This window comes from Physcomitrium patens, chromosome 7, assembly GCF_059467195.1.
Source record: "Physcomitrium patens ecotype Gransden chromosome 7, ASM5946719v1, whole genome shotgun sequence".
Classification (NCBI taxonomy): domain Eukaryota; kingdom Viridiplantae; phylum Streptophyta; class Bryopsida; order Funariales; family Funariaceae; genus Physcomitrium; species Physcomitrium patens.
This window is the reverse complement of record NC_143416.1, coordinates 10,975,891-11,033,463: the sequence shown is the minus strand read 5'-3', so window position 1 is coordinate 11,033,463 and position 57,573 is coordinate 10,975,891. Positions and strand designations below refer to the sequence as shown.

At 38.6% G+C, this 57,573-nt stretch overlaps 6 protein-coding genes across 14 annotated transcripts; all 6 read right to left on the bottom strand.

Moving 5' to 3' along the window:
- Positions 1–6,837: 6,837 nt before the first annotated feature.
- LOC112284682 (F-box/kelch-repeat protein At3g61590) lies at positions 6,838–8,969 on the bottom strand. The gene is made up of 2 exons (XM_024524713.3): positions 7,518–8,969; positions 6,838–7,307 (listed from the first exon to the last, which is right to left on the bottom strand). The coding sequence occupies exons 1-2, from the start codon at positions 8,358–8,360 to the stop codon at positions 7,239–7,241; spliced, it is 912 nt and encodes a 303-aa protein (XP_024380481.1). The 5' UTR covers positions 8,361–8,969; the 3' UTR covers positions 6,838–7,238.
- Positions 8,970–11,214: 2,245 nt separating this feature from the next.
- Positions 11,215–14,484, bottom strand: LOC112284681 (adenine nucleotide transporter BT1, chloroplastic/mitochondrial). Of its 3 annotated transcripts, none has more exons than XR_016504188.1 (6): positions 13,959–14,442; positions 13,478–13,811; positions 13,035–13,196; positions 12,512–12,787; positions 11,828–12,263; positions 11,215–11,690 (listed from the first exon to the last, which is right to left on the bottom strand). XR_016504188.1 is itself a non-coding variant. In XM_024524711.3 (5 exons), the coding sequence occupies exons 1-5, from the start codon at positions 14,234–14,236 to the stop codon at positions 12,021–12,023; spliced, it is 1,293 nt and encodes a 430-aa protein (XP_024380479.1). In that variant the 5' UTR covers positions 14,237–14,484; the 3' UTR covers positions 11,215–12,020. The 3 variants fall into 3 exon arrangements, 1 of the variants encoding a protein (XP_024380479.1); XR_016504187.1 differs by having other exon boundaries at positions 11,215–11,678; XM_024524711.3 differs by having other exon boundaries at positions 11,215–12,263; positions 13,959–14,484.
- Positions 14,485–23,336: 8,852 nt separating this feature from the next.
- Positions 23,337–25,352, bottom strand: LOC112285065 (fructose-1,6-bisphosphatase, chloroplastic). The gene is made up of 4 exons (XM_024525568.3): positions 24,780–25,352; positions 24,414–24,638; positions 23,788–24,294; positions 23,337–23,676 (listed from the first exon to the last, which is right to left on the bottom strand). The coding sequence occupies exons 1-4, from the start codon at positions 25,251–25,253 to the stop codon at positions 23,605–23,607; spliced, it is 1,278 nt and encodes a 425-aa protein (XP_024381336.1). The 5' UTR covers positions 25,254–25,352; the 3' UTR covers positions 23,337–23,604.
- A 2,073-nt stretch (positions 25,353–27,425) lies between these two features.
- Positions 27,426–29,660, bottom strand: LOC112284903 (sulfiredoxin, chloroplastic/mitochondrial). Its single transcript, XM_024525260.3, has 5 exons — positions 29,318–29,660; positions 28,362–28,510; positions 28,176–28,209; positions 27,842–27,935; positions 27,426–27,649 (listed from the first exon to the last, which is right to left on the bottom strand). Exons 1-5 carry the CDS (start codon positions 29,424–29,426, stop codon positions 27,634–27,636), a joined length of 402 nt encoding a protein of 133 aa, XP_024381028.1. The 5' UTR covers positions 29,427–29,660; the 3' UTR covers positions 27,426–27,633.
- Positions 29,661–29,997: 337 nt separating this feature from the next.
- LOC112284902 (uncharacterized) lies at positions 29,998–33,618 on the bottom strand. Its single transcript, XM_024525259.3, has 2 exons — positions 31,765–33,618; positions 29,998–31,192 (listed from the first exon to the last, which is right to left on the bottom strand). Exons 1-2 carry the CDS (start codon positions 32,156–32,158, stop codon positions 30,243–30,245), a joined length of 1,344 nt encoding a protein of 447 aa, XP_024381027.1. The 5' UTR covers positions 32,159–33,618; the 3' UTR covers positions 29,998–30,242.
- An 8,040-nt stretch (positions 33,619–41,658) lies between these two features.
- LOC112284356 (F-box protein At5g67140) lies at positions 41,659–44,579 on the bottom strand. Of its 7 annotated transcripts, XM_090251974.1 has the most exons (7): positions 44,416–44,570; positions 44,112–44,317; positions 43,418–43,695; positions 43,015–43,161; positions 42,624–42,759; positions 42,310–42,408; positions 41,659–42,169 (listed from the first exon to the last, which is right to left on the bottom strand). In XM_090251974.1, exons 3-7 carry the CDS (start codon positions 43,669–43,671, stop codon positions 41,984–41,986), a joined length of 822 nt encoding a protein of 273 aa, XP_090108100.1. In that variant the 5' UTR covers positions 43,672–43,695; positions 44,112–44,317; positions 44,416–44,570; the 3' UTR covers positions 41,659–41,983. The 7 variants fall into 7 exon arrangements, with proteins under 7 accessions (XP_090108100.1, XP_073391189.1, XP_024379850.1 ...); XM_073535088.2 differs by lacking the exon at positions 44,112–44,317 and having other exon boundaries at positions 44,416–44,579; XM_024524082.3 differs by lacking the exon at positions 44,416–44,570 and having other exon boundaries at positions 43,418–43,765; positions 44,112–44,393.
- Positions 44,580–57,573: the final 12,994 nt, after the last annotated feature.

Genomic DNA, 57,573 nt, shown 5'->3' with positions numbered 1-57,573 from the left:
CATATAAAGCTCAATTCAAACTCAAATTTAAACCAATTTATTATAGATGTATCTATAGTAGTATATCCAATATGATGGATTGATGTGAAAAGCAAAACTTGCAGTTAAGCTTGAGCACAACAAAGTGAAGAATCTATAGCAATTAGACTTTGTTGTGGCATGCACTAGCTTTCTGCCATGTAGTTGTATAACTTATTGCCTTATTTAAGAATGCACAAGATACTTGGCTATAAAAAATAAAGTAGAAATTACAACAGAAAAAAGATCTTTATAATCCTAATAGAATTTTTAAAAAAATTTAATTGAATCTTAATATTATTAGTCAAATCTTAATCAAATTTAAGTCTTAAAAAAGCTCTAAAAAATTATAAATAAATTCTAAAAAATATCTAAAAAAACCATAAATGATTTTAAAAAATCTTAAAGAAATAATAATTTTTAACAAAATCTACACAAATCTGTAGTAATTCTAATAAATTCCTAACAAAATTCTAAAAATTCTAACCAATTCCTATGATAAATTTAAAACCTGAATAATTATTGATTAAATCTTTGACCTTGATTAAAACTTCATACCCATTGTAATATATTGATTAACATCAAGCTTAAGAATCAAACTTATTAATTGAAAAAAAATGTTCTTAGTTTTTTTAGATGTCGGTTGTTCTCTTTTTTCAATCTTAATATTGATCTTCTAGCAGCAACAATTCCTTATTGAATTATTCACTTTCTCTCAAAATTAATAAAATTATTTCAAACTAAGATTAATACATGTACACAAAAAAATGCTTTAGTATAGTTGGAAAATTGCTCAAGATCTCAAAAAATCTCATTGACCTTGAAAATCAAATATTTGACAAATATTTGATATAAAAGCACAATTAACACTAAATATTTTTACTACCTTCTTATTTTTTATATTTTCTTATTTTATTAATATATTTTTTAATTAGACTCATTTATAATAAAATCCATATTTTTCTCTTTTACCATATAATTGTATTACAACACAACAATACTAGCAAATCCACCTTAGTTTGCAGAAAAAGTACTTTCTTGCAACATATTGCAGATTGGAGTGTACAATCACAAGAATAAAAGAATGTTTTGGTTCCTTAGTTATCAATCATTGACATAGCTTGTGGTGTAGGATGCATATATGTATTTGTATAATATTATGTTTTTAGTCATTTTCTATGTCAAAATTTTCCATTGAAAAAGTACTTGCACAAAGTTTAGAGTGAAGCCTACTCATCCTAAATCTTGTCACAAAGTTGGTTGCAACTTTGGTAAACCATTTAGGGATAAGTGCCGTTATCTATGTTCTATTATTTTTATGATTATGCCCATGATTATTTTAAGTAATTATGATATATAAAATGATTAAACTTTATAATAATAATAATAATAATAATAATAATGTCTTTGTATATATTTAAATACATATACTAAAAATTGTGCCTAAAAAAAAATCAACTAAGATTTATGTTTTTAAGTATTGTTTGTAGTGAGTGTTGGCAGGTTGAGTGGATGGCAGCAGAATTGCAGTGGCGGCAACTAATTCGGTGGTTTGAGTGGGTGAGCTTCGTGCCTTTTCTATATACATGGGATTCAATTCACTTCATCTTTCTAAGAGGAAGTTTTTCTCTTGAGAAACTAGTTGGTGGCTAGATACCTTCTAATTTGGTATCACACATTTTAGCCTGCTACTCTTCTAAAATGTGTGGTGTGACACACAAGGTTTTGAATTTTGGATCAATGTTTATTTATGTGTATGTGTATATATATATATATATATATATAATCTATTGTAATCCAGGAGTGTTTTATTCTTAGAAAAAATGTATTTATTAAGGCTCATTATACTTATGTCTTTGGACTATCAATATAAGCAAATAAATATAAAGATTTTAAATGTGCCTATACTTTTAAATTGGATAAACATCTATTAATAACATTTTACTGTTATTTATTCTTCATAAGCACAAGATAAGTATCTTTTATCCAATTTCTAATTTTATATTTTATAAATTTATTTGTAATATTTTTATATTTTTTCTTTGTTAAATTTTATTTCAATCCATAGCGACTTATATAAGTTTTGTCATTTGCTTTTGTTTCATATCAATTTTTTTTTATGTTTTTAAATAAGCTCAAAGAAGCAATCCTTATTTAACTCATGTGAGGTTAATTTTTGTATTTAATTATTTTTTGATATTTTTATATGCCTCTTTGATCAATATTTTAAAACATCCATACTTAAAAATAAAAATAAAAAAATGACATTTTGTAGTGAATATATATTCGAGATAAAATATTAATATAACTAACTGTAAAATTTATCATTTCTTTTTTTAATATAACCTCTATCTTAATTAAATTTTTTTGCTGTTTTATATTGAGATTAAATATATTTTAGTTATTTTATATACTTGATTTTATTTAGAAATATCTTTAAAATATATTATTTTATATTTTGAAATATTATCAAAATATTATTTAATAAAAAGACAATTAAATGTATTTAGTACTGATGTATATCATCATAGTCTTTATTTTTATATATAGCCTTACATAAGCCTCTACATACTTTCTATGTGATTTATAAATACAATATTTTAAATAAATATGTCTAATAAGAACACCAATTGTGAGAATTGTGTCCATTTTTAAACTTTAAGACTAATTAGTATATGATATTTTATATGATTCATTATTCATTAGTAATCTAACAAACCAATTCAAAGAATAGCCTTAAAAAAATTAACATTTGAATTTGAATATGCAATTTTGGATCTATTTTTTTTTTGAAAGACAACTATTTTAATTGCTACTCTACAATTGCTCTAGTGTTATGTATGATTGTGGTTGTAAAGAAATGTATATTAACAATCATAGGAGAAATAAGGTATATATTTAAACGCATGTCAACAATCCATTTAATACATGAGAGATTATATGAAAAATCTCTATAAGCTTACGTCAGCTACTTTAAGAAAAAGAAAACAAAACATAAGAAACAAGATAATTTTTTATCTTCTATCATGCAAGACATTACATATTAAGCAACCATATTAAAAAAAGATATTGAAATATTATATTTATTAAATATTATATTAAAATTAAATATTATAATATATTTAACATATTTATATATAATATTTATTATTATTGAATTATAAAGATATTTAATTTAACAATATTAAAAATATTTTGATTTAAGGAATATAAATTTTTGTCAAGAATAAAATTCTAAATTAATTTAAAATATTTTTTGATTGACAACAAGACACAATATTCAATCTATTGAATAAAAATAGAATAAATACATGAAAAAATTAGAAATTGGTAGAAACAAGTACAATGTATATTATATATTTTTTAAAACTTTACTATTTTAAAATATCAATTTTAAAAATCAACCAGTTTTTTATAAAAATACAATAAATTTAAAATCAAAATTTTAATTATACTTTAATTATATTTTAGACATAAAAAAGACCATCTAATGAATAAATTTTTATTCTTTTTTATTTATAATATTGTTTCCAAATTTGCAAATTCTTCTATCTTAGAATATTTTAAATTTTAATAAACAATAAAAAATAGTGAAAATAGGTTTTAGCTCTTTAATACAAAAATATCTCTATTAAATGAGAAAAATTCTAATAATGACATAAAGGCACTTTCAAATTTAAGATTCAGAGTATTATGATACATTCTCTTATGTTGTCAAAATTACCTTAATACAAATTTTTTAATAATTTTTACAATTTTTAATTAGTAAATTTATTATCTTAGTATTTAAGCAATATTTTTATATGGTATAGTCATAAAAAATATTTATATAGCCTATCTAAAAAATACTTTATTTAAGGATTAAAAAATAAGTTTTTAAACTCTAACATAGTTTATGCAATTTACAACAAGTTTTTTTGAGCATGGTATTATAAGTTTTAAAGTTATGAATTCATTTAAGTTATTGTTCAAGTTCAGTTTACCAAACGAGATTACAAAGGTTTAGATGCGCCGGTCTTCTCAGTTCCATACACTTCAACCCATTTCTAATTCTGCTTCAAATAATATATTGCTGTAAAAAAATAATCTTTTTTATACGACACAAGACTATGACAAGAATATTTGCTGACATGGGGTGACGGAAAGCCCTTCAGTTGACTGACTCTAACAAATAAATAAAAAGACTTCAAAACAGTGATATCAATGTTTCAATTGTATTGTGTAACATTGTTTGTCAGGTTCAAGTGTGAGTCTATCATCACATTTGCTAGGATTTTATCTGCTAGAGAAGTGGGGTCAGTAATAGATTTGAACAAGCTTTGTCATGAGCAGTCTGTGTTGCAGCAAGGATGAAACAGTTGTGTAGATAGATTACACTTGTGGGATATATCAATATGTGATCTAGAGTAAGAGGTCGTTCATTTCCACTCTTTTTCATCAAAACAGTCATCAGATCATTGAATGGTTGCAACTGAAACCACTTGCCGATGGGAAGATTGAGCCAAATATGTGGTTGCCTTCAATAAAAGGACAAACTAATCCATGGTGAGAATGGAGCCAAATAGTGCGTTACATAAAAGGATCTGCTACGTTTTTCCGGGGTCAGTGCATCCTGCTCTGCTACTATTTGTACAAGCAATCCACCATCTCGACACTTATTTTGGTGACCTTTTTAACGGAGCACAGTTGTTGGAACATGTCGCACAGTGCGAGTATCCAACCATTGCAAAAATTGCAAAATGGTTCTTAATATCGCATCTCCTATGTCCCCAAGTTCCAATCTGAAGCTAAGATCGTTGCATTCCGAGCACAATCTTTGAGCAGCGTGGGTGGAGGTGTCTTCATCGATTGGGTTTTTTGTGGTTGAGATCCCTGCCATTTGCAACAGGACAATTCGAAGCTTCAATGAGATTCTCTGGGATTGGACGGTTTTGTTTTTGTGGATTTTTTGTTCCAGACACTGCAGTTCCTTGCATCTGAAGTTTTAGGTAGAATCTTTGAGATGTGGAGGCTATGTGATTTGTGGTAGTCTACCGGTTTTGAGTTTCTCAAGAGAGTACTTGTAGCCGTTTTGTGGAACGAATTCTAAAGATGCCACTGACCTTCACCACATGACAATAATGGGTGGGCACGATTCTATCTTCTTAAAGGGGAAATAGACAGGACGACCACAACGGCATTGATCCAAAGGTGATGCGCATCTTGAACAGCTTCCGTGAGCAACTCTCGGCTGTCATCCTTGCAATCCTGGAACCTTTCTCAAACTTGACAAGTAGGTGAGCATACCTTTTTCCATACTATTATCAAAATTTGTCCTCGTCTTCTACAACCTTTGGTTGCATACTATCAGATCATTTGTAGATAGTTTGGAGAGGTTGTGACGGCTACAACATGGCTACAAAGACTTCAAGGCTTCAAGGTTCCAAGCTCCATTTCCTCGGTAGATCTGCCTCTCCTGGGGTTCTTTCGAGGCCCCTACATCACGACTCTAGAGGCTTTGCTGCAGTGAGGCCGGCATACTCGGTTCCGGTTCCCAACTGTGTGACGAGGAAAACCAGAGAAAGTGGCCCATCCTTGACCCTACCGATGACCCTATCTTCACTGGAATTAATGGCAAAGTGAACTAAAGCAGATCGCACTCGCGTAATGAACGTCTACCACCCTCAAGAAGACATAAACTTTAGGGTGGAGTTCGAGAAGTGCAGCCTCCAACTTCCGGTCTCTAAAGTGCCACTAAGTGTCCTCTCAAGTCTTACGAATGAGTGTTATCCTGATTGACGGAATTTTTAACGTCGGTTTGAAAGCTCTGTAAAAGGGATGGTGTTGGGTATGATTGAGTCCTGACATTTGAATGTAACTTAGAGACAAACTTCAAAATCATTGCTGTGCTTCATGTTTTACAAATCGGAATCAAGTGGGACAGTGCAGCAATGAAGGCATTGTCTAGAGATCAGAATGGATAAGATAAGGAACCTATTGCGGTGTATCTGGTCCGACGTTGCACAGAATGGCCACTCCTACCAAAATGTGACCCCATTCATGTCACCATTGAGAGTGTGTTCCTCGAATATTCACGTTCAATATGCCGTTGAGAGAGCATGTTTTGCCACTTTTGGTTTACCTTTACAATCAAACCCCGTTCTGTTCCACTGTACTGAAGAGTTGGAACGCTGCTTCGTTCCCATGTTCCCATGATACACGCTTGCGCCTAATTTGTTGTAACTAGAGCTTCTGCTTTCACTTCACTTGATAGCGCCTGTATCACACTGTTTCTTCTCATGAAGTGGATAAACTCTTGGAATCTTCATGTTTACCCATTGATGGTCACACGACGGTTTACTCGAACGAGCGCAGGTTTTTGTGCAAGGAACAAAACAGGAAGATCGACTGGACCAAGTCTTGCTGGCTACATGCTAAAGAATGTTTGAGGTGCAAGAATGATTGCAGTCTCATATCGATCATGTAGTGATGGTTGTCCAGGCAATTGAACCTTGTCAGAATGCCTCATCCACTGTTTCAAAAAAGCTCATGGCATTTCGAGGCTCTCTCATCTACTAAATAATACGACTTGTCGAGAGAGACTGTAAACCAGTAATTGAACTCTGAACTGCAGTAACACGCCACCCAAATGACTACGATGGTGGTTAACCCTTAAAGGGAAAAGTGATCATGGAAATATCGAACAATAAAAATGATATAAACAAGTGCGCCGTCAATCCTCTTCCGAAAGACGATGAACTAGACAAACCTTCGTCGGCCCCTCTCCACATCACATCTTATCATTCAAGAAGCTTCATGCGTTGAAAAGAATTGAAGACGAATAGGAAATTCAGCACACGATTTGGCTTAATTCTAAAAGAAAATAATATATACTTGCTGGAGAAACTTCCCGAAGTGGTGGTTACGAGCTGTAAACACTACTTCTGAGTGATTACAATCACAATACCTCCTACATCTACCAATTATCTACAAGGTACAAACTGATCACCATCTTGTAAGTACTTCCAGCAACTGCAATCCTTGCACAACTCGCTGTAGTAAAAGAGTATCGTGAAAGCATCCGTTCCAAAATGAAGAACAGGAGCTTTCAACATATCAAATGTTTGACAATAAACACAGCAGATCACAGACCACCAAAAGAGTCCTGTATCATACATAAGTGACACAAGGTGTCAGCTACATCAGGATTAAAGACTATAGACAGGTGAGATTTCCTTCGGTTAGAGCAGAAAGCCTGGGTTCAAGGTTGTAGAGCTCGCAGCGAGTTTCCGGGTGTACTGATGCCGTATCTGCACCGAGCGCCACAAGCCTTTAGTCAAATCATACACTACAAACCTCCCGCTAGCAGATGTAAACACAATTGCGCGCTCAAGAGCAACCGCAACGAACATTGGAATACCGTCGCAATTGTTCCAGCCTTGATGTGGAGGGTAGAGCAATGCATGCCAAGTTTCTGGCATGCACGCAATTTTCTCAGGAGCCCTAGGAGGTGTTAATACCTTGGAAATTGTTATAAATGACTTTAAGCACATCTCCTGTCCACAAAAGCAGCTCGTTCGGGAGCCAGCAACGAGGTAAACTTCCCCGCTAACAACAACTAGCTGTACAAAAGAGTTGTATGGCAATTCGGCGACTTCATTGCTCCACGCATCCTCAAGTAAATTGTATGTAAGCAGCATGTGACAAGAGCGTTCACCAAAGACAGTGTAAACTATGTTGTTACACACAGCACTACACACCACGTCTGCCTTGTTTGGCGGATTAGCCAGCTCACTCCACTCACTATCCCGCGAGTCATACATGTGCATCTGCTCCCCGAGGCATATAACTTTGTAAGTCTTGGTCGAATAATCTACTGTCAGTATCGGTAAGATCAACTCATGAGCCATATTTACATTTCGAGGCAGCTGTTTTAGGGTTTTCGTCACAGGATGGCAGACGTAGAGAACGTTCAACCTCTGCGACACATCTTTCCTCCTATATGACACAAGGAAAAGCCCACCCGATGTGTCCACTGTATCGAGGGAGTAACTTTTGTCCCCAGTAGGATTTTCCCTCTTCGCATAATCGACGAGATAACTACTATCCAGGTTGTAGAACCTCTCGTCAGCTACGTCTAAGACGCACCACCCTGCGTCGGAGTTACAACACCTGCTGGGAGTGAGGAGAACATAGAATCGTTGTTGTGGAGCTAGAGCACGAAGAGTACCAAACTCAGAGGAGTCTATCAAGGCATTCCACTGCTTGCAAACGACCCGCAGCCGACACAAAGAGGGCACAGGGAGGAACCCAAAAATCCTCATCAAAATGTCCAGCGGCAATTCTTTCCCCAGTGCAGCCATGAGTACTATTCCCTTCTTGACCTTAATCGCCCGATCCACCGGAAACGCTATTCCGCAGAGCTTCCGCTTGGGGAATTCAGCCCGCAGCACCGGCCCTAACCCCTCGCGAAAAGCCCTAATCTCTCATCCAAAAACCGAAACTCACGCTACGTAAACTGGTAAGCTAATATACACCCAACATTGGTGTAGCCCCTTTTCCCTACCGACGACCACCAAATCCGCCGACCACCACTGCCACTGGCACCAAAATCAACGACAGTTAGCTACAGTAACGAACACACCATGATCTCATAAATCGCTGAATCGAACCCCAACAGAACTAATGAAAGCGCCGCCCTCTTGTAGCTGTAGCAGAGTTGTTGCTTCAGATTCTGTTAGCCCATTCTTTAATTCCACTTTCACCATCGCGATCATCGAAATGTCGAAGACAAAACTGGGATTAGGCAACCTGAAACTGCCGGAATGCATTGAGGAGATGAAGCGAAAACTGGAGAGTCGTTGACATGGACACAACGTCTACCGCTTGACACGGCCAAGTGGTGCCCCATGGAAAACAAGAGGAGGCTTGAATTCCACGGCAGTGTCTCTTCCAATACATGCGTGTTTGGCAAGGGATTCTGTAATAATTCAAGGGGCGAAGCAAGGGCTTTGGTGTGATTTCAGTGGAAATTTGTGAGATCCAGACGGTGAGTGTCTACGCAACTTCGTTGTCCTTCAAGTTGCAATAAATTAGTAGTTTAATCGAGTCGTTACGGCTTCTTTTCTTTCCATTTGTGTGTCTTGCAACTACAATCACATAAACTCCAATTTTCTTTTTATGTGTGCAACCGATTTCCAATTATAGTCCAATACGGATTTGAATTGGGTTGTTAATGTTTGCAAAAGACCGTGGTCAATAGCGTGCTGTTCCTAAGCTCTATAGTTACCGGGTACGTCTTGTAGGTCTTGTCACACGGTAGCCAGGACTAGTAGCTACTTGCAATTCACCGACAAATGCTAACTCAACTTGATCGGTCCGCCGTGACATCGTCATTCAAGACGAGGTTCGCAGGTTAGCTATGTCAAGTTTCTTCACCAAGGTTGGGTGATCACAAAGACGCTTGCTGAGAATGGTCGAGAAACCGAACCCATCGAATGAATTCTTCCGCCTATGGCACCAGAGCGCATATCCGCTTGCTATCTCTTGATTCTGGTTTCTTTGTCACCTTTCTGTCAGATCACATCGTTCACTGCACATGAATGTGCAGCAACAGACGTCCGATTCCAATATCATGTAAAAACCTACATACCCACAAACTCAAGCTCCCTGTGATTCACTGCCATGGCTTTCCGTCCTTGCGTTCACTCACCATTCGCCCCTCATTCTACAACATCGCCCTCATTCTCACACTCCCATTCTCACCCCTGCTCACTGCAACACATCCATGTGCCCTTGTCACATCTTCTTCTCACGTATCAATCCTGAACCCACTGCAGCCGTATACTTGCAGCTTTCCCCTCGTTCCTGAAACAATCTCCTCACAGCTCTTCAGCCACCTTAACACGTAGGCTCCAAACGCCCATTCTGAGCACTACTGTTCAGCGTCACTTCCAAGGCAGCACAGTCTGTCGTCGAGTCACCTCCAGCAACAGTTTCAAATACAGCATGGCACTGTGAAGCCCATGGCTGCTGATTCAACGGACAAAAACACAGTGGCAAGCTTTCTGGGATTAGGAGCACAGGGGGAGGACTGCACGGTCCTGGTGGGCAGCAGTGCGATGAAAGTTGGTCTCCCAGCGGTTGCAAAATTCTCACTGGAGCTTTGAAGGCTGCAAACTTCCTCTCAGATGATGGGTGATGCGTGGAGAGGCTGGCCCAACAGGATCGACCAACTGTTGTATGCTTCTGGTTACTGTGCGTCAGCAGCACGGGTGTCGGGAGTCAACACGAAGACTGTGGTTATGATGTGCCGAAGCCCCATTTCGTTTGCAGTTCAAGTGCAGCAACAGCCGATTTGCCGGCAACCTGGGAGGAGCACTGGTTGAGTTCCGGGATGCACTTCGCTGCAAATAAAACTGGAACACGTTCAGTTGGAGCCTGGAAATGGTAAGGAGATTCAGAAGTTTCGAAAATATCACTGATGAGTAGTTCATCTAGGTGCCTCCTTTTCAATCTTCAAGCTGGTCATGGTTCAGGACAGTGCAGATCAGTAGTCCGATGTGGGTCTCATGTGAAAATTACCACAGCAGAATTGGAGATTGTGTTTATCGTCTCGTATATTTTCAGCAATCAGTCTTTGTCTTCTGCTTCCTTTAAAGCAGCTCCTCGTCAAGGCCGCCAGTAAAACCGGCAAGTGTCTGATTAAATTACAGAACGCTATCTTTAGTTCAAGCTTATTTACATCGGGCAAGAAAAGGTTTTCTGCCTTTGCTGGATATGGGACTGTAAACCCGAAACAATGCTGCGCATTCTCAATGCTGTTGATGTCAGCTGGAATGCGAGAGAAGTGTGTGACAGAACTCTTGCAACATAACCTGTTCAATTCCACTTGTGCACAGACGTTTTGTGCTGTAGCAGATCTTCATAACACTTACATGTTAGGAACGGTCGTGGTCGGTATTACAATAGTGGAGCTGCGAGTGGAAACAATCTAGCATAGATGACTCATTACCACTAGATGTATGCACATTATTAACTGTAAACTGAACGTATGATTCAGGGCTAAGCAGCACATGTCTGAAGCAATGTTTCACTAGCAGTAGCGGCTGATGATTTCTTTCTAGAAGACCAGAAATGATATTACGAATTTCTCTTTCCAGTTTACTGTAGTGACATATCAGCAAGACCAGAACTGATATTCAAACTATCAGGATATCAACAGGTGAAAATGACTTTTAATGGCAAATTACATGCGGCCAAGGGCAGTGGAAAGGATCGGGATCAGTTTATGGAACCGCGCCCGGTCAAACGAAGATAACCCTTTTCTCTTTCAGGAATACGTCATCAGTGAAATATCTAAAAGAAAAAAGGGTGCCTCAGGAACTTACAAGCTCGGGGCACCAGTACAAACATCAGTACTCAAAACTAATGTGACAAAATTTTGTGAGTAATCAGCCTAGCGCCATGATACTCGTGTATAGTGGACCTTGGTGCGATCACATGGTGAGTCATGTATGAACTTCATATCTACTCTTCCAGTTGTGGAGCATCAACCTATTTGTACTTGGCTTACACGTCCTCATCTCAAAGTTCAGCTCGTCTTTCCCACAACCACCTTATCCCTTTAAAGCCATCCAGCTTGAGACAGTCCTTCGGCTACAACTTCTCCAACATGGTACCTACAGCATGCACTGCCCGATATATGATCACAAACTAATTCGAGGACGACGATCTGAAAGCGGAACTTTGAAGGAAGACGTGAAGCTTCATATACATTCGTTCGCGAAGATGAACCAATACAAGTATATATATCTCATCAGGTACCAACCTTGAATTTAATGAAAGTAGCCATTCGCCGCAAAGATGAACCCCCATTACTCCATCACGTTTGAAGGTTTGGCTTTGACATGTAACACGTAGTCGGATGCAAAAATCACTGGCAACTTCTACTGTTCCGTATACTCTCAGTCAGTACTGTTGCATAATGTTGAAAACGTCATCGGAATGCATTTACGAGTACTTCATCTTTTGACTCCAATCTCCACTTTGTCCTCTCTCACCTTCATCTTCTCCTGTTGTTCCTCCTCTATCAAAACCCGTTTACAAGCCTCATAACACATGAAGGAAATTCCGGCAGCTGGAATGATTTTTATGCAACTTGCACCAAGACCACGATAAAGGCCTCCAGGGCCTTGTTCCTTCACAATACTGGATAGCGCATGAAATACATTATTATATACTTGTCGCCCTCCAATGTTTCCAACCTGGACAATCGAGGTTTAAATCTGTCATGATCAATATCCTCCAGATAGGTATCGTTCAAGAGAAGGAATGCGAACCTCAGCAAAAACAACGAACCAGATGATGCAGTATTGAGTCAGCAGATAGATTCTGCCATAACTACAGTCTCCAACCATCTGGGCAAAAACATGGTGACGATGAAATAAATAAATAAATAAGAAAAAGAAAAGAAAAGAGACAGACTAATAAAAAATTCGAAAAGCATTTTTACCTGCATTTGCTTCCGTGCAACTTCTAATGGAAAAGACGCAGAACTGGCAACAGCTCCTGCAATGGAACCCATCAAAAGGGTTTCTAGGTTTCCAATATGTTCTTTCTTAGTAATTTTCCTGTATGTCTTCCTCAACGTATCGTAAGAGCAGTAGTTGATTGCCGCGTATGGAACTACACCAATCAGACTCGGCAAGAGACCTCTGTACAGCTCCAAAGGACCCTCTTCCCTCACAATCTTGACGAATGCATGTAGCAAGTTGTCATACATGCCATGCTGCAATGAAGGTTCAAATTAGTGAGCGAATTATTGTTACTACGCCGAACAATTCCAGAAAAAACACTTCAACTCCCCTCACTTGTACAATTGATTGCTAGAGGTGTATAAATCCATTACGGGACATACTGAATGGCCGGTAAGTCCACTGGTACTCTGAGTGCACACCCAATTATAACCTACGCGCGAACAATTGGAATGACCTTTGAGACAAATTTGATGAAGGCTTGGGTGTGAAATAAATTACCTCAACAGTTAACCGTGTTTTCAGCAGCTCAAGCGGATACATTGTCAATGTGGAGCATACACCAGCCGTTGCCCCAGCTATTGTGGAGGGAGGGACTGGAAGGTGCGACGGTGCACCGTTTTTGGGTGTCAGAAAAGTCTTTACCGTGTCATACGCGAAGAGCTGCGCATAAAAACCAATCTCAGTAATAATTCTTTCAACCTGGTTGAAACAAGTAAAGCCACTCAACACAACCAATCGATACAAACATAGCCACTTAGTTCAACCTCCAGCACACCCCAAAAGGGGTTAATCGCGGTGTCGAAAACGGATCACATTCAATCGCGCGTGAGGAAATCTGAGGAGGTAAGTGAGATCTAAGAAAAAAGTCTACTTCTACGCAACTAGCGCGACGCACCTGCAGGGGAATCCTGCCGTAAGGAGTCTGGGATAAGACAACGCACCTCAATTGCTTTGCTTGGAGCCACTCGAAGCACATTGACTCCATTCCCTCTGAAGAGACCTTGCCAGCCATCTCTTTCCATAATCGTATGAAACATAGCAACTACCGAAGTCTTACCCCCGGTACCAACCATAAGGTGAGTTCGGATTGTTTCCAAGGGGGCTACTGCGGTTCTTGACACGGCCCCCGCGACGGCTCCACTAATCAACCTTCTCAAGGAAGCATTCCCAACTTTCAACTTGAAACCCTTGAACACAATCTTCTTCGGCTGTTTCTTCTTCTCCTCCTTAACCTCATCTTCCAACTCACCTACCTTTACGAGGCCAAGCACTTCCCTACAAAAAAAAATCAAACGATCACCACCACAGCCGAATCAGAAAAATATGTATACATATTCCCTTCAACACCCCCAATGATCATACCATGAAAAACCACCAACTTCAAAACCTCCGAGAAACCAACACACGCACACTCTCACTCACCGAAATTCAGCTTCACTAGGGACGAGCGTGTGGAACCCGAATCCAGGACCGGACGCCATTGCTTTGGCCACACTCGCCACTCCTGGCGACAACTTCCGCCGACGCACAAGTTCCCCGTTGCGCTCACTCGTGCTCACCACCACCGCAGGGATGCAGTGCGTCACCCTCTCCGCAAACAGCTTCTGCCTCATGGGACGCTGCAGAGCTGCTACGCCTGCTGCAGTGCCTGCCCTCGCGGAGGAACACGCTGCCAAGCTCTCCGTCCCTGAACCCCCCATCCAAGACGCCTCTCCTCACCCTCTCTCACTCTCCCACCACCTCACTTCGCGCGACGCGATCAACTCCACCACTCAGCCTCACAAATTCTCCCTCAACCTAACTCGCAAAACACAATCCTTGGGGATGAGGTCGGTCGCGGGGGCAATCAGATCAGGCGGGGCTCTCCGGCCTCACCTCACTCGCTCTCTCGTCCCCAACTCTCTCGGAACACAGAAGCCCATCGAACCCCCTCGGCCCTGATAAGGGCTGCCCAACATTCGTTCGACTTAGCCTCATTCATCCATATATGTACATCCGTCGCTCATGCTCTCCGCCCCCGGCTACTAATATGTACGAATTTCGTAGAATCTTGCAATCAATATCTAGGATAGGCCGTTATTTTCTGACCACGATAGCTTGCTGGTGTGGGTGGCTGGCGACCTGGTGCTTGTGTGTGTATGTCAAGGGACGCTATTTTCATGTACTCCAAAGGGTCCCACCATTTATTTTTTATAAAAATGAAACCTTTTGTTCTGGGTCTACAGGGGATGTTGCGATTTGGTTTGTAGTTTTGTGAGAGAGTGAGACTTGCTGCTCACAGTTTTTTTTTGTTGGTGGGTTAGAAGCTTCCTGTGGGGGAGATGGAGATGGAGAAGGAGACTCTGCGCTTTCATTAGATGTGGAAAGTTCCATGGTGTTGTTGGGGGAGTGTTTTTGGGGTAGTTATTCAATAGATTGACTCTCCTTTGCGTACATATGTAAAAAAATTCAGTTTAGTATACATTATTGTTTGAATGCCGGGCATTGTTATTGTCCACCTTGTTTATTCCGAGTCAAGCAATGAGGCTCAAAGGTGAGGGAAGTCTGCTTGAATTTGACCCACTGGTTTTAGGGTCATGGAATTGGTTGTTGTTGTCGTTTTTTGACCCTTCCCAAGACACGGCACTCTTTAGTCAAATTGAAAACTACGGATGTTTGTATTGAATGTTTGGTTTGGAGTTATAGTTACTGTGCCACAAGTGGGTTCTTTGTTTCCACTCTGTTTTACAAATTTGTGGGTCTTAAAACCAATGATATTTACTGGATATTTTACAAATGAATTACAAAGAACAATAAACAAGGTGGAAAATAACAATGTGCAGCAATATACTTTTGTTTCTGTTTCAAGTGTTTGAAAAAAAAAAAAAAAAAAAAAAAAAAAAAAAAAGTGAAAGTGTAATTTAGACTTTTCTAGTTTTTCAATATGATGTAAAAGAGTAAAAAGCAATATTGAAAACATTGGCATCTTTGTTACAACTTGGATCAAAGTAGGTACACAAGTTAGGTAACGTTGGAACAAGTTAGGTACCATGAACAAAAATATTTACTGGTTAATGGAGTGGCACAAGGTGAACACATGCCTAGTAGATATCGCAAAAGACAAGTCTGATATTTGCTTCAAAAATGGGAGTGACCTGGCATGCCACCTCATCCTGTGGGTGTTGACATTTGGCACCTTCAGGGGGCAAAGAATGTGTCACACAGCTTTCGTGTTCAGTGTTCTCAGGCTTGAACTGACTCCTTCCTCATACTGGGTATTGTTGCTCAGCTCAGCTACTACATGAAGGAGGATATGGAAAAATGTCGGCTACCCCCCCCCTCCCTTCATTTTTGCTATTTGATAACACAAGGTTTTAAGAGTGAAAATTGTGAAGACAAAAAGATATAGAAAATAAATCAACAACGTAATTTCGGCTGTAAATTTTTTTCAAGATACACTGTTTCATGTTACATTTTGTAGGCTACCAAATGCTTTTAATTTTTGATTTTTTTGTTTGTTTGTTTTATTTTTTTGTCATAAAAGGATCTTGTGTCTGGAAGTGATTTTAATTCATTTGAGTGGTTGCCTTCCACAGGCTTCTTATGGCACAAGCAACTGTTATAAAATGTGTATACTCTACAAGTAAAGTTCCCAAATATTTCCATAAGTTCCACTTGAACCATTGGGCTATGGCCAATAGATTCGCCTCCAATTTAATCTAATTGTTTGATTCCCTTAGACAAATAGTTATTTTAAGGAAGATAGGGTTGCACATAATATGGGTATTTGGAGGCACTAGAATTATTTTTTTAGTCAGCATCAGGCACTGTTTCTGTGTTCCTTATTATTGTTGCATTCAATAATGGATTCTTAGTGATCAAAACTGTATGTGGATTTGCCCTAAATGAATCACTATTCCATGTTCAGAACTGTCATGTGGCCCTCTCCTTCAACCATCAGCCACACAATGGTAGGCAACTGGTTCTATATGGAATGTGGCTACTAGCCATGTCAGCATTGTCCGATTTTTCCCAATTCTGATGAAGGGAAGAGTAAAAGTAAGTTTTGTTTTTGGGTTTTCAATCCCATAGCATGAACTTGCATGTCATTTGATTTTGGATCTCTTTTTTTTGCTTGTTTTAGTGGCATCCTTCTCTGATCACATCACAATACAATATGATATCTAATAATGTATCTAAAGTTGTTTGCATGTAATTTCTGCATGAACATGAACTCTTCCATTCTAAGGAATATTGTATTCATGTGTATGCTGTACAGATATTTTTCCCCCTGAAATTAAGAAACACTTTTTTTAAGTAAGCTTCTATTCCATATGGAGTTGATCATCATGTCCAAGCAAAAAAAATAAAAAAAAATAAAAAATCACAAAGCTTTTATTTTGATAAGAAAAGGGTGAGATCATTTGGAAAGTTGTAGTATTTGATGTTGCTTCTGTTTTTTCTTCAAACGGAACCTTAAGAATTATAATTGCAATTTTTAAGGAATAAGGTGAAAGTCAGCCCTCATCACCAATGCAAAATATATATATATAAAAAAAAAACAAAATATTAAACAAATTAACAAATAAAAGTAAAGAGTTGTGTGTTGCGAAATGCCTCCCAATGATCAAACCCGACCAATGGTGCCCATACAACAAAGATTGAAAAATGGAGAAGACAATCCAAAGCCCAAAAAGGATTGTCAACCACAAGTGAAGGCTGAGACCAGCAAAGCTCCGAGTCCATGGAGTAAAGATATAAAGAGCAAGCAAGAATCTTAGAATCAAAAGTTTGTTATCCCATGGCCTTGAAAAAGGACATATTGCCCTTTTCCACACACAAGATAACACCAAAAAAGAATCACCTCCCATTTGCATTCCTGCAACTCCTCAAACAAAAGGGCAACCTTTGGTTCAAACCACTATGGGTGGGGCTATGAGGAGGGCTTCTTTGGCAACAACCTCTTTGGGCCACTAATTCCCAAGTGCAAATCTGGCTCGTGGAATTGGGTGGAGGATGGTGAAGGAGTAAGTAAGGCATAAGGTTTTTCAAAAAAAATTAGTGGATGGGCTTGGTTGGGGCTCCAGCTTCCTCATTTGTGGACCTTTGATTTGTTGCTGTCATTCTTCTTCTTATGTATCCCTGGTTCTTAAATGAATCTCCTCACCTTTTCCATTTTGTTTTTCATTTTGCAACCAAAGTGGGTCTTAGCATGTACATGTTTAGTGAATTTTCAGAAAAATCTATACTGAAATAATAATTTTAATATAAATGTAATTATGTTCATTCATAACAAGTTACAACAGAGAGAAAATAAAACAAAAAAACAAAACAAAGTTGGCCTTAAACTATGCTGTACATGTCTCAAAATTCACAACTGTTCCAAGTATCAACTGAAACCTGATGTTAAAACTTAATGGTCTCATCTGAAAGGTCACAAACTCTCTTTCTAGCAACTAGTAAAGATAGTTAATACTTAAGATCAAGATAGTAAAACTTTCCGCTCCTCAGTGTGATGTGCAATTTTTTCCCTAGGGAGGTCCGCACCACACAAGCCAGGCCAAGGGTGAGATATTCAACGAAAGCATGCATAAAGCTGAGGTCATGGAGACAACGCCGTCAACAACGTACCAAGCGGTGACAGCGAGACTTCGATGTTCAACCATCGCAGTATTTTCAGGACCCAACTTAACGTGTTGCAGCTTTATTTACAGTGAAATGGCTCCGAGAACTCAACTAGCGCTACCCCCCGAATGCTGTCAAAACTGCTGCAGCTGCCCTGGAAATTGAAACGAAGTGGGGCTTCATCACAACGTTCCTAGTTTTGTCTACCGACATCTGTGCTGCTCACACAGTTAAAGCAAGAACTATATTGTAGTTGGTTGGTGCCGTTGAGCCAACCTCTGCACTCATCACCCATCATCTCCGAGGAAGTTTGCAGCTTTGACAGCTCCAGTGAGAATTTTGCAACCACTGGGAGACCAACTCCCAGCGCACTGCTGCCCACCAGCACCGTGCAGTGCTCCACCTATTCTCCTAATCCCAGAAAGCTTGCCACTGTGCTTTTGTCCGTTGAATCAGCCGCCATGGGCTTCACAGTGCCATGCTGTATGTGAAACTGTTGCTGGAGGTGACTCGACGACAGACTGTGCTGCCTTGGAAGTGACGCTGAACAGTAGTGCTCAGAATTGGCGTTTGGAGCGAACGTGTTAAGGTGGCTGAAGAGCTGTGAGGAGATTGTTTCAGGAACGAGGGGAAAGCTGCAAGTATATGGCTGCAGTGGGTTCAGGATTGATACGTGAGAAGAAGATGTGACAAGGGCACATGGATGTGTTGCAGTGAGCAGGGGTGAGAATGGGAGTGTGAGAATGAGGGCGATGTTGTAGAATGAGGGGCGAATGGTGAGTGAACGCAAGGACGGAAAGCCATGGCAGTGAATCACAGGGAGCTTGAGTTTGTGGGTATGTAGGTTTTGACATGATATTGGAATCGGATGACAGTTGCTTCACCGGCATGTGCAGTGAACGATGTGATGTTTGTAATGCGTCAGCCGCTGTTAGCGCGTAGTAGAAATTTTTGTACAACTATCCAGTTATTTATCTTCGTCCTTTTCGTATCCAGGGTTCCACTTGTAACATTTCCTGTGCCCGTCAAACGTCAGTACCGGTATCAGACTTCACAATTCCCATGTACATGATTGCTAGCCCTTCACTTCCATGTACAGCATACTTCAGAAGAGGTGACTCCAGTCGCTGCTGCTTCCAGTGTCGACAAAGTATCTGTCTATGTTGCAACTGCACGCGCGAGTTTCGAATTGCAGTTCGTCAGATCATCCAATAAATGCTGTCATTGGTCGTCAATGTGTAGACAGGTAGACGTCTGACTGCGACTGCGAATCTTCACACCCCAGCTATAAAAACTTCATTGTCTCTCCATGGATTTGCAAATAAGACATAGCAAGGTTGGGGTGTGACAGCCCTAGGCTGCAGAGAACACTGTGTGCAGTTACTGTTGGTTACGGAGGTAGCAATGTGCCACACATCCTAGAAGAGAGTGATCTGGTTGTTGAAGAATGAATAGTAGGAGTTGTATGAGTAAGGGTTTGGTTGAGCACTTGTTTCAAAGCTTGGCTGCACTTGCTGGTGCCGCTTGAGAGGGAGGCTTTTCGGGCCACCCTCCGGGTTTTGTGTGCTGGCAGCCTTTCGCACTGTCGACAAATGTGCAAGTGGACTCCGTAGCGCAGTCGATGCTTTCTACGTGGTAATAGATCCAATTTGGTAGGAGACTGCATCCGTGATCTTGCTTTCCAAATCAGTGTAAGAGCCACACATTTCAATGTTCTGGTTCTTCAGGTCCGTGACGAAGTAACATTACTCGCAGGAAGTTAGATTCTTGAACCTTGAACACAATGACCTAATTCTTCCGAACTTCTCGGACTTCCTTCTATAGCCTTGAGCAAAGGCTGTGGCGTATTTCCTTATGCTATAACCAGGCCTCTTTAAATTAGGGCTTTTTTCCAAAAAAAACCCGTAATATCTTTTGGATAAGTTTAGCAAGATGCCTTAAAATAAAATAAGGCTCCAACAGTATTCTTCCGTATGATTGGGGGAGGCGCTGCATGACTTGATCCATGTGAAGGAATACCAATTGGCAATCACAACAATCACATTGAATTCACCATGGTGAAGGAGTTGCAGACCCTTTGGAAATCCTCTGTAAGGATGAAGTTTGGCCTTGCATTAAACCCACAAAATGAGAACACAAACCAAGTTCTACCAATATAGTGCTTGTTTTGTGAGAAGCTCATCTGCAAAGAGATCAATCTCACAGGGCGTAAGGAGAAGCAAACCATGAATGTGAAAATATTTTCAATTCCTTTCAACACAGACAACATCATAGTGCATATGAAGTTGGAGCATGCCAAAGTGTGGGCGAAGTACAATACCCTCTCAAATGCTTTGAAGAAGCGGTCCTTTGACCAACTGAATTTCAAAAACACCCTTGCACCTCATTTTGAGATCAAGAAGATACTTACGTTCACAATCAATTAGGACATTGTGGATGTGATTATAGGTGACATGTTGTTCTATGTAGATGATGAAGAATCAACACCAACTCATGAATGGACATTGCCAATTTTCAAGTTGTTTGAAGATGCAAACAACGACTAAGTTGAGCTAGATGGAGAACAAGATCTAAATTGCAAAGAATACAAGATGGAGATCAATTCTTTGCGGCTATTCCATCTTGTGATTATAGCTATGTCTCTTTTGGAGCCTTGTTCCAAATAGCAGTACATCTCATGCATGTCACAAAAATTGTATTGCACATGGGTTACTTCAATGGGTATAGTGATGACTATGCAACTTCATTTGTGAGGGTAGTTTGTGTTGTGAGTTTATAGAAAATCACCAAGAATATTGAGAATGACCACCAAGCCATGGTGCGTACCTATTGCAAGGAAATGACCTTCAAGGATGATATTTGCAAGTGACTTGATTTGTGAACAAAATTTCATGTTGAATGGCTTCATTGCAATGGCTAGTTTCCACAACTTCAATTTCTTTGTGGTGGATTGGCCTCTATTTTTCCTAGGACAAGCATTGTTGAATCTGATTTCTCTATAAACAGGTGAGAGAGTATCAATAGTGCCTCATAGACTTCTCATTTGAAAGTATCTTGCACCTTAAACAATTTGACAAGAATGGATGTTTTGGACAACTCTATAGATGAATTTCATCCATTCATAATTTACCTAAAACAAAACCTAGTGCGACCCTAAAATAAGCTAAATTAGGTATTCATAATTTACCTAAAATAAAGCCTAGCTGTGACCCTAATATAAAATAAGCTAAATTAGGTGTTTCAGGGAAAGCCCTAGTTTAAAGAAGTCGAATGGTGAGAAATGCAATAGAGCTGCAGCATCTGTGAACTATTAAAAAGACGGAGGCAGCTGCAGTGAGCTGGGATTGTGGAGCTGTGAACAACGAAGACAAATTATTTAGGCTACGAATGTAAGAGATCATGCTTTCAGCCATTGTTCGGGGCACCTAGAGTCACCATGCAAACTGCGTTACTACTCTGTTATTTGACCTCATTAATTCATGAGTCCTTGAGCTTTGAAAAGTGGATGCTTAACTTTTCTGATTCCTTGGCTAGAATGCAGAATTCTGGACCGCAGAGGAATTTCATAAGGAACAACCTCTGGAAGGAGCTGCGAAGGGTTTCAAAAAATACACAAGAAGAAAACTGGAATGTACACACGAGTTTCCAATGGTGTTATGCTTGCGCTGTTTAACTTTGCTTGAGATAAAGTCACTTCGAGATTTGTGTGCTACTGTCAGGCAGTATCGTTTCTGTGGAAGTTGTTCACATAATGTTCCGATTTCGAAATGAAGTTGTCTCAGTGTGTATATTTTCCACTCTTCCTTCAATTATTTATTTATTTTTCCCGATTCTGAACCAATTAGATTGATTGTGATTTCTTCATTGTGGCAGTAATACATCGAAGGTCTGTTTAGGAACACAATGGTATTCATTTTTATGAGGTTGTACTGAGAAGTTTTTTCCAAGAGAATGTGTGTGGCACCCAGGGGACAAGGAAATATTTGAGTGATGATTGCCGTTTTTAGTGTTTTGATGGAGTTATATACAAAAAGAAATTACGTGTAACCTCTCAAATTTAAATTGTGAATGATCATCTTGATCAAAAGTGAGGAACAATCGCGGATCATCGAACAGAGATGATGATAAAGAGATGAAAGGTGGTTAAATTCCTCTACCAAGCTCGGCTGTTTGCAGGGGAAAGAGGTTTTCTTGAGATTTATCTAACAATTTATGAGGCATAATGCAATTCATCAGAATTTGTACAAAACTTAGACGACCACAGTCTACTCACTCACCCTGTAGCAGAATTGAAGAAGCTTTGGTAATTGAGGATAGAACTCTTCCAGAAATCTTTAAGAAATGATCCTGAAAGCGCATATGTTGGATTTCTTACTTCAACCACCTGTGAAATTTGTCAAGGATCACGTTGGATCAATCTGGACATACCATATTCCCATCCAAGAATTCCACTTACCTATCTTAAAGATTTTCCTGAGCGTTAGGCAAGATGGCTTTGGGGTTTCAGTGTGGCACCAAAGACGGAGAGCTGATAGAATGGATTGTCGTTGATCACCACAACCAGCAATTGATTCACATCTCTGCACAGTTTGCATCCCGAGTTGGACTCATCTGACATTCTTACAATCCATCCAGCCAAAGTCCTGGTGGAATTTGTGTAATCGTGTTACAACTGCATCACTTGTGGGTCATGGCAGTCTAACGATATTGCCATTTTGTTTCATCGCTTACCATCGTTGTACATATGATAACAGTATAAACGGCGTCTCTAATTTCGAATCCTAACACGATGTGAACTTTGAGTTTGGGTGTCACAGATTTACCTGCTCGAAGCATCCAGTATTCCTACCGAAGTTGGATAATACAGTTCTAGTTTGGCTTTGTGGACAACGGTGATATGCTGTTAAATAATCTAATTCTCCCCAGTCATGTGGTTGGAATTAAACTTCTGCACTAGATCCAGATCTTCTTAAGTCAGTGAAAATTCAGAGAAAGCAACAGCAGAGTTGTGTGAAACATCTGGAACTTCGCGGATGCGCGAGACCTTCCTATGTTAAATGACAAGACTCTTCTCATGGCTTTAGGACTGGTCAAAGTAATTTTCGCGATGATAGAGTATTTCTACAACAGGGTGAAGGAAATCCTACGAACATCTGCTTACATTTTCGTAATGCATCCATTTCGGGCAGCTCAACGAAACGTAACCAGTGAGATTAGAGAACATCTGTTACAAACCTGGATCACATGTCTTGTGGACCATTCTCGCCACAAGCACAGAACATAGCGGAGCACTAGTTTACAAGAAATATCAAAATGAACACGTGTGCACCCAAATGGCACAGGAGCTGCAGAGCGACCTTAGATATGATCTAAAGCTAGAAACCCGAATCGTTTTAGAGGCTAAGCGAAAGACGCTGTCAGTCTCCTCTACTCTGCCCTCGGAATCCGCAACAATTTCAACAGATTAAGCTAAGAACTTCTCCAACTTCTCCACCTCCTCCGTGCTTCCAACGTACAATGGCACACGTTGGTGAACCTGCGATACAGTAGATTACACAAACAAAGGTCATAAAGGAAACAATGTGGCGAGTGGGTTCCAAACTTATCGCAGAGAAGTGTGTGATTCTACCGTGGTTTTGATTCTTACCTGCTCAGGTTGGATGTCCAGAATCCTCTGGTGACCGTCGGAGCCCTTCCCACCTGCTTGTTCAGCGAGGTAGCTCATGGGAGCACACTCGTAAAGCAACCTCAACTTCCCGTTCTTGCTCTTGGAATCCCTGGGGTAGCCATAGATGCCACCATACAGCATTGTCCTGTGGAAGTCGCCCACCAGACTGCCGATGTAACGAGCGGAGTAGGGCTTGCCGCTGGGACCGGGGTCCTTCAAGCTGTCGACGTACTTCTTCAGCTTGTCGTCCCAAAGAGCGTAGTTGCCCTCGTTGAACGAGTAGATCTTGCCCGACTTGGGAATTTTGATCTCTTCGTGGGAGAGCACGAACTCCCCGTAGAGTGGGTCTAGGGTGAAGCCGTAGACTCCATGGCCGACTGAGAGGACCAGGATCACGGAGCTGGAGTACATGCAATACCCAGCGGATAACAAGTTGCTTCCGGGCTGGCAGACGTTCACAACGCAGTTCTGGGCTACCTCATCGATCTGCGACAAGGACCAAGAGTGTCCAGTTTAGATTCAGTGATAGAATGAGGTGATGATTCCAGTGCAATGGTTAATTCTGTTTGTGGACCGGGTAGGGGAAGTGAGATGAGTCTTTTTACCGTGGGATTTTCTCCGAGGTCGGTTAAGCACTCCTCATTGGGCTTGTAGATGCCAAAGATGGAGCCAGTGGACACAGCGGCGTCGATGTTGGAGGAGCCATCTAGAGGGTCGAAGACGACAATGTAGTTGCCGGAGTAGCTCTCCTCTACTGCAACAGGGGTGTCCTCTTCCTCGGAGGCAATGATGCCCGTGCGTCCACTCGAACGAAGGCAGCTTGAAAAGACCTGCTCTAATTCAACATCACCTGCGTCTCATTTAATGAATCTCCGGCAGTGTTCCGAGCTCTTACACAATCGTCACAAGGAACATTAGATTGACTGAGTTTGTGATAAGGGGGGTAGTCAAGAGGAAGTCTGCTTCTGTACCTCATTCGAAATCACGTCCAGCTTCTTCTGATCCTCGCCTTGAATGTTCGCCACTCCTTGCAGCCCCGTCAAGTTGGAAATTCCAGCCCTCTGCACCAACGACGCGATCTGCTTGCACGCCAGGGAGATGCTCGACAACACGATGGTCAATTCTCCGTCGATGACACCCGCTTGCTCCTGCTTCAACAACCAGGTGGTGAAAGTGGTAATCTCGTACTGCCCCTTCTTCGCCGTCGGAAGAGAGGTGGGCTCCACGGAAATTGCAGCTCTGGCACCAGCTGCCTGTCGAGGATCGGTCACAGCTCTGGAATTCTGTGCCCGGAGACCTGCACAAGATCCGTGGAACGACGATCCAGGTAGCAGAGAGAGTGAATTGGCGGTCAATCCACCCTTGCAGGACTGAACCTCGGAGCTGGTGGTTGCAACTGCAGCTGAGGAGCACAAGACCTGGTGAACTGCTTGAGTCGCCGCCATAGCTGCAGTTCCTAACGGCAATGCTTCACCGAACTAAAACTCCAACCCCGATTCGCCTCACCTTGTCTAACCCGCAGCTCCCTCACCCCTTATTCAGCGTGCATTTCCTCTCCGCCCAAGTGTTTCTTGTGGCTTTTCTCGAACACTTGCGACAAATTAGGAACACTGGTTTTTGAGTGGCCAAGCGCGAAATTCCTCATAAAGGCTTATCCGGATGCCGAATGAGCGAGAGCCTGTACAATGGGGATTTCGAACTCTCCATAAAATTCTCCTTTAAATGGGTGGCACTAGTCCACATGGCAGCCGGAAATGCGGTCAGGATGCACCGAAGCCAGTTCCTGAGAAGCGCCGCACTATGCACATAATCCAGTGACGCTGCTTCAACGCTTATCTCACATCGATGGGAATCACTGTTGGCTGTCGATCTGTGACATCAGAGCATCGCTCTTCCTGCGCAACACATCGATCAGCTTGCGCTTCACCGAGATGGGGTCTCTTCTGAACCTGTGCACATATCTTTTCATTACGAAAACATTACTAAAACCATAAACAACTGCTAAAACATCTAGCTTTGTTGTTGGTTTTCAACTAGTTGTGTTTGATCCCTTCCTCCGAAGTTGACATGTTTCATAATATATGTCGGTGCACAAACGGCGTGAATCTGCTTCCGTCGAGCTGCAATCTTGGTGTGGGTTTTGTGTATTGTGGAAGAATTGGGGTGAAAACATATACTGTTCACGGATTTGCGGTGCGAGTGCGTCTCTGATGCTGTGAAAATATACAGCGTTTGCTCGGAGTGGCAGATTGTGAGATGTGAGTGGAGTTTGATGTTTGCTCTTGTGACACTGTTTTTGCACAACTTGGCTTTTTATCAAACAAATTGCAGAATGTGGTGAGAGTTTTGTGGGAGTGTTTTGAACTGGGATTATGTTTGTTGAATTGAGACATTGTGTTTTTGAAGGTTGTCGCTTATCTATTATGTTGTAATTGCGAGGATATAATTGGATCTTTTTTTTAAAAAATTATTGTCATCAAAATATACATACTGAATTTAGTTTTATTTTGATTCTAATTTTTTTTCAAAAACTTTGAATCGGTAAAAAGGAAAAATATATTTGAGTAAACAAACTTATGAATGATCTTTTTAACAATTACTTTTTTCTTTTTTTCTTTTTTTATAAAAATCATGTAGTATTTATAGTTTTTTTAAATATCATTTTTTTTGGCACATATATATTTATTTAACGGTTCAAAATATTCGTTTAATATAACTCACCATGTATAAAATGTGTATACTTTGCCTCACACAAGAAATTTTTAGTAACATTAAATAAGAACTATTTCATTTTTATATACTCTACAAAATCCTTAAACCTTAGTAAAAATTACAAAGGAAACATTAGTTTTTTTTTTTTTTTTTTTTTTTCTCTTGTGCTTGATTTCCATTTAAATAAATAAAAATTGTATATATATCACACAATAATTTACATCAGTGACCCACACTTACAGCAATACAAATGCGCTTTTTAGAAGATAGAATATACAACCAAACCAATTAATTATCCTACATTCAGTATTCCTTGTTAAATATGTTTATCAATTGTATGGAATGCAAAGGCTATGATAAATCTTAATATTGATCCAAATAAATCAAATTCAAAGTTGCACAATTTTTGGACACAAAGTGACTTTGAATTTGAATAAAGTCTCATTAGGAAAATCTATGCTTTGTAAAATTTTGCATAGCCAAATTTTTTCGATAATGATAATGATAGTAATAATAATAATAATAATAATAATACTGATGAATTTGTAGAAATTCCAAGAAATAACTATACGCTTTATAATTCTTACTCATCAAATTGGTATCGTTTCAAAGTAATGTTCACAACATTGCAAATAATAAGCACACAATTTCAGGAATCAAAAGCAGGATTTTTTTGGGCAAAAATTAAAAGTATTCATGATAATGTGCAAATTAATATATTTTTGATATCACACATGATTTATTTAACTGGAAAATTTATTACATTTTTTGAGTAATATGAAGCATTATCATACGTGAATCATTTGATTATATGCATATTTCGAGTTAAACAATCACGCTCTATCCCTCATTCATTAATTTTTGGTGACGACCATAAACAAAAACTACAAAAACCATGGTATAGATCAGTTTAAAACTAGGTCTCTTTTTATTAAAAAGTCAATACAATTTGAGGTTTTTGTACACTTAATATCCATATTTAAGCACATCTGACATTCCTTAACAACAAGTGGTCTTTTTCTAGACTTGAAATCGTCTGGTTTTTATGAATACGTTGTTGATACAAGAGAGCACCAGTGCCAGGAGTTGTCGGAGCACCGAAATGGTGAAAAATCAACGAAGGTGGTGCCTGCAATGAACGAGAATGGATCAGCATGCCACTAACCACTGCAAGTTACAGTTTATAAAGCTCTAAATGGAAGCTAAATTGCAAAAGATGAGGTACCCAGAATGATAAACCAACAAAAATAAAAATAAAGATCGAGCTCTGAAAAGCAACCACTTCACAGTGGAAACTTAGCATCTGAAGAAAGTGTTGCACCTCAAAGTTTCACGAGTTGCTCTGCGGATCTTGCACTTGATCGTTGGCAAACCGAGCTTCTGATGCGCCTCATACCTATGACAACCCGAAAAGCCTGCCACACAGGTTTCCACTTCTCGTGAATACAAGAGTTACTCATCAAACAGATCCAAAGCTGTAGTGGGTTGGAGACCGCAGTGTCCACAACGATGTATGCGAAGGATGACATGAAAACTTGGCCCATGTCCTCTGTAGTTTCAAGAGCAAACAAGCTCCAATTTTAATGGACCCCCTTTTGAGCGTTAGAGAGCTTGTAAATCAGCATAAATTAACTGCTAACAGTAAAAGCATGTACCATAATATTCGCCCTCCACCTCCAACACATCAATCTGGAACGCAAAACCACACCACAACAGCAAAGGATTAGAAATCTTGCTGGTTAATTCTTCAAAAGAATCCTTTCAAACTAGAGGTAGTTGTGGAGAGTTTCCACTTCCTTCAGCCTGATACGCTTGTGGAGTTCGTTTCAAGGGTGACTCACCGGCTCCTGAAGCCCAATCTCTGCAATACTCTCCATTAGTTGTTTCACTTTCTCAGGATCATTGTTACGTGTTCGAAGCAACGGCCGCCTGATGTATTCCAAAGGGATCTCTGCTATCAGAGGCCCTTTCTTTGAAGTAGTGTAACCCCCTGCCACCACAACGAACGGTGCGAAAAAAGTATTAATACATGGCGTGTTCTCTTGTGAATTTACCAAATGTTTTTGCTATCACAATAAGGTTCTGCTAGTATCGAAATATCAAACAGATGCAGCTCTCTGCTCTGAGTTTGGTTAGGGTTTGTCAGTCATTTAGGGCCTTACCCTGGATTCCTCAAGAAACGCCCACACGCTAGAGGAAATTTCACTGCGATGTGCTAGGAAACGACCCTCCATGAATACATGATTACATTAGAGAAATAATCACATAATCTTAATACTGCTGCCAGTAGATGGAGACGGATCGAATGATTGTACAATCAGAAATGCGGATGCCACTGTAATGTAGCAATCTCGCTGATTTTACTAGCAAAAAACTCCACCTCGTGCGATGCCAAATCCTACAACCTCAAATTTTCAAAACCCAGTAGACTACTCCATGAATACATTACGCAAAAGGGGCACAATCCCTCAGACTTTTCAGAGTTTCGCCTTCACTTTGGCTAATTGTCTGTTAGACACTGCGCAGAAATGTACAAATTGATAAATCGCAGATAATTCTGGACCAAAATTGAGTATATTTGAATGACCCACTATGAATACCTAAGCAACGCGAAGCTTGAACTACATCCAAACGACCTATACTGCGATTTAATTCTCAAGCAAGACCTGCTCCTTCAAACACACAAAACCTGAATATGCTCTGCAAACAGAGACTTATTTATTTTTTTATTTTTATTTTATTTTTTCCTACTACGAAAGCAATTAAATTACATAATAAAATCGTGAGCGCCACGCACCATTTTCGCCTGCTTGACCTACGAAGAGGCTCCCCTTCCGGCTTCCCAGAGTTACCCGCGGCGACGCCACCACTCCAGACAACACAGCAGGCGCTTGCAAACTCGCCATCGACCCAACGCAACTCAAAATCGCACGCAAGTCACAACACCTTCTCGGAGAATCCACAAACTACCGTCCCCAACTCACGGTGCCTTTGAGCCTTCGATTTCCACTCAGGATGATTTTGTAGCCATCAAATTGTCAAGCCACCTCACTGCGGTTCCCCGCTCGAGACTCACGAACCGCAGTTTCGGCGGGCCGTTCCAGGGTCACAAACATGGCAACATTCTGCTGAGATAAGCGTGTTGTGAATTAGCGGTACTCGTGGTGGATTTGCTGTCATCAATAGTGTGAAAAAGTAGCACACGAGTATCGGAAGCCACTGGGTTGGCCACGATGGACGAAGGATCAAAGGCCCACACAAAACTCGACATTCATTCATCCGGATCCTGAAACTGGCGCACAATTCTGGACGCCATGCAAACTGATGAAAAGGATCCACTTAAATCACGCAATCAGTTCCAGAAAGTCGAAGTAAAACTGAATTGCAGGATATAAGTGAGCAACCATTCCAACCCTACCAAGGCTGCGGGAAGTGCACGTAAACAGACCGAAAACCCACCGTTACCAACAAAAACTCTGTCGACGAATGTCACGTAATTTCCATTAGCAAAAATTGGGAAACCTCAGGCAAGTTCTCACATCGAAGAGATGCAGATGAGTTCAAAGATTGATGAATAACAAAGATGCGATCAGCTACGTAATTGTACCACCTACATGACTATGCGAAGAGCTGTCGCTGTGAAGCTATGATATCGATATCCCTCAGCTTTGGCTCACACGATCTGTGCTACGCTCTAAAGGATAAGCTCATCGACGTGTTTTTTATCCCTTCAGTTTGTTGGGTTTCTTCCCCATGCGCAGAATCTTGCGGCAAAAATTCATCATCCCTTTGCGCTTCGACTTGCTGCTGTCCGGTTTGCTAGCCATGTTGTAGGTCCACCCGCCGATGGCGTGCGGGCGGCACGATTGGCAGTAGGAGGTGTCGTTACCCGGATTGCCTTGCACAACCACTCCGAGGCTGCGCCGACAAGACACGCACTCGAGAATTGCTTGTTGCACTCCATGTTTCTCACTGTACGCCCTGGCCATGGCCATGATGGCGTCCGAGTGGGCTCCCCCTTCTCGCATGGACGCCGCTTTCTGCATGATGGATTTGTTGTGGTGGTATCCCTCGTCGTCGAATCTGGAGCCAGCACCTGAGTTGGCAAAGAGGTCGGATGGCTTCAGCCGATCGTATCGCATCGACTGAGACACGGTCGCCGTTTGTCGTCGTCTCCCTGAGGAGGAATTCGTCGTCGCCGCTGCAGCTCTCCAATTGAACTCGTTGGGATCCTCCCACGCGTTCTGTTTTCGTGTTTGCAAAGGGCGTTTCACGGATGCCAGCCACCCCTGCGTCTCGCGCATGGAGATGTTTCGCTGCACTGGAGGAGGGGTATGGTGTTGTTGATCATACCCATTTCCAGGGTAAGGGTAGGCTGTTTCACAAGCCCTTGTCGCTTCATGCTCCGTGACTTCGTTTGTCCTACCTTGACTTGGAGCACTTTGCAGCGAAGGTTTTTTCTGGATGGGCTGTGAGTTCGCAGGCTGCTGCTGCGTGGTCGCAGCTGTCCACGGTTCTCCCTCTTGCACCAATCTTCCGGATCGAGACAGGGAGAGTGAGTCGCGGAAGGAGTTAATCCCTTGTTGGGTTCCGTCCCAGTGATCGTTAGTGCTCACCGAGCCCCAGCGCCCACTCAAGGATGCCGTCTCTGCTGTTCCCCACCGCCCACTTCCTGCAGAATCGAAATCTCAAACCGTGAGCAATTTCGCACCGTTCATGAAAATCGCTCAATCACGCAAAAAAATAAAATAAATAAACACAAAAATAAACATTGCAGACTTAGCTCTCGAAGTTGTAAACACTAACTTGCTCTCTCACTTACACAATCCATCCGGTGGGTAAGATGCTGGACCACATTCAGGGATTGTGGGGTGGGAATCTGTTCTATATACACGGTGTTTTAACAAAGGAATACTTTAGCAAAACTAGAATACGACTGGCTTTTGTTAACGTCTGTCAGATAATGAGCAACGCGTGGGCTACTTTAGAAAGGAAAGTTGATGTGTTCAACTCTGTCAAAGCTCGAAAATTCTTGCTCTAATCACGAGTAAGAATCCTGAGTCGACTTCTTTACTAAATGTTCGATCCAGGAGAAGATGTGACATGATTAATATCTAACCCTTACTCTGCTTCATGCTGCAAGGATTAATTTACCGTGAATAATCAGGAAGTTTAAGGGCTTAACCCGACAGGTCGTTCAAATTTGGTGTGCTGAAGGAGTGAATGAGAAGAAAATCGTGTCACCTGCGAGGACTTGGGAATCCCAGCCGCCGTCTTGCAAGTCGCCGGGCCACCTCCCACTCTGTGATCGCGAGCGGTTTCCGCCATTGGCAGTGCTGACTTGCCATTGCTCGCCGAGTCTCTGCGACCCGTTTTCTCGAGACGAGGCAAGTTTCTTCAAAGCTTCGTTCAGGTCGCTGTGGAATGGTGGGTCAACGGTGGTCAATCTCGCAGGCTGTGCGGGCCGCACCGCAAGTCCTCCCGGTGGAGAGTCTCGCACAGGCGAAGCGGATCCCTGTGATAACGTCGATTGAGAATGCGCAACACCATCGTCGAAAGAGTATTTCTCAGGACTCGCATTGTATAAAACGTTGTCAAACTCCGAGCAATCCTGCCGTAGCCTCGCATACTTCTTCATGATATCTAAGCTTAGACTTCGCGCTCTTGTCGTGAAAAACCGCTCGAAATTCGCAACCCCACGTTCATGAGATGGTCCCAGCTGCCATTTCAAACCCTCACACCTACGCAAACGTAAACCCGAGCCATGCGGCTGTGGAAAAACTTCTCTAAACGACAATAACGGAACGGAAACCCATGACGCACAAACCTAGTTCAGTAAAAAAGAGAAAAAGAAAAGAAAAGCAAAAAAACCCCCCGTGATTCAAGTCACAACGCGGCAACAACAAAGGAGTTCGAATGGTTGTATCCAACGTTGGAAGTGAGGATCTTTCTCACTCCGCATTCCATCAAGCGAAGCGACAGCAGAACGGGACACAACCCCGGGTCAAGTGCAATTCGGGGACACGTTTGTGCTGGAGGGAAACGAAAGACTCAAAAACCTACACGAACTTGGCAGAGTTTGCCTTGAGCTCGCAACAGAATTCGGCATCACCGGGGGTATCATCCTACTAAAAACCTCGTCTCCGCCCAGCGGAGCGACAACAATTAAACCAAGCATGGAGAGACACATTGAAGGGAGCCCGTGTCGTAGTTTGTTTCACATTGATTGTCCCTCCAACTCCACAGGAACTGGTATGAAAATCACAACAGAAACCCAGGATGAAGAAGAAGAAGAAGAAGACGAAGGAGAAGAAGGAAACGAAGGAAATGAAACTAGAACGGACTGATCACAAACTGGTCGAGGATCGTCCCAGATGAAGTCCCTTGTCTCATCACCACTCTTCGATCTGTACCACACTCCAAGCTACGCATTCAAGTCGGATGTAACCAATCTCACCAGACCGACCTCACAATCTACTTCTAAACCCACCTCAAAAACCTTCTCCAGATTCAATCACGAATACAGATGGAAGGGGGTGGGGGGCACTTCGCCTCCGACTGTCTTCAAGCAACACCGGTCGCCAACTCATTGACCACCTCCTCCTCCCAGGGGAGGACGTGAACATAGGACCCCGCTGACAGAATGTACACCGTAAACACACAACTACTAGCTGCCGACTAGCGAAACGCCTACTTTCAAACCCACGCATTCAGAATCTACCCACCCAGCAGCAGCATCACCGGGTCCTCCTGTGATTCATTCATTCACACCTGCAAAGAGCTGCTGCCATCTAGCTAGCTCCGCAAGGGGGAAGAAGAAACTCCGGCGAAGTCCAGCCAGCCCATTTGCTGCTACTACTACTGCTGCAACAACCGATCCATACATCCGAGATATGCAACCTTGTAGAGCTGACAAGCTGTTGTTCTTCTTCTAGACCAGAGGGAATCGATCAATGGATCAATAGATCGGTGGATCTGACATAATAGAATGAATGGGGACAGTCAGTCAGTCAGTTCCGGTGAGGTTGGGGGAAGCAGAATCCGACGCGGGGGGAGTCCCAGCTAGCAAACCAGCAAACCAACAATGCGGGCACAACAAAGCAAAGCAAAGCAAGTGGGCAAAAGAGAGAGTGAGCGGGGGGAGTGGGGGAGTGCGCGGTGACGGGGGGTGCAGCTATCAAACAAAACTGGATCACGAGTTGCGAGGAGCGGAAGGCGCGGGAGAGAGAGAGAGAGAGAGAGAGAGAGAGAGAGGGGGACCCGGCCAGCTCGGCCTATTTGGGGTGCCAGCTGGGCCAGTTTGTGGTGCCATCGTGGCACTCAGTGCATAAATGCATTCCCGCCTTTATGTTATGTCTCTGTGTGTGTCTCCATGTGTGTCTTCGATGCCCAGTTGGTTTTCTACTTTTTCTTTTTACTATTTTTTACTTACTTTTTCAGTATTCTCTAGTACGACAAAATCTTTTCACTCTGTTTATTTTACTATTTTTTGTCTGTGTGTTTGGGATGTTGTTCTTGCCTACCAAATCACTCCAAGAGCATTATTTTATGGTTAAATTTAGAAACAGGGGGGGGGATTTAATAAATAAATAAAAGAGGCAAACAATTGTATGTGTGCATGTGTATGTCTTTGCTTTTATTTATTTATGTATAGATATAGGTATATACATATATGTATGTATATACTTGAGGCTAATGTTACACAAGAGGGGCATTGTGCAAGGTGAATGGATTGAAATGAACTTGTGTGTGTATTTTACAAATGTGGTCAAATATCTAGAAGGATAGAAGGAAGGACATCTGACTCAAAGCCACTAAGTGGTGTTGTTTAAATGGATCTTGGAAGGTTTTTTCTTCATTTCACTTACTTTTTGGTGTTGTTATAATTACTTTTTCTTGTTTGTTTGTTTCCATTTGAATAGTTTTGTTTGTTTGTTTTGTTTTGTTTTTGTTTTTTTTTTTGTCCTTCTAACAATAAGAAAGTGGTGGAAAAGTCTTTGTTCCACACTCTATTTCTTTAGTTTGGAAGTTTCTGCAAAGAGACTAAGTCATGGATGTGAGATAGAGTAAATGTATTTTTTGTTATAAAGAATACCAAACTATTTATTTTTTAAATTGCATCCATGCATAGAAGGTTGAGAGTAGCTGCAAAAGGAATTTGCAACCCCAACTTGTGGTGCAATTTAAGAGGCACCCATGTAGTACCATCAAAAAGAAGACTAGATCTCATGTTTTTCTACAGTATAAGTTTCATCAATCCATCCCCCCATGTTGAACATCCTCCAACATTTAATATCATTTTTTTTTTATTATTTTTTTATTTCATTACAATTCAAGCTTTCCACAATGTCTCTTGGATCCATCCTCCATGTTCAACACCCTTCAATGTTTACGATTACTTCGTTGAATTATGCTACAAGATACCATCCTATTTTCATTTCAACCCCTTTTTTCAAAGCAATAACTGAGCCATGGGCTAGAAGTCTACTATTCCAAAGCAAAGCACAATGCTTCTCTCAATACCCACCTTTCAAAATTCAACTTTTATACATGTTCCCCATGTTCCCCATGTTCCCCATGTTCCCAACATGCATATCCACCCCCTTGCTTTGAAAACACTTCCAATTCCAATTCATTGCAAAATGATTTGACAGTTGACAAGCCCAAGGACATGCCCCCCATCAATTGTGAACCCCCTTTTTTGACCAAGCCCATGCTCACAAGGTATAGTAACGCTGTTGGGATCACGTTCCCGAAGACGTCAACTACAAAGGGAGAGATTCAACTCTCGCTCACTTTGTGAAAGAGCACAGTTCAAATCTCTCATGCAATTCCACCACCATGACCAAGTCAGGGTTTGATTATTGAAAATTAGAGCTTGTGTTGAAAGGACAATCATGCAATTTATATTTGGCAGAAGCAATTGGAATAATTTATCTTCAAATTTATTTATTCATTTTTGCTTCCGAGATTGGGAACAAATGGAGGAATCCCTCAGACAATGGAAGGGGCTTCTTATTATTATTATTATTATTCTTATTATTATTGTTTAAATTATTCATCCAATTTAGCACCATGAGTGATGCCTCCCAATGTGGCAAGCCTCTCTGTTTCTAAATGAGCCATGAATCTTCAAATCTGATAAACGTTATTAATAGTCAAGTCACATGGTTACTACACTTCTTTAGCACCTAAATCTAGCAATCTATTTATTAGCAACTTTGTTGGGCTGCAAAGAGAATGCCCCAGGGTGCAGTTCACACAGCCGTGCGTGCGCGTCCTTATTTAATTTAATTTTTTAAAATTCTGAATACATATATATATATATATATATATTCCAAGTCAGCAAAATACAACATTCTTAGTATTGAGGAGGGTGTAAACTTGATAGAATATAGATTCGCTTAGGCCTAGATTCTAACTCTATTTTAATAGTATTCTATTTTATTTTTAAATATTAACAATGTTTGCCCTTCATCAGGACAAAAGATAATTGATAAAAGATCCTTGGTGACTTGAAAAAAATATTAAAAAAATTACTTGATGTCAAATTCTGATGGCTGTTTTATGTTTATATTAACTAAATGAAGTGGAGATTCATGTGGTGGTGAAACAATACTATGCATATTCAAACGAAGTTATATTACTGCTTGAAAAATTATGTTAGTTTATAATTGACATACTAATGAGTGAACCTAATTATAGATGGGTCATAAATATTAATGAAATAATTTAATGATATCTCATTAATATCAAATTTCTAGTTATAGCAAACTTAGTTCAAAATATGATTGAGTTTTGTTAAGGAAAAGTCTTCAGAACCCTTGTAGGTTTCAAAGTGACAACACCATAGCTAACCTTTATCAAAAACGAAGAAAAAAAAGCAAAATGCTGTCTCAAAGCCAAGTGCCCTTATAGAAGAATCTCAATTACCCAGATTAGAATTATGCCTAAATTAAAACAGTGGTTTATGTTAGCAGTCATATTCTCAAGTTAAAGTACCAAATATATTCCTTTTGGGTTTTAATCACTTCTAATCTAATGCATGTGGTGGGTTAAATGATTTAATTTGCTCTTTGAGGAGGACCAAGTTGGATTAGAGGTGTAATTGTGTTTTTGGGTGGACCTTTCAAGTGTTTGTGTAAATGTCACATTTGCAAGCACGCTTAGTATTTGAAATTAAGGTGGACTCAACTTGAGGTGAATTTTTGCAACATAATTTGCAAATTCAAAACACATTAACAAAACCAAGCATTCCTTCAAATGCCACAATTTTAAGAATTTATTTAAGATTTGATTCATGATAATGTATTACAAATATTTTAAAACACCTTCAATAATTAATTCAAAAACTCTTGTAAAAGAAATTATATTTCAATATTTAAAGAAATTATTTTTAATATCATTCATAGATTAGATTAATATTGTACAATAATTATGAAAAGAATGATTCATTTATCAACATTGATATTTTTTATAAAATAATGAATGACATTTATTTTGAGATATTAACTTAAAATCGGAAAAATGTAGCTTTATAATAGAATATTCCAGAGATTCATTTTCAATTCATTCACAAGTTTTTTTTTCTAGTTCTAGAACATTTTTTTTGTTTTGTTTTGTTTTTTCTTTTTTTTAAAAAATCAAAATACTTCATAAGAAATAGTAAAGAAATACTTCAGTAATTACAATATTCTTCTCGAGTAAGTTAAGGTCATGTAACATTCAAATTAATAATGGTTAAAAATTTCAATAAAATAGTGCTTTAGATTTTTATTATCACTATTTAATATTCATGAGCCACTTTTTATTTTTATTTGTCTATGAATGAATTGATATCATTATAAAACAATATTCTAACTTATTTTGTTATCTATAATCGAAAGAGCTCTAATACTGCAAAACTACAAGGTAATTAGTTTCCACAAAAAATAATTGGTGGTTTTTATTCATTCATATGCATTAATCATATATATATACCAATCATATATATATATATATATATATATATATACCACATTGTCCAAGTTGCAGTGGATCAACAAAGCGCTAAAAGCATTTCAAAATAGTGATTGAACCACATTGCAATATTGTTTGAAAATCATTCCATGTTCACATATTTGATTAAAAGTTATTCACTACTTAAATATGTTTGTGGATAATCATAGGAGTGTTGAAATACAAGCCACATGGTCACATACTACTGACATTATACCACATCATAACGAACAAATTTTAATAATAAATAAAAATTAAAATGATGTAATTGCAGACAAGACCTTCGTTTGTTTTAAGATTCTTCTTTGCATCATCAATGTAACTGTTATTTTAAATCTATAGGTGCTATCTATTAATGTTGAAAAAATTCTTTAAAACTCATTATTCATGTTACGTAATTGGTGTTTAAGAATGAGATTAGCTGTTGCATTTGTTAATATATTAAATATTTGTCACATAAAACTATTAAAGATATTTTTTGAGTCTAACAACATAATGTATGACTTAGATTGGTGTGTATTGAATCCAAATTTGAATCTACCTACACAAACATACTGGGCAAACAATAAATAACAAAACAATTTGTATTCTAACTAATAATTGTTTTACTTGAAAAGAATTTGTTTTCTTATAATGTAAATATTTTGAACTCTTATAATTAGAGTTATATTTAAAACTTGACATATGCATATATTATTATATAATTATCTTATTATTTTCTAATTTTAAATATAAAACCAAAGAAACAAGTTATTATAACTTAAGAAGTATACCTTGAATTCTGAATCTTTTCTTTTTTTATACTTATTACTTTGTATACTTTTACAAAGTTGGATTTTAAACAGTGACTAATTTTCAATATCATGCTTTTGTTTTTGATAATTTAAAATGTCAACGAAAGTATTATTATATAATTTTGAAATATTATTGGCATTCTCATTATTATCATATATATATATATATATATATATATATATATAGTTGAATAGTTTACATGTTAAATATTACTTGTCATTAAAGCCATCCTATTATGAACTTAAAACTTTTCTCCCTAAAAGATTGCAAGTAGTTTTAAAAAACTAACTTAAAAAATATTAAAGGTTGTTTGAATATGATTCTATAATATTTCTAAAACTTATTGATGTTTAAATACTGTATATGATTTTATTTTCATTATACCCAAAAGATTTCAAAATATTAATTTTTTTATAAATTTGGTAAGAAATTAATTATTTTTTATTATTATCTATAATAATTATTAGTAAAAAATTAAATAAAAAATTTAACATCAGTTATTTAATAAAAATAAAGAATTTATATATGCATATAAAACCAAACATCACTATTTAAGTTGAATAATAATTCTAAGTTATGTTAAAACTTTTACATAATTGGCACTTACTATTATATATATATATATATATATATATATATATATGTAAGTATAAATAACATCATGGTAATTTTTATCGTATTATTTAAAAATAAAACCAATTAAAAACTAATTTATTCTCTTAATTTAAATGATTTGCATGAATATTTAATAAAAAATAGTTAAGGTCATATGTTTTTTTCATATTAAAAAAATAAGTGTTTTTTTATTGCTTTGTAATAATACAATTTATAATTTGTGGTACTCTAGTAAAAATAATTATTGTTGTTTGAATGCAAAAGTTGATTTCAATGTGTCTTAATGCCTTTTATATCTCAAAAAATTATAACAGGAAATTTTTGATATTTTTTCTTTTTAATTTTTTTTCATAACAAATAGGAAATTAAAATTAATATAATATAATTTATAAAATTATTGCTTGTGCATTGATAAAATTTTGAAATTCATTAATTTAAAAACTCAATTCAATACATTTTAAAGTAATTTTAAGGTTGTATAAATTAATAAAAGCATACAATTAAATTAGTCAGTTGAGAATTGATTCAAATGAAAAATAAAAGAGTCATTGTAATATGTGATTTTTTTATAAGAGTTATTTAATTTTTTTTATGAAAAAATCATCATAGAATGGTTTTAGTTGTTTGATATATATATATATATAAGTTATTTATTTATAGAGTAAATCATAATATTAAAATTCAACATCTTTCAGAAAGTGGTACACCAATTGCTTAAGAGTATTGTAAAGATGTTATCTTTAAAAAATATTTCCCTTTCCTTATAAATTATTACATAAAAATCTAATACGAAAAAATTTAATGCTATGATATATAATATTTTCATTAATATTACAGTTTACCAGCTATTGGTAAGTATTGTACGTTCTAAATTTTTTACTGTTTTTACTTCTTTAAACTGTTAGAACAGTTAGAGCATTTTAATAATCTCAATGATAATTCTACCCAATGGTGTTTTTTATTGGTAATAAATTCAATGGTGGGTCTTAATGATAACGTATATCTTTTTTAATCTATGATAAGTATCTTCATACCTATTTTAACAAAAACATCTGTGCAGAATACATAATAAAAACAAATTATAATAAAATTAAAATATACAAAGACAAATACAAAACTTTTTTAAAGATAAAAGCTTTGTAAAAGTGTAAGGGATAATCATTTTTAATAAAAGAGAAGGTCTTGTCTGTATTATGGAATTTTAAAGTTGGTTTAAAATGTATATTTGTTATGGAAAAATAAACGAAATGATTCATAACCTTATGTGTTTCTTCTTATTGTAGATAACATCAGAATATTCTAGTTTAACATATGGTAATTTCGTTGAATCCACCAAGATATAAATAAATCAATGTGTATATATAGATAATTCCAAATATTCTAAATTTAAAAGTTTTAATCTAATTACAAAAAAAAATTTAGCCTGTTCAATTTTTAGTTATTAAATTTTAAATCTCTGTTTTTAAAACACACAGTAAGAGTAAGAAAATAGTGTCACAAAACAGAGAAACAGTAACACAAAAAAGCAGGCAAGGGAGTGGAGTTAAATGGGGACAATAAAACAAAACACGATCCATTAATAAAAATAATAATAAACACTAATAAAACTAATAAAACAAAAAATAAAAAACAGACTCGAAAGGGCAAACTGGGTAGTAAAGAGAGCACTCGTTTGCAACTGATCAAAGCTCTGATTTTGCCGATCTAGTGAACCCCCACTTTGTGATGATTTCCACATACGGTGCCCCAATTACGGTGACGGTAGTGGAATTCTGTTGCCGGTGTACAAAAGAAAAAAATAAAAAATAAAAGTACTACGAGGCCATACAAACGCACACACTCACACTCACACACATTCCCAGTCCCGGAATTTATTAACTCCCATTTGTACTTACCCGCTAAACCTCAACAGATAGATATCTACATCATTTTCCTGCACTTTGTTTAACTCTAATCACTGATGGAATTTAACTCTATTCACTGCAACCACGCCCTCTCTGCTGTAGCCTTAAAGGGATATATTTAATCTTTACTCATGGGAGTCAGTTACTCTCTGTGAGTGTGAGTGTGTGTGTGTGTGTATGTGTATTTGGTCCGTTAGATGAAGACGGTTGCAGTGATCCTCACCGCCGCGGTGATCGATCACTCATGGCTCGGATTATCAGCGTTGAATGGATTATTCACTCCCTGTAATGGAGCTGTGGGTTTTGCGTAACTCTAGAGACCTTTTGTTGTCTCAGTAAAAAAACACAATATCTATATATATAGATACATTGTTTTGGTTTGCATTAATGGTAGTTTTGTGGGTCGTTGGTTGTTTGCTTTGGTGTGCTTCATCAAGTCTACCGACTGTGTATCAACGACTGTCTGCCGTCTCCGTTACGGGTTATTCATACGTGTATTGTTTAGGGGATTGATTGCAGTATTTCGTAGGAGGTGTGGTGAGAATGTAGCTAGCAGTTTGTGGTGCACAGTCTGGCATGATCTCGTTATCCTGTATTGTGCCGGAGTTTGTACTTGGGTTTGTATGCTTGAAGTGAATATTGAGCGTTCGGTGAATGCGAGTTGTTGAGAAACGGGGTTCGATTGTGAGGCTGAATGCAGAGCTTTGTTGTTGTTGTTGTTGTTGTGTGTATCCAACGAGAGACATACGCCATTGCTGTGATTGCACGCTAATCCAAGCCTCCAGAAAGTAAACCTCCCATTTACTTGACATAGAAACAGCCCTGATTTTGAAGAATGAAACAGAGTTTTTTTATTTATTTCATTTCATTTCATTTTTTTTTTTTTTTTTTTTTTAATTCTTTTCGTGAATTCTTATTTTCACTGCGGTTCTTCCTCACTCCTGATAATCACATACCTTGCCCTGATTACACTGGGTTTTGGTTCTCCACTGCACAGCTCGAATCACACTAACCCAACAATGCCACGACTTCCTTACTTCAATATTTACACAAGATTACACAATCACCTCGTCCCTGAGCTCACACGAACCGAGATCAAAGTTTCCAACTGCAGAGTGGTCGGTTACAGCGTCCCCGAAAGAGAGGAAATCTTAACTGGAGTGGTTGGCGGCGGCAGGCTTGAGGTGGAGCTTGGGGTTGAGGAGTTTGAGTCGACGCCGACACGAGGGCGAGATGCTCATGCCCCAAACGTTAATGGATTCCAGCTTTTGGCATCCTTTGACTACCGCCAGCAATCCTGTCTCCGTAACGTGGCGGCAGCACCAGAGATTGATGCTCTGCAAACAGTAAAGAGTGATGAGCAATTCGATCAGTCTTAACCGCATAATTCCCATCACAAAGACCAACATCAAATGCCTAGAAATGCAAGCTGGAAGATGGTGAACAACTCATCGCAGAGGGGTGATTTGTGACGAACCTTGAGAAGTTTGCAATGGGATGCTAAGGCCAAAACAGAGACGTCGGTGATGAAAGTACCGCCCACGTTGAAATGCTCCAGCGACGCTGCCCTTCTCACCTGCAGGATGAGCATGTGCCTTAACATATATCGAGTCTGTGATGATTCTCAGTGTGGAGTTGGTGGTGACGTGAAGAATCGATGCAAGGATTAGATGGTAACGCTTCATTCAATCGCATGCTGCTAATCATAGTTGAGATTAGAGGAAACGAATTGGGACGCGAGAGCGAGAGAGAGAGAGAGAGAGATGCATTGAGTGTGCATTGTGTCGGTACCAATTGAACGACGCCCTCGTCGGTGATGGCTGTCACTCCCCACAGAGAGATCGAGGCCAGGTTGGGGCAGCACTTCGCTATTGAAACTTGGATCAGCCCTACGTCCGTGATTCGGCAACCCCACCGCCCATTCGAACTGCAACACTTACCAATGTCCTCGAGAAAATCAAACTCAGTGCAAACGAATTCCTTGAGGAAGAAGATTGGGAAAAAGAAAAACCAAAAAAAACAGAGGTTATATACACAAATTCGGAGTGAAACATGGTGTTTCGTGACCACTGTAGCGCAGATTGCGACCGCTTCGTTAAGATTTCCAATCACTTCACGGTGAATTGGATAAAACCTTTGGTGGTGAGCGTTGAGACGACGATGAGGGTGTAGCGGGCCTTACATGTTAAGCTCCTTGAGGCTGCCAGCTCCCTTCACCAGGCGTGAGATCGCGCCGTCGTCGGGACGCCACCCTGCAAAGCTGAGCTTGGTTTGACACGCCAAGGATTGTTGGATTCCTTCTCTCCAGCGCTTGCAAGCTCTGCTCACCCTGCGGAAAGCGACACTCACGATCCGCTGTATTAACGGATGCTGAAAAACATGACAAAATTTTGTACACATGGACACGATGAGAACAGCACAATTTGTTTTTCGCTGCAGCTACGGAGGCACCTGGGTTTCGATTTTGCAGGTGAGCACTCAGGATCACGAGTGTGGAATTCCTAGCTCGACGTTAAGGAATTCAACCGCTGAGACGACCATGACGTTTGCGGGATGATGAGAATGAGAAGGGGAGCGGGACTTACGATGCCATGTCTTGGAAGGAGTCGAGGTGGGAGAGGCACTGCGCGAGGACATCCTCCGGCAACACGTCGCAGTGGCACAATTTCTCCTCGACTTTCGTCGCCGCAGCGGGCGGATTGCTCAACCGCGCCCTTGCCTGGTCTTCGTCGGCGAGGAAGCCGCGGCGTTTGAGTCCCCTGCCCCTGCTTTTGGTGTCCATCATCTGCAGGCTCAGCAATGCAGCGGCTGCCGAATTCGCCATCGTTATGGTCCCCATCCCCTCACAACGACCCCGAGCCTTCTGCTGTAACAGCGGTCCTACTGATTAATACACAACTCTGCGAATTTCTCAAGATGCGCTTCAATTTGGCCTGTACAAAAAAATGAAAAATAGACATGTGAACTAACTTAAGAACGATGCTTGCGCGATGGCGTGTTTGAATGAGTCATTGTGCGCGCAGCCTCTCGAAAGAGTCCCAGGACGACCATCCCGGCATGAAGCACCTGGAATCGCAGCACTATTTCCTAATTCTGTTCTGCTAATTCACCAATTTCTACCGCTATCTTCAAACACTACGGAGGTCTGAGCCTAGCAAAATCCTCGAAGGATTCTCAACAGTTCCCGACGTTTCGTTGACAAAGAGTTGCCACAACGAAAAGAAAAAACAAAGAGAAGTCCTGCACATGAAACTGAGTTGCGACTGTGAGAGGACTGACCTCTCAAGTCACAAGGCTCAAATTCCTTCGAATTCCGGTCCGTTTCCCTGGTTCCTTTTTGCTTCTATGCAGCGACTATTCAACCACACACACACACAAACCACGAGGATTTGAACTCCTCCGAGGATGCCCACACCTCAACGAATTGAGGGCGACAATTGAGCAGATCCCCCCTCCACTAGATGGTCAATCAGTTGCTTGCCGGCCTGTGGGGAATTGGGCAGCTTACAAAAAGTTAAAACTTCGCACATCAGGAACTCCCGTAAATCTGAATACATCGTAAGATGCGAGGTTTCCCACATACCAAGAAATACAGCTCGACGATCTCCGATTCTCGATTTTTCCGGCTTAGCGGAAATGTTGAGTGAAAATAAAAAATTTGGGTTAGAAACAGAGTGAGCATGTCCGATTACGACGCACCACCCAGCATGTCCACACAATGCAACCATCGCCAAATTCATCAGTTGACCAGGCGCTGTCAGATGGCTAACGACCCATCTTAACTCCCTCCCTCCCTTCCCTTGCTTCGAATTTTACGGTTCGACGGCAACGAAATTAGCCTACGCATGAACGGAATCTTCAGTGAATCTAAAAGGCACCCATCGATCGAAGATCCTACGCCCCGAACGGGTTATAAAAAAGGATTTTGCTTCTTCGAGTACTTCTAGCTGGCGCTGGGAAAAGTCACAAACATTAGGTATGGCAAACCCACTCATGGAGTTACGCTCATCATTCCTGCCCCACCGGCGGATTCAGTATTTCCAGTCCTTTTTGAAGCCCCACATGAATTGTTGGCCACTTTTTCCCAACTTGAAAAGAAAAACCAGGAAACAGTTTTTCAATTAGTCCTGCAATGTGGGGACCATCCCAAGAGATAACAAAAATGAAAAATAATGAAAAATAAAAAAAAGGATGCCCAGTTCTGGAGAGCGTCTCACACACTGGTACTGTGCAATCTTAACTGAAATACCCTCGATTTGCAGCTTCGGTGACTCGGAATCATTTGTTCGGTAATAGTAGAAGCGGAGAAAATTAGCGGTGTGGCTTTTTTAAGACATGATGTGTGAGGAGCTGGTCTAAAGGGAGGCGGGATTGGGCTCCATAGGCGCCAGGAAGTCGGGAGGGGCAGCGTGTCAAGGCTGGAGTAGCGATGGCGATGAGGGAGCTTGGTCAGTAAGGTCACGCGATACGCTTCCCTGGTCTATTTTTGACAATTGTTTCGAGAACAATCGCAGTGTCGACATGGCCCCACGCCGTGGGAAAAGCCTGTCCTTGTGTGACCACACTATTGCCTTACAATGTGTCATGGCCCCACCACTGGATCGATCCGACCTGGGCTTCTCGCAACCTGGTCCCTTCTCTCTCTTGTGGCATTGCTGCAGCTCATCTTCCTCTGACAGCTAAGTTAGTTGTTGCAATCCTTACAACCTAGAGCTTACCGTCTGGATACAACCCGATGAGCAACTCATCGCTTGTCTCGTTGCGTGAGAACCCTTCGTCTTGCTATCGCAAACTTTCCTATCACTCTCGTGGGGTTTTTGCGAGTCTGATCAGCCATTACCGCGACCATGTCTGGAGCATCTCTACACGCGATAGTGGAGGCTCTTGCGGCACAAAACTTCCGAGTTATTATCTGCTTTGGCAGCGATAGAATAAATAAATAAATAAATACATAAATAAATAAATAACTGTTTAAGAGAGTCGGCAGCTGCCTCTCTGCATTCTGGCTCACGGTTGAATAAAAACGTTGTTTCTAGTTGGCTTCAATGTCTTGAATTAAACGATGTGCATTGTGTGGTGGAGTGCAGTACTCAAACATACCTCAAGGCTTCGAAACGATCAAAGAACTTCGATGTGAGTGCGAGGAGAGATAGTTCAGCTCTATGTTTGCAAACATCCGAGAAGGGCATGAGTGCTCTCTCACACAGCGTCTCCTCAAGCGTACTTGCCTTTTACACACAAAATTGCCACAAAAACCATGTCCAAACGTTCTTCTCCTTCTGCTTCCCAGAGCTTTTGATAACAACTCGCAACATCGATCACTTCACCTACACATGAACGCAACGGTCCTACAAGTGTGCCTGTGCCACAAGCAATCATTCCAGAGATTCGTTTTCTGCAGCAACCACCGTGTCTGATGTGGGAATGTGGTTGAACGTGATGAATGTGGTTGCACATACAATAGTAGAAAAATGAATCTAAAAGTTTATTTTTATGATGGGTGGATTGATTTAGTAAAAACTTGGATCTATTTAACATACTCATAGATGTATGTATACATACACACACACACACACACACACACATATATATATATATATATATATGAATGAAAGACAATATTTTTTGTGGTTTTTTATTTTTTATTAGATACATGATAATTAATTTTTAATTTTTTAAATTCTTTGAAAACTGAAATTGAAATTTATGATTAAAAATCAGTGTGATGTTAAATGTTGATGGATTACTATTCAAAATGAGGTTCATATTTTATATTTACATATGAATACAAATAATTTTGTTATAGTTGGGCATGTCTAATTTTAATGTGTTGTATTTGTGAAATTAATTTTTAATGGTGGAATAAAAATAATATATATATATATACATACATACATACATATATACATACATACACATATACATACATACATACATACATACATACATACATATACATACATATATATATATACACATACATACATACATATATATATATACACATACATACATATATATACATACATACACACATATATATACATACATACATACTTACATACATACATACATATATATATATTTATGAAAAATTAAGATTTTTGCATGAATAGTTACCGAGGAATATGATTAGCTAAAGAAGGAATATGATTAATATATATTTTTTAGTCTTTATTTTTTAGAACTAAACATGAAGAGAAGCTTGCAAGTAAAAAATATATATTTTGTTTTAATTTTTAATTTTTCTCTACCTTCCATCCTGCCAATTCAACAATTCTTTGTTTGCTGATTGGTGGCTTGATAAAGAAGAGATGGAAGCGACCTTTGAACCACAATCCTAAATAACTTTTAAACTTACCTTTTTGGAACAATTTTGAAAAAAATAGTTAAACATGTGTCAATAATTTCTTATTTGAGAGCCTTGGGTCTCTCTTAAATTTGTTAAAATTCTCTCATACAATGTCACTTCTCTATAAAATAAATTAAAAAAAAAAAACTTCTTATCTGTATCTTTTTATTGTAATCACATATTAATTCAATATCCTAATCTAAAAATTTAGCATTAATTATAAAATGCTCTCATAAAAACTTGGGTACATTTAAAAAAAAATCAAACAATTATTAGAAGTATTTAACTATGAATGTAATACAAATTATTTGATATCATTTTACAATGATACATTTGATAATTTGGAATTCTTGTCCAAATTATTATACAAATAGTGGATTGAATTGTATACAAAAGTGTGGACATTAAAGTAAGAGAATAGATGGGATTTTGATCTTTGACAAATAATTTGCATTTAATGAGAGAAAATTTGGTTTATTAAACATTAAAGCCATAAAATTGTGTTTTCTACTAAACTTGTAGTAAACGTTAATATGCTTGCTAATCACATGGATAAATGGATGAAGATAGCAATTGGAAACTATGTTTATTAGTGAATTGATCTATTTTAAATATTTATAAATAATTCTATCTATTATATCTATAATTAGTCACTTATAATTTTAGCTAAATTGAATGATTATAATTATTGTAACTATTATAAAGCATATGTAGTGTTATAAATGGAGTTTCTTAGAGTACAAAAGTGAAGGATATTTGCAAGATTTTATACAAATGTGACTTTTTGATTTATTCTAGAAAAAAAAAATCATTTAGAATTTATACATCATGAATTTTTCATTGTGATTCAAATGACCAGTTTCAATGATCTTTGAAACCAAAAATACAATCATTTTAATTCTATGGAGTTCACAATACATACAAAATATATAAAAATATTGTTTTAAAATAGCTCTTTGTTTCATACATATAATGTTGAATAATTTAATTTTTATCACATATATTATATTTTTATTAATATTATTATATTTTATTATAATATATTATTTAAAAAAAACATATATTATATTATGGATGCTATTGATATTATGCATATTATTTTTATGTAAGTAACTACAAATTTCTTTTAAAATTAATGTATACCTATTATAACTAGCAATCCTAGGTTCATATTAGAACCATATTGCTCTTCAAACATTTGCTGAGAGATGATGTTGTCATTATTAAGACAACATCAAATAACGTATTGTAGTTTTTTCTAGCTTCTTATTACTTAAACATGGACATAAATTGTATTCTTTATAGAAACAAAAATATTGAGTATTATATTCATATCAAGAGAGTGAGCCTCCTTAAGAGAAAAAATGATCCTTAATTACAAGTGAGTTGTAAGAAGCATAATTTTGCTCAAATGAATTCAAATATAAAAAGTAGCTCAAAGGCTAAATAAAAATTTTAGATTAATTTTTTTCTTGTACTAAGATGAATCCAACTTCTAACTTTGATCTCAAATCTAAACCTCCTTTTACTAAAATACCTATAAATATCAAGGATATGAATCTCAAGGAAAGATAACCTCAATACACTCTTATATCACTCAAAAAGATTGAAAAATTACTTAAAGATGGTATAGTATTAAACTAAATTGGCCATTTCTAAAGACAAGAAGATTAGAAAGTCTTGAAACAAAACTAAGGAATAAAAAGGCATTGACAAGAGTGAAAAAGGCTTCATTCTTGCCTCTCTCTCTCTCTCTCTCTCTCTCTCTCTCTCTATATATATATATATATATATATATATATATTCTTAACTAACAACTACGTGGCAATATCCTATAGGACCTCCAAAATGTGTTAACTTTGCAAGACACATATCTTAATTTGTAAGGTAATTTTTTTATATATATACCACATAGTATCACGGACATACTCATGTAAGCTAGAAATTACATATACAAATAGGTGGAAGTAAGTAAAAGTAGATAAAAGGAAGTTAATTCTATAATATTTAATATGGAAGCTTCCTAAAAGCTTCATAGATGCTGCTATGACTTCATAGGTGTCTTTAATTGACTTTTTGGATTAGAAGCGTGGTCAATAAGTTGGCCATGTACCACACATGTTGTTAGCTTGAAGATCAAGCTAACTATGTGGCCCACACATAGAAAAACTTGCCTTGTAAGTCAAGGCATGTGTCCTACAAAGTCAACACATATTAGAGGTCCTATAGGACATCGCCACATAGCCCCTAGTTAGATAATATATATAGAGACAAGAGTGAAGCCTTCTTCACTCTTGTCAACTCCTTTCTTGCTTCCAGTCTAGTTTCAAGGGTCTCTAGTTTTCTTGTCTTTTGGCAATAGCCATTCCACTTTCTCTTTCAATATACATACTTGTTTATTTATATTTTGTTACCTTTCTTTGAGTGAAGGCTCACTTGTCTGAATTGCTTTTTCATCGACTTCTTGTCCTTGATAGATTGATAAAAGTACATCTACAATATGAGAGCTTTGTCTAATATTGATTAAAAGTAGATTACCCCTTTTTTTTGATAAGATATAAGCATATTAGAATTTACGGATTACCCTCTTCTAAACAAATATTATCCTTAGTATTTTCTTTGTTCTCAAGTCCTCTCTTCTATTTGTCTTCAGCAATATTAGACATCTTTTCTTTTCTAAGTGTTATCATGGCAGAACTTATTGAAATGAAGAGAGCAATGGCACAAAAGTAAGAACAATTGAGAGAGTTAATGCTTGCGATGCATCAACTCAATTTACCACTATAAGAAACAACAAGATTGGTAAGAAATGAAGATATAGAAATGGTTGGAGCTGCTTCAACATCTGCACCAAATCATATCTTTTTTCCTATGGTGGAATGCCCTTCCAGTGTTAGAGAACCAAGAATTATCCTACCCGAGAAGTTTGATGGTTTCTAAATTTTGAGGATTTATTAATCAAGTGCAACTTGTGATTGAACTTCAACCCCAAAGCTATCCAACTCCAGGATCACAAGTTAGATTCATTGGTATGCTTCTTTCAGATTCAGCACTATCGTGGTTTTCATCTTTTCTTGAATGACGAGATCCAATATTGGATAATCTAGAGGCTTTTTTGGCGGAGTTTCGATCCATGTATGAAGAACATGATGCAATTTGTGTTGCAACCAATAAGATCCGTATTTTATGACTAGAAAATAGATCAATAATGTTGTATGCTTCACAATTTTGATAACTTGCAACTGATATCAAGTGAGATGATGCTGCACTTATTAGCCAATTTTTCTATGGATTACAATATGAGGTAAAAAAATTAATTCTCAACTTACATGATCTTCAAATATTGAGTCAAGCAATTGACTTTACTATGAAGTGTGACAATCGCCTTTTTGAATTTCAATCTGAGAACCATACAAGTGGACGTCAACGTTACTATAATTCAATGGCAGCACCAATACCTCTTCAACACATACATTCAGAAATAGAGGATATGTAAATTGATGCAGTACATTTCAAATCTCTTATTGAGCAAGCAAAGACTCGTCATCGTCAAGAAGGATTATATTTATATTGTGGAGAACCAAAGCATATTGCTCAACATTATCCAAAGAAACCTTTACAATCATTAAATGAGGAGTATGGCTGTGAAAGAAGACAATATGTCGGAAAACGAGTTTGTCCAACTACAATAGGGACCGTGCGGCTGGAATTTTGCACAACATCTAGTAAAGGCCCTATTCTCTCCTTAAAGCCCTCTCCTTGTTTTACATTAAATGTTCTTTTAGGACATAAATATTATAAAGCCTCTCCCTTGTTAGATTCAAGAGCCTCGACGTGTTTCTTAGATGAAGAATTTACTAAAAGACATAGCATATCTTTAGCAAAGAAAACTAAACATGTTTATGTAGAAGTCATAGATGGTCGTCCATTGTCTTCTAGAGATATTACTCACAAAATCCTTCCTATAGAAGTAATAATCAATGGTCATAATAGCTTTGTAGTATTTAATATCATTAGATCTCCCTCTAATCCAGTCATTTTAGGTTTATCGTGGTTAGAAAAATACAACTCTCAAATACATTGGATTTCTCGAACTCTTACTTTCTCTAAAAGTATAAGTAACAGTGTAGTTAATCAAGTAGAGAGTCATAAGTCCAGTTCAATTAAACCTGTATTTATAGGTACAAAAGCTTTCTTCCATGCTGCTGTGAAAGAATCACCATATATTATTTATGCCACATGTGTTTCTACTGGTGGAAAGACTTCAAGTGGCATTCCAAGCCAATATCAAGAATTTCAAGATGTATTCAAAAAAAAGAATGTGGATACACTCCCGAAACATCATCCCTATGATTGCTCAATTGACCTTCAAGAAGGAGCACAACCGCCATTTGGACCAATCTATAGTTTATCACAAAATGAGTTGACCGAACTCAAGGAGTATATTGAAGAAAATCTAGCCAAGAATTTCATACGCCATTCTAAATCTTTGGCATGAGCTCCAATTCTATCTGTGAAGAAAAAAGATGGATTATTGCGGATGTGTGTTGATTATCGAAGATTCAACAAAATCACTATCACAAATATGTATCCGCTACCTTTGATATCTGGACTTCTTGATTAGTTGAATCAAGCTAAGATCTATACAAAAATAGATCTATGGGGAGCATACAATTTAATAAGCATCAAAGAAGGAGATGAATGGAAGATTGCATTTCGAACAAGGTATGGACATTTTGAATACAACGTCATGCCTTTTGGACTTACAAATGCACCAGCAGCTTTTCAACATCTAATGAATGATATTTTTTGAGAGTTTTTGGATGATTTTGTGGTCTGTTAACTAGACGACATCTTGATCTATTCTAAGAATCCAGAAGAACATGAACTTCATGTTCGTTGTGTGTTACAAAAATTAAGAGATGCAAGACTCTATGCCAAGATAGAAAAGTGTATATTCCACACTACTCAAGTCGATTTCTTAGATTATATCATTTCAAATGATGGACTTATGATGGATCCTAAGAAAGTTCAAACTATTATAGATTGGAAGATCCCAAAAATGGTAAGAGATGTCCAATGCTTTTTGAGATTTGCCAACTACTATCGGATCTTCATCAAGGACTTCTCTCGAGTTGTAGCTCCACTTACACATTTGACTTGTAAAGACAAACTCCAATGGAAACAAAAAGCGGAAGTTGTTTTTGAATCTTTGAAGACATCGTTTGTTTCTGCACCAATCTTGTATCATGTTGATTTTTCCAAAGCATTCTTTATAGAAACAGATGCATTAGACTTTGCTTTGGGTGCAATTTTTTCAAAAATGGGAACAGATGACAAACTTCATCCAGTAGCTTTTCATTCAAGAAAATTCTCAACAGTAGAAATCAATTATGAGATCCATGACAAAGAACTTCTTGTAATTGTGGATTCTTTTCAAGAATGGCATCATTATCTAAAAGGCGCTTCCAATCCGGTCACCATATATACGGATCATAAGTACCTCAAGTAATTTATGTCAGCACGCATATTAAATCATCGTCAAGCTCGTTGGAGCATGTCTTTATCAAGATTCAAGTTCATCATCACTTATCGACCAAGAAAACAACAAGGTTTGTCTGATGCCTTATCTAGATGTTCTTATCTTGCACCAAAAGAAGGAAATGCATCTTTTGAGAAACAAAGAATGGTCCTCTTGAAGCCGGAGCAATTTCATCTTCGAGCAATAAAATCAACATTGACTATTAATTTAACTTTTCTTAAGCAAGTCTAGTTAAGTATGTCTTCAGACCCTCTTGTTCATGATATTAAGAATAATTCTTCTAAATCTCATGATCCTTCTAAATTTGAATTCAAAAACAACCTACTCTATTTCGAAGGACGCTTATATATTCCAGAAGGAGAAGCACATTTACGTATTCTTCAAGCTTGTCACGACTTCCCAGCAACAAGACATTTTGGATATAAGAAGACTTTGGAGTTGATATCTAGAGATTTTTTGTGGCCTCAAATGTGGAAGGTAGTCAAAGATTTTGTACAATCATGTGATGTTTGCTCAAGATCAAAAACTCCTCGTCATCGACCTTTTGGACTTCTTCAGCCAAAACCCATTCCAGAACAACCATGGTCTTTTGTTTCTATGGACTTTATCATGGATCTTCCAATCTCAGGTTCTTATGACTCTATATTCGTGATAGTAGATTGTTTTACTAAGATGGCACATTTTGTACCATGTACAAAATCTATCACAAGTGAAGAAATAGCTAAGCTCTTTTTTGACAATATCTATCACTATCATGGATTACCCAAGGATATTATATCAGATAGGGGAACTCAATTTGTATCAAGATTTTGGCGGACTCTTTTCAAGATTCTAAAAGTGGATATAAAACTATCTTCGGCATTCCATCCTCAAACTAATGGACAAACAAAGCGTATTAATCAAGTTTTGGAGCAATATTTAAGATGTACCATTAACTACCAACAAGATGATTGGACAACTCTTTTGCCATTGGCAGAGTTTGCTTCCAATAACACGGTACATTCTTCTACAAAACAAACACCTTTCTTTGCTAATTATGGTTATCATCCATGACTTGATACTTTTGACTTTTCAAAAGTTGATAATCTTGCTGCGAAAGATTTGGCGATTTATTTATCAAAGCTACATGTGATGATGAAGGTGTACTTAAAAGAGGCTCAAGAACAACAAAAGATCAATGTGGATGTCTATCGAAAGGAACAACTACCATTCCTCTTAGGTGATAAGATATAGCTACTTCGTCGCAATATCAAGACCACTCGTCTTTGTGACAAATTGGACTATCAAAGACTTGGACCATTTTCTATTTCTACACAAATGAATCCAGTTGCATATTATTTATATCTATCAGAGTCAATGAAAATCCATCATGTATTCCACGTGTCTCTTCTTAAACCATACAAGACAGTGGACATACCAAGAAGACGACAAGCTCCACCTCCTCCTATAGAAGTGGACAATAATGAAGAGTTTGAAGTAGAAGAAGTCTTAGATTCAAGGGGATGTCGAAATAAATTAGAATATCTTGTCCATTGGCATGGATATGATATTAGTGAACGCACATGGGAGCCAATAAAGAATCTTGTAAATGTAGCAAAGGCGATGGAGGCTTTTCATCAACGACATCCATCAAAATCAAGATGAAAACCTTCTTTATAAAAGAAACAATATTTAGGTAAGATAACATTCTACTTTCAATCCTTGTTCGTAGCTTCTTTCTAGTTGTGATGCTCAAGAGATGGAGAACCAACAACTAGCGGATTCGACTCAAGAGCCTTCATTTGCTGACCTGCCGGATGATATCGTATTACGTGCTTTCTTGCTCGAGAATGCGCCGAGCGTCTGGCTGTAGAAGGTAGTATGGAGATTCACTAATATTCAAGCAGTCTATCAGTTTTTGACTATTAGAATATAAACAATTCCAAGAATATACCGTAAATCTACACGGATGTCCTTCGACTGCTCGTCGAAGTCCTTTTTGCCCCAGCCGGTATGTCTCTAGACGTTACAGAGAACCTCGAACAATCCAATCTGCTAATCTTCGATATCGCTTTATACTCACGACCTTGTATCCACTGACTGTCTTGTTAGATTAATCTAAAAAAAATTTTATTCACTCCGCATACTCAATCCCATAGACACCCTTTTAATTCTTCAATCACAGACGTAACTTTGATTTCACAAAACAGTCAAGAATAATCAAACCCACTTCATTAAAAATTCCGATTCACTAGTACAACACTGACTTCAGCAACGATTGCCTCAGTCTTCTCAAAACCCTATGAAGAAAAAAAACCTCAATTCTCTGTCTTTTTTCTCCTCTCCAAAGCATGAAGCTAGCTCTCCGATCCTTCTCAGAACTTTATTCTCCCCCCTTCTATTTCTTAACCTATCCTCCCCTTTAACCCTAATTCTCCCCTCTCTCAAAACCCTAGCCTCTGAATTTCTTCAATCTTCCGTCTTGGATCCGAAATTGACTCCCGCCGTCAGAGTTTTTTCCTTCGTTTTTACCTTTAAGAGATCCTTTTACCGAAAGAACGTTCCCGGAACGGCATAAAGGACAAAAGAGCTTGAAATGGAATCGGAGCCCCGTAATCGGAACCACATTGAGTCGCCCGACCAATTCAGGTCTCATATTGGCTAAGAGGCCCATAGTAAGACATGGTGTCGCGGACACAAAATACAGACTTGAAATCTAACAAGAAGTTCAAGAAGAAGTGGCAAAACTAGATTAAACAGATGAGTACAAGAACAACACCAGAAAGGTGAGCTAGAACTCCAAGAGATGTGTTGTCGAGACTGAAGAACTCTTCAGCCTCGACTCCTATATATACTACTGGCCTATGGTTCTAAGGAAGCACATCAAGAAGCTTCCCAAGAACTATGAAGCTTCTCGAGCAACTACCCAAGAGCTAGGAAGCTTCTCAAGTAACTTCTTAGAATCTACTAGAATATTCTAAGAATCTTCTAGAGCCTTCTAAGAGAATCTTTAGGGAATCTTCAAAGAATCTTTAGAGAATCTTTAAAGAATATTCTAAGAAAATATTCAAGGAATCTTCTGGAAGTTTTTAGAGACTTCTTTCTAGAAGGTTCTAGAAACTTGTCTCTAGAAAGGTCTAAGGACTATGTCCCTAACATCACCTCCTCCTTTAGCTTCGAGGTCTCCGAGAAGCAATGTTATCGTCAGTCAATACTAACGCAAGAAAATGAAGATCTGTCGCATAACCTCTGCTATGAACTCCAATTGTTGTTCACGAGGCAAGTGATTCAATGGTCTTTGAAGCCAACGGTAGTGGCCCACGCCTTCAACTTCTGACCAAGCATGAACCTCCGTGTCTTCATTGTGAAATTGTCCTGCAAACACTCCTTCTAGCTGACCATTGTAGGTAGGCTCGACCTCAAATACAATCACCAGCGATGTGTTGCTCGGAATCCTTCGACGTCGTCGTGGTGCAAGCGGTTCTTCATCTCGCGGTCGTCTTCGTGAGCTAGTTGCTTGAGATGACATGACAAGTGTTGTATCTTGGCTATCCATATTCAAAGGCTAAAACAATAAGAACAAACTTGGGCTACTAACAAAGTTCTACGCTATCTTGGAGAGAATGACTACATCAACTATGGATTTTGGTGGTGCTCTCTCCTCTTTTCTGTTTTCTGGATGAGCAAGTTTCAGTAAGAAGCTATCGTCGAACCGGCTTGGATTTCTCAGGATATCGTCGATGAAACTCCTGTACCTTTTGTGGCACATTTGCGAGATTTACGGCCGACTCCCATGTTCGTTCATTAATATCGTAACCGCTCCAATGCACAAAGTATTCTAATTTACCCCGTCTTTGCCGTAAATCCAAGACCTTTTCCACCTCGTATTCTTCGTGGTTCTCTATTTCTATGCTAGGTGGTGGACATTGTACTCTTCCAGGAAAAGACGATTCTCGATAAGGCTCCAACAAAGAAACATGAAAGACAGGATGTACCTTCATAGTAGCTAGTAACTCCAGATGATACGCTACAAGATTGATCTGCTTCTGGATAATAAATGGTCCCAATCTCCGATAGTCCAATTTGTCACATGGTCGCTTGGTCTTAATATTTCGTCGAAGCAGCCAAACTTTGTCTCCAATCGTGAATTTAGGTGCCTGATTCTGAAATTTGTCCGTGAACGCCTTGTAAGATTCTTGGGCAGTTTGTAATTGAAGCTTCAATGTAGTTTGAAGCTGCGAAAGCTCCTTCACCAATCCTTCAGCTGCCCGATTGTTAATCGTTGACAACTCCATAAGTCAAGCTTCGGATGGTATCCATAATTGGAAAAGAATGGCGTTTGTTGAGTTGATGCATGAAGGGTGTTGTTATATGCGAACTTGGCTAGCGATAGATATGCGACCCAATCATCTTGTTGATAGTTGATGGTGCAATGTAAATATTGCTCTAAAACTTGATTCACCCGTTCTGTTTGGCCGTCCGTTTGAGGATGAAATGCCAAAGAAAGCTTGATATCCACCTTCAATATTTCAAAAAGAGATTTCCAAAACTTTGACACAAACTGGGTTCTTCGATCCGATACGATATCATCTAGTAGACCATGATATCGATACACATTATCAAGAAAGAGTCTTGCTGTGTCTTCGCTTGACGATGTCTTCTTGCAAGGGACAAAATGCGCCATCTTTGTAAGCCGGTCTACGACAACAAAAATAATGTCAAATGAATTCGATGGTGGTAGATCCGTAATAAAGTCCATGGAAACCGAAGACCATGGTCGGCACGGAATAGGCAATGGTTGTAGAAGTCTATAAGGCCGATGTCGAGGGTTTTTGGATCTTGAACAAATGTCACAAGATACAACAAAA

Excerpts from the sequence above, each read along its gene's own strand:
- LOC112284682 (XM_024524713.3), bottom strand. The coding sequence starts at position 8,360 with ATGGCTGCACTGGGGAAAGAATTGCCGCTGGACATTTTGATGAGGATT. Across the intron at positions 7,308-7,517 it reads CATTTATAACAATTTCCAAG|ATACGGCATCAGTACACCCG; the intron begins GTATTAACACCT and ends CGCTCGGTGCAG.
- LOC112284681 (XM_024524711.3), bottom strand. The coding sequence starts at position 14,236 with ATGGGGGGTTCAGGGACGGAGAGCTTGGCAGCGTGTTCCTCCGCGAGG. Across the intron at positions 12,788-13,034 it reads AAACACGGTTAACTGTTGAG|CATGGCATGTATGACAACTT; the intron begins GTAATTTATTTC and ends CCTTCATTGCAG. Across the intron at positions 12,264-12,511 it reads TTGCACGGAAGCAAATGCAG|GTTGGAAACATTGGAGGGCG; the intron begins GTAAAAATGCTT and ends TCGATTGTCCAG.
- LOC112285065 (XM_024525568.3), bottom strand. The coding sequence starts at position 25,253 with ATGGCGGCGACTCAAGCAGTTCACCAGGTCTTGTGCTCCTCAGCTGCA. Across the intron at positions 24,295-24,413 it reads ACCTCGGAGAAAATCCCACG|ATCGATGAGGTAGCCCAGAA; the intron begins GTAAAAAGACTC and ends TCCTTGTCGCAG. Across the intron at positions 23,677-23,787 it reads TGGACATCCAACCTGAGCAG|GTTCACCAACGTGTGCCATT; the intron begins GTAAGAATCAAA and ends ACTGTATCGCAG.
- LOC112284903 (XM_024525260.3), bottom strand. The coding sequence starts at position 29,426 with ATGGCGAGTTTGCAAGCGCCTGCTGTGTTGTCTGGAGTGGTGGCGTCG. Across the intron at positions 28,511-29,317 it reads AGGTCAAGCAGGCGAAAATG|GGGGTTACACTACTTCAAAG; the intron begins GTGCGTGGCGCT and ends TTGTGGTGGCAG. Across the intron at positions 27,936-28,175 it reads GGTGGAGGGCGAATATTATG|GCTTTTCGGGTTGTCATAGG; the intron begins GTACATGCTTTT and ends CCTGTGTGGCAG.
- LOC112284902 (XM_024525259.3), bottom strand. The coding sequence starts at position 32,158 with ATGAAGAAGTATGCGAGGCTACGGCAGGATTGCTCGGAGTTTGACAAC. Across the intron at positions 31,193-31,764 it reads GGATTCCCAAGTCCTCGCAG|GAAGTGGGCGGTGGGGAACA; the intron begins GTGACACGATTT and ends TCGATTCTGCAG.
- LOC112284356 (XM_073535088.2), bottom strand. The coding sequence starts at position 44,514 with ATGCTCACTCTGTTTCTAACCCAAATTTTTTATTTTCACTCAACATTT. Across the intron at positions 43,162-43,417 it reads TCCTTCCAAGACATGGCATC|GGTGAGCAGAGCTTGCAAGC; the intron begins GTAAGTCCCGCT and ends CGCTTTCCGCAG. Across the intron at positions 42,760-43,014 it reads AGCCTCAAGGAGCTTAACAT|TTCGAATGGGCGGTGGGGTT; the intron begins GTAAGGCCCGCT and ends TAAGTGTTGCAG.